The following is a 70,503-nucleotide window of genomic DNA, read 5'->3' on the forward strand; positions in this document are numbered from 1 at the left end:
ATTTAGCAGACTCGTTTGATAACCAGGTAGGTCCATAAAAGTATCACTTGTTATCTTCGAAAACTACTTGCTAGACTCTTTGCAATAGATTGAGTTGATTTTCCTTCAAGTTTTTATACCGTCATTTTTCTACTTTTCATCATTATGTTACCCTTCAAGTTTTTTTCTTCAAAAGTTGAGTTTGAAAGTTTGAAATTTAGTATTTGCCACCGAATAACAGTGAACTTAATTCCGCAAAATACAATCTTTACATAATAAATTCTCGAAAACTCCTAGCAAAATGGAAGAACTTCGACAAAAAGTGGCTGTCAACAGTGAAAATTAGTTCCTCAAAACAAGCCAATTTTATACCCTCACACCGCAAAACAAAGTTCCACAAAATTACAGTTCCTTTAATAAGGTAGATAATGACACAAACATGAGTAAATATTGAAATACAAGTAAACTGACGATGACAAAAGGCCTCTCAAAAGATGCTGGGGTGGGTAGTTGAGCAAAAATACAGCATTCACCACTAAGAAATAAAGAACTGAAAAAGGGCCACAAGGAGAAACTGGGGCCTCAAATAGTACATGAAAATGAATCAAAACAAACCGTTTTTGTATCAGAACCAACTTATGGTATGATTTCTACATTCATCCAGATGGTGCCAATCAAATAACTTCTAAACATTTCTAGACAACCTAAAAGTTTTAGGGCTCGAATTTGTTTCATATTTGTCACAAAGAAAAAATCAAATCAACTGAGGCCTTCAATAAGACAATGCTTCTTGAAATTGCTTTCTTTTTCAATTCGTTAAAAGAATTCTCATACGTTGCAATTCAATTATGATTTTGACAAAAATATTTGAAAATGAGGCAATTTTGAGGATATCGCTTAACCTAACCTTACCCAATTTTATCTATTTTTCTCAGAAAATGGCTCTTAAAAAACAAACAAATAGTAAATCTTTCTTAAGGAACAACAAACTTTGTAGATTTATAGATACTTTTTTATAAAAGCAATATTATGAATTTGGCTGAAGGCGTAAATTGATATGTGTTCGAGTGGTGGAGCTACAAACTGGAAAGGCCTGAAGAGAACAGTTAAGGGGGTCTGGTAAAATTTTTGTGATTTTGTATATCTTTGGGATTAAGATTATTTCTCATAGTTCTTTGTAGTTTCTCTATGCCTCAAGTCTGGCTCCCATGTAATATTTTGGTTTTGATTTCAAGCAAAAATCTATGGCGCGCGAAAGTGCTATAAAATACTATCATTTTTATAATACTATCTTTTCAAAAATAATACTATTTTTTCTAGTGTAATACTATCTTCTTCTAATAAATAATACTATCTTTTCCAATATATATAATACTCGTAAAATTCGAGTTAATAAGTTTGAGTTGAAAAACTCGAGTTCGAGTTATAAGCTGCATGTATTTTGTGACGTCACAAATATACCATTTAACGTCATCTTACAATTTCCCAACTCGAAAATGTAAGTTAAAGACAAATTCACGGGTTAAAAAGGAGTTCCGACTGCCATGTCAAAAATTTGATGACGTTGCAAAACGTTTGCAGTTTTTTATATCATTAAACAAAAGAATAAAACGCGCGTAACGTCAGTTGATTGTCAGGGCGATTTTGAAAATTGGAGCCTCTAGATGGTAAAACGCATCAAAATAGCTTAATAGTTGTGATATAGGAAGAAAAAAATATTATTAAATTCGGTTTTTCCAAAAAACCACTTTTGAAAAAATTATTGGAGGTACATTGCCCCCCCCCTTGCCCCCCGGTTGCTACGGCACTGCTCTCAACTTGACTTTTTCGTAACTCTACTTTTTTAACTCTACTTTTCTGAGCCTCGAAAAGATAGCAAAAGTTAAAGAAAAGAAAGTAATAAATTTCAAAAAAAGATAGTATTATATTTGAAAAGATAGTATTATATTTGAAAAGATAGTATTATAATTGAAAAGATAGTATTATAATTGAAAAGAAAGTAATAAATTTCAAAAAAGATATATCAGATAGTATTCTTTTGAAAAGCTCGTTTATATTGCCCGTAGTTATTTGAAAAGCTCGTATAGATTTGAAAAGATAGTATTAGATTGAAACGAGAGATTTATTTGAAAGATCGTTATATTTGAAAAGCTAGTCTTCTATTTGTCTTCTTGAACGATCTTACATTTGTCTTCTCTTTGCCCCGATAGTCTCTTTGAAAAGCTTTGTATTATATTTGCCCCCGATCCCGTATTATATTTGCCCCAGTCTTCTTTGAAAAGATCGTATTCATTTGCCCCGCTCGTCTTCTCCTTGAAACGATCGTCTTATCTTGCCGCATCTTTATTTGATAAGCTCGTCTTCTTGCCCGCTCGTCTTCTATTGTGAACCCCGCTCGTATTATCTTTGACCCCGCTCGTATTCTAAAAATGATATCTTTGCATCCTCAGCGCTTTCGCGCGCCCTCCCCCCTCTGCGCCTCCCTTGTGACAAGGCTGTGTAGAAAATCTAAACTAGAATTTTAAGAAAATCTGGATCATCACAAGGATCATAAGGACTAATTCTAGTGATATATTTTCATAAATAATGAAGCCCAATCTTGCAAATACTAAGTAAAAATTATGAAAATGAAATTGTTTTAACTTTTAAGTGAAAGCAAGTTTTAAACACTCCTTTTTTCATAAAAATCAGAAAATTTTTGTTGAGGCTCAAGGCTGTTCTTATTTTTTGACATTTTTAGCCTAAAACGGTTCTTTGCCTATTCTAGTCTTTAGGGCTGATTTGTGTTTTTTCTAGCAGGGCACCCTATTTTTAACGTTTGGACCCTTAATTTACCAGGAATTCTGCCATTCCAGGCTGAGGGTTGTTCTTAAATTGTTTTAAGCAACCATAGTGCAGTGGTAGAGCAACAGGCTACAGTGTGCAAGGTCTTGGGTTCAATCCTCACAGCTGGGACATGCCAAAAATTTTGTACTTAGTAAAAAAAAGTACTTGATGCCTCTCAGCTTGATGCTCAGCAATCAAGAGAATGATCAAGGGTAAGTGGAGTAATCCAGGGAGAAAATGTGGTGCCCTTCTACTTTTGGGTAGTTTTCTTTCAGAAAAGAAAAGCAGATCATAAATCAAGTATGTAAGTTAAAAATATGGGCGTTAGGTGATAAAACTTTCATGACTAAATACTCTGAGGAGCAAGAAGTTGTTTTTCATGGTAGAGACAGTAAGCGAGAAAAAGAATATTTTGAAGTTTTTAAGTTGGAAATTGTTGGTTGTAATTGTTGGGGCAGGTGTGCCAAAAATGTTTTAACTTTTGAAATATGGTATAAAAATTTAGGTTTGTATAAATAATTCAACATTGAACATCTAATGCAGGGTAATATTGATTTCACTGCATTTTGGCTGGTTTATCTGTCATGCATTGAGTAAAAGTTTGCTGTCAGGGCTGACTGTGTTACAGAAGCTCATGATATACATACATAAGAGAAAATTAAAAGTACTGCCTCGTCGAAAAGTTATTTTTAGTGCATTGATGTGAGCTTTAAAGAATCTTCTGAAAATTTGAAAAGGAGGATGAAAAATTAAGATAAAAAGACCTTTTTCTAATTGCTTTAAAATGTTTATATCACCAGTTTGAATTTTTGAGTTGTCAAGTATCCTAGTCAGATCAGCTCAGACAAAGATAATTCAGTCTTGTTCGTTCACTTTTTTCTTAGGAAAGGAAATAAAAGTTTCTGAGAAAGTGGTTTGTTGCATAGCCTCAATGTATGAATTAACAAGTTTCCTTTGGTAGCAGATTTTCCAATAAATAGACATTTTATGCTATCATTTGTTTTATAATAACAAGTTGAAATTGTGGGTTGAATTGATATAAACTCTTTATCTAAATGTTGGTATTACCGATAAAACTTTGGTTTCGAAACCATCTGCACCAGCCAAAAGTTGTTTTTCTAACTTTTATTCCATCAATATAATTGCTTTTATACCGTTCTTTATGCAATATCAGGGCTGTTCCAATTCACAACATAATATAAGAACTGGTGGGAATGGGATATTATCAGCTAAAATATTCGTTCTTTCTTTTCACAAAAGAAAAGAAATCTTTTGAATAAAAGAATGGGGATAAGTGAAACCTGCTCTACTTTATTTTTGAAGTTAATCACAGACTGCTATGTTCTCTATTCACACAAGTTTCTAAGCTAAGAATCACATTTTATTTACGTCCGTATGTATCTAGAGTTTATTATGTTGTTTTTTATGTTTGTATAATTTTCTTTTGAAAAAATCCTTTCTTTGAGAATTTATTTTTATGAAGGATAGCTTTTATTAAGATATATGATTCAGCAGGCTTTCTGCTCTTCACTCACTTTCGAAAGATGAAATTTCCCAGCAGCAAGTAAGCATTGCATTGATCCGCATTGATAATTCAGGGGCTTTTAAATTCTCTAAATTAAAGAAGTGAATAAAGTCCGTCCTCCTTACTTCAAAATAACTCATTTTTAAAAAAAATTCAAATTGTCAAAACTCGACTTTAAGGCGAAAGATTTGAAAGCCTTGAAATGATCTGATAATCTCTTTAAGTATTTTTTATTCTAATAGTATCTTAATTAAAACAACGAAAAAAAACAACGCAAAAAAGAATGTGATTTGGAAGTATGTCTTCTTCATCTGATGTTGAAGAGGAACAGCCAAATGATGGTCGCCAAAAGGATTATACAGAAGAATCTCAACTTGTAAGTAGTTTTTCAGTTTGTAAATCGTATGTTACTTTATTACTGAAATGGGTTGAGATGGTTTGGAACGCCTATTCGAAGTAAGTCTACAATAAATTGTTATATTTGACGAAAACTCTGTGGTAAGTTTTATTCGGGATGTTATGGATGAAATATCGGCCTCTTTGATCTAAAACCTTTTATTGTTCAACTATTTGGGCAACAATTTTAAAATAATTTTAACTTCACCATGTACAATATAGCAATCACATTTTGAAACCCGACTACCTTAATTATTTTCAAACTTTTTTGTTTCTTCAACTTTTTTAGTTGAAGGAAAGGCTTCTCTCAAGCAGCGCGTCTTCCATCACGTCTCTGACGTCATCAGAAGGTGATGGAAGTGGAGGAGGAGGCGAAAAATCTTGGATGAAAAAGAAGAAAAAACTGAGCAAGAAACTCTCCACCATCAAGCGATCAGTTTCTGAGAAAAGTAACAGATGTGAGGTTCGTGTACCCTTTCTGTTGTGTTTTTATCCTCCCATTCGACCCCTGTATTATTACCTCGATTTTCATTGTAATGCCTATTTAGCAGAAAAACAATAGAAAAAACAGCCTGCAAATTCATATTGTAGCATTTCCCCCTTATAAGTAAGTAAGGTGATAACAATGAAACGAAATTGATTTCTCCCTCTCAAATTTTCTTCTTTTTTTATTTTCTTCATGAAAAAGCTTAACTTGAGTAAAAGTTGGAGGTAGTTTAAGTTGCTGTTGTCGAAAAGTTAAATTTTTGATGGTAAGTTTTGTATTCTAAGTAAGTAAGTTTGCGACCGCAGTCGAGGGCGACCCGAAGGCTCCCTTTTCGTATAGCTGTCTACCCGAAGGTAGGGGAGGGCGCCACTCCTTTCCCTGGATTTCTCCACTTACCCTTGATCCGTCTCTTTATTAGTTGCTGAGCATCAAGCAGAGAGGCATCAAGTACCATTTTGGGAATCTTTGGAATGACCCGGCTTGGGATCGAACCCACAACCTTGCGTACCGTAGCTGGATGCTCCCCTTGACATGCCGAACTAGCAATCATGGTCTTAATCTTTGAAAAAAGGGGATTCCCTGACAATTTTTAGAAACCATTTTTTTTTTTCTAAGTGATTTAACTTAATTTTGGTATGTAGATTATTTGTTTTAACTCCGAGTTCTAGCATTAGACATTAACAGGACTTACGACATTAGATATCAGGATCCAAAAGCTCACAAATGTTATAATATTGCTAAAAATAATAAAAACAATAAAGTGGAAGTACTTAAAAATAGCATTTTCGCCAGAACTTTCAATACTGAAAATTAAACTAAACTAGATTTAAAAAAGATGAAAATTATTAAATACACAAAAATCTCAAAATATTTGAAGTCGTTACATCTGTATTTTTCGGGAAGGTCAAATGATTTACCTAAGGGTGACACATGTCATTGTTCTAAAATATCTTGAAAGAGTAAGTATCTCATTATAAATGATCATTTTTATCATGCCATAGGAGCTGGAGAAGAAGCTTGCAGAAGAGACAGACGCGAAGGAGCGTGTCGAAGGCTACCTCAAAGAGCTGCAACAAAAACACAGAGAAGCACTTTCCACCATCGAGTCGTTGAATAGTAGGCTGAATACAACCGAAGAACATTGTTTAGTGTTGACGGCCTCCATTCGTGATCTCGGTGGTGAAGTGCCAGAGATCGTCGTCCACAAAGCATCCGAACGTTTGCACCAAGATGACCATGGTGAGGATAATGAGGAAACGGAGGAGCATGAGGCTTCCCTGAATGAAGACCAATCTAATGTTGGCAAAACGGATATCCCGCCTTCTGGTAATATCTTCAAGATTATGTTTTTTTCCTAGCTCCTTTGATTGTCCAACACCTTTCCTACCAGTCAAAATAGAAAGGATCTCTAACTACTTGACTAGATCGGGCTTCCCATACAATATGAAGTGTGCCCAGTTTAAGAGCCGACTATTTCGACACGTTGTATTCTCTTCTGATTGTTAACTGCGGGATTCGAATGTTTTGAAATTGAAACGTTCGAAAATCTGGCATAGAACAGGAAACAGTATAGTGGATTAGTCGACTTTGAATCTGGACACTCTACCACAGGAAAAATATGAGCAGTTAGCATATCTAGTGTGTAAAGGAATATGATATCTGTGGTTGTATTTTATCATGTTTATCAATGCACAGCAAGTAGGGTATTTAAAAGCAATCAGATCTGATCAGATGAATTCTTCCAAATAGTACATGTATTGTGTTTTTCTTTTTATTCAGATTCTGAATTACAAATTGTGTCGCTTAAGTTGTTGATCGCTACCTACGTAAAACAGATCGATCAACTGGATAAACAGCATTCTGAAATGAAAGCGAAAGTGGAGACCCTGGAGAAACAGAATGAAGTTGCAAGAGAAGATTATGAAGACTTGGAAGAAGAAGAGAGGAGAAGATTGGTTCCAATTATTGAACGGCAAGTCAAGAAAAGGTAATGAACTTTCAACAACAAATAATATGTGATGCTGTTATAGGATGCGTCTTCTCTTCTACTTACTGATTCATATTTACAAATGGATATTTATAAATGGATATTATTGAATCCATTAGCAATGCTGCGAACTTTGAAGGACTCCGTTTTCTCGAAATGGTTTCTTTTGTAAAAAGTAATTTTTGCTTGTTTTCATCATTTTGGTTTTATTGGAATACGCATTCCATTTTATTGCAAATCTAAAACGTTCAATACGAGAGTTACCCATTCCGTCAACTTGGGGATTAGGATAACCTTTTTGGCAATTGTATTGGCAATTTTAGTCAGAAAGAAAAGACACTTTTTTATTCTGCTACTGGCAGTTTCTTTCATGCCACTTTTGTGACAATCTTTAGGAAACTAAAAATAAAAAATATACGTTGCATTATCTATTTTGAAAAAACAATTCAATAGCTTCTTTTGATATGACGTCAATATTACCGTCAAAAAGTTCAAGAACGTTTTGCTGAGGCGCTGAAACATTGTATTCTTCGTCACCTGAAGAACAAGAAGAACAAGAGAATTATAGAAAATTATTAATCAGTCAGTCAGAAAGAAAAGATACTTTTTTATTCTGCTACTGGCAGTTTCATGCCACTTTTGTGACAATCTTTAGGCAACTAAAAATAAGAAATATACGTTGCATTATCTATTTTGAAAAAACAATTCAATAGCTTCTTTACATGACATTATTAATGGAATCTGTTTTTCTTTAGACTGGAGAACGTTGAGAATTGTTTGGTCGACCAATCACAATTAGGTTCGCAAAACCACCTTCTTGAAGGAGATGTCAAAACTTTGCAAAACGACCTGCAGGATTACCAAAAGAAATATGCAGAAGCTATCGTCACTCTCAAAGAAGTTCAAGATACTGTAAGATAAAGCCTTCATGGTTTCCTTTTTTTCATTGACTGCACCAAGCTGGTATCTTCCTTATCCCATTGCACGAGGTTCTCCTCATTTTAAAAGGATGACGAGTGTTTCCTATGAAGATTCTTCTAGTTATGCTCCATCCTACTGACACCATACATAAAGAAAAAGGCTTAACTCAGTTCTCGTTTTTTACTAATATGAAAACAGGGAATTTTCAAGTATTTCCCCTCCGCTATTTCAGCTTGAGATGCGAGATGAAGTGCTTGAGAACTATAAAGAAGAAAACGAACATTTAAAGACAGAACTGAAGAACATGGAACAGGAAAAGAACCCCAATGAAAGTAAGCTCTTTTCCTTTGCTCTCGTCCGACTGGGGGTTGGGGTTTATAGATTAACTATGTTTATAGATATATTTTTTATACGTTTTTTTTAAACGTTGAAGCCAGTGAAGTAGACTGGGAGCACTTGACAAGGTCGCCATTTTTGAAGGAAAAACATCAAATTTGCAAAGAACACAAAAAACGTCTTTTTATTGAGGCTATTCTTTTTAAGAGACGAAAAAAGGAGGAGTGAATGGATTCTAACCTCCCTCTATCTGAAGAAAGTGTAATTTTTCTTTATAGAAGGTCTTTTCCCAAATTTTCTTTGTCTCCCCCTGGAAAGAAAAGTGACATTTTATTTCTAACACTGGAATAAAAACGCAGTGCATTTCTTTAAAACGATGTTCAGTTTATTATGGCCATCACTTTTGATTTTTACTTCATTGATAAAAATGATAAAAAAATTTAAAGCCTATGTAAGGTTCCTTAAAGTAAGATGCTTACATAAATATTTTATCGAGTTTCATCTTTTTATCGATGTTTTTGAAATATTTTTCCTTTATCGCTGTTTGTTGTTATAGCAACGAATTATCATCTTTTCACTTCAATTTTCATGATTTATGATCGAGTCCCGTTTCCTGACTTTTTTTGGGTTTTCTGCTTGCTTTTTATTTCCACTTAAACCCTGACCACTATTTTTTGGTTCTGTTATCTTGATAAGAATCTGTAAAGAAAGTTCTCGGAATTCTAATTTCGTTTCTTATCTTGGTTGCTCGAAAGTGGAATTCTATTTGGTTTCTTCAAGAAGATAAAAGAAGAATTTAGTCGAGTTGAAAATGAATGTTTGTTCCAAGAGATAGACATTTGTTTATGTACAAAGCTCATCAACTTTAACTTCCATGCATGGTTGCGGATTAATTATTTCAGTTATTTACAACTTCTTTTCTCAATAAGCAGAATGTCTATGGTCAGTCAAAGTAAGCACCAAAAGTTTCCTAATTTTTCTAAGCTTTCTTATCCAATTTTGTAGGTACTATAATGTAATTTTGTTCTCGTTCAACCTCGAACTCAAGGGGATTTTTTCTTGTATACTGCAAGATAATAATTTTCATCTTCAAAACATACTTAAATACTTACCATTCCTCCCTATCCTATCCAGGTGTGATCACGGGACTTCGACAGGAGATTTTAGAAGCTCGTTTGTCATTGGAGCGATGCAAGAAGTCGCACCAAGAAGAGTTGGACGAACGGCAGAAACAATATGATATTTTGCAACAGAGCGTCAAAGCGACAGTCGAACGAAACGAAACACTGTGTAGAGAAATTGATGATTTGAAGAAGTCCATTCAAACGAAAGATGAACTGCTTGTTACTGCTGAGTATGTGTTACAAAACACTCTCACTTATTCGAACCTTTATTATTCGAATCTCTCTACAAACTTATTCCCAGTCCCCGTCCAAGAGAAAGTCTCATAAAATACTTTCTATAATTCGAACCCCTTTGATAGAGTCAACAGTACTTGTCTTTTTCCCTTGTGTCTTTTACCGCGCGCTGCTAAGTGTGGAGAGGAATTTTTCATTTTTCATCTGTCCATCAACACTGTAAAAGGGCGGATAGGCGGTGAAGGGGTGGACGGGCGGTGCAACCTGAAGGGGTGGACGGGTGGTGCACCCACCTTTAAACCATTGTGTGAGTGAAGAAGCACGTTTTCCCATCATCAAACGATTGTCTATACTTTTATTGATTTCCATTCTTTGGTTTTGTTGTTTTCATTCGATAGTACTTAATTACTTTCAATTGTGATCTAGGAGTCACAACAAATAACAGCTTATTATTTACCTCTTTGAAGTTCATCGAGGAGAAATACCGGTATGTCTAGTCATTCGGGCAATTTCTGTTTGTTTAAACATCTGGATTCAGCCGGTCGGGAGTGGCCGTTGAAGAGCCATTTTATTTTTTTTACATTTATGTGATTCATCAATAGTTTTTTAGTAATTATTTTTTTCCTTTACTAGGAATCTCTCGAATGAACGTTTATCAATCCTTAACACGATGCGCAGTGAAATGGTGTCACAGAAAGATAGTGTAGCTGTAAGAACTCTTAATATTCCTTTGGCTGGCTGTTAGGAGATCTTCCTGATCTTTCTTTAAAGCTCCATGGGGGATAAGAATTTACTTCGAATAACCAGGAGCTCGTCTACTGTATGTAGAAAGATATTATTCTTTGAACAATACACACTCGGAGATATCAAAATTTTAGGTGATAAAAGTTCTAAAGAAAAGACGTCATCTTCTCTCTTTACACATCTAGAGGTTGAACCAATCGTTGGATGAGAAAACAGAAGAAATTGAAGAACTTCACAAAGAAAGCGAAAAACAAATTCAAATTCTTGATGAAGAAAAAGAGGAGATCGAAAAATTACAAGAAGTGAGACCTTTTCAAAATATCAACCCAAACTCTTTGATCCATCTGTGCTACTTATTTTGAGGGCATTGTAGCGTATTTAACGTCAGTTTTGCGGGTATAAATGAAAGCTAACCGGGCATAAATTAAATACAATATCTTAACAGATTTTGCTTTCTAACGTCGATTTTTTGTTTTAAAAAGTCAAAATAACATTCACTGTAGGTTTTAACCCGCATTTTAGACATTTAAAAACTTCACGTAAACTTTTCAGTTTATCCGAATTATGAAAATTCTAGATTTTAGTTTGCAAAGGATAAACGTCAATAGATAGATAGTGATTTTTAATAGTAATACTTTTAAATGGGGTAAAATCTCGCAGGGACTCACTTAATTTCGCGGATTGTACTTTTAAGAGACAATATTTTCACGATTTTGTGTCTTTTACTGCCAAATCATGCATGCGGGTACTTGAATTATAGTTGAAATCATTAGTGCTTCTTTGATCTCAGCAATCATTTGAATAATAGTTTATTTAACATTTTTTGAGTTTGGTTTTAGAATATTTCGCGGATGAAGCCTTTCCAAATTTCCATTCGGACTTCTTTTTTCGCGGATGACACCCAAATCCGCGAAATCTAATCCCCGCAAAATTTTATCCCATTAAAGTAACGCTCTCTTTTTGGGCTTCGTCGTGTTCCATGAAATATTTTGTACACGGAAGCCCATGATTCACCCGCTTGCTTATAAGAACATGGCAGCATCAATCTGTGTCAGAAATCCCTTATTTACTTTTTCTCAATCGATGAAAACGATGAATACGTGTGTGATGGAGGTCTTATGTATTTCTACAATTTACCCCCTCCCTGTCTCACATCCTAATGGGGATGGAAAATCTATTGTTTCCGGTACAAAAACGTCAGTGAGAATTGTTTTGGAGTGCAATTCTTTCCATCAAATATCAAATGGGAATAAAAGTGGGGTTTAAATTTTAGGGTACTTTTTCCACTGTGGACTTTTTTGATCAATTAGTATCCATGGGAATGTTACAAAATGCCAAATGTGAAGGTGAATGCTTTGTTGCAAAATTCCAATGAAATTCTTTCTTTACTTTCTAGCGGTTGAGTGAAATTGACGAACTGAAAGACGAGAATCGAAATTGTTATGATGAAATCGAAGAATTGAAATCGAAAGTGAAAGTAAAGAAGATGAAAGTGAAATTTTTGAAGAAACAAGTCAAAGAAACCACTGAACAAAAAGAGGTCAAAGCCAATCTATACTGTTTGTTCATCTTAAGAAAGCAATGGAAAATTGCTTGATACATGAAATATATAGACCATTTGTTCGAATTCTTATTCGGTATTTTAACGTCGAAGCGTTCTAACTGCATTAAGTCATTTTGGAACGTTTTAACACTGCAATGTTTTTTCAAGCGTAGGCTTGGTGGCTTTTTTCTGGCTTTTTTCTGGCTTTAGAGTTGAATTTTGTCAGGCCCAGAGTTTAAGTCATTAGAAAGATTCACAAATAGTACTATCGGGTTTATTTCAATCTTCATAATTCCCAGACGCAACTTTTGAATTTCCGTTGAGTTTCAATCAGGAGGGCTAGAGATGAATCTTTCTCAAGCAAAAAAGAAACCTAAAGTTTCAGCCGCTTTTGTAACGCCGTATTGAAGCCAGCATTTTCTTTATTTTCGTGGTGGAACATTTTTAGAAACCCGGTGATCGATTTTTTTCTACAATTTGGCGTTTGTGTGAAAAGCACGCGGGTCAAGCGTATTGGATGGGAAATAAGTGGCTTCCTTTCCCGTCTAAGAAATTTCTATCGAGCTCTTTGAAGTCAATGGTGATTTCTACTTAAATTTCAACCTCGTCTTTTCATCTCACAGAAATTGGATTCCATCGTGTTCGTTATTCCGGAGATGCAAAAGAAACTGGATCAAAGCGAGGCTGAAAAACTTTCTCTTCAAGAAGAATTGGATGAAAGAATCAGACAAGAAGAAGAACAACTAATGAAAATGGAACAGGTTAGCTTTTTTGGATGAGTTTTTTCCTCTGGGTAAAATAATTATGTACTTGGATTTCTTGTCTCTTACTAAATTAGAAAATATTCTTTTTCATGGCATAAAAAGCTGACATTGCAGAAAATATAGAATTTCTTAAAATTTGTGCTCGTGTGTCAGGGCATGGAGAAAAAGTAGTAATTTCTTTTTTTTGCTGTGTCATCAAATAGGAAATACATAAGTTAATGTCCTTTATTAATTCCACTTTTTTCCCGAGATCTTGTTCAATTCCCCTGTTTGATAAATGAGGAAAACATTATTTGCCATTTTGCACCATTGTGAAAGAAGTGGATGATAATATATTAAAGTAATGATAACATATATTTTAAGTGATGTTTGTTTGTGCTAGTAAAAAATTACCACCATTACCGCCCCCACTTGGATACTCGACCATGTAGTAATTTTTGACGAAAAATGATGTTTTGTTTTTGAAAGAAGTGTTTCTGCTAGTAAGATACTAATACCATTAACCAGCCAAACCATAAACCACTTAGTAATATTTAATGAAAAATGATGTACATGTTCCCATGACAACAGGATCGTTTGGAACAAGAAGAGAGAGTACAACGCGAACGTGAGAACTGGGAACGAAGGTTGTTGGGCATTGGTGAATGTTCATTACATCACCATGAAGGTGTGGAGAATTGCACCAGTTCGCATGTCTTTCACAGGTACATGTCAATAATGCCTTAAATCTAGTTTATACGGATAACTTTCTACCATGCCTCTTCTAATTGTTAGTGTATGCAGTCAGAAAAGTGGCATTTAAAATCTGGGCTTGAAAAAGATTGAAAGAGGTTATGGTATTGACGTCAAATACTTTAGACAGCCAACTTTCTGCCCACTTTAATTCAAAAGTAGAATCGACAGGGTGGAAAGGTTGCCGTCTAAACCAGAACTTAGTTTACAATCAGTGTTGCAACTTTTCCAACAGTAGACGAAAATCCCTTTCAGTTGAAATAAAAATATCCAACTTTTCGTCTTGCCGTTAAGAAAGTTTTCGTCTACAAAAGCTAGTTACGTTAACATTCCAGTATTGCAATCAAGTCTAACTTTAAATGGTAACTATGACCGTTCAGATAACATGCCTTGAGTTAAAGGAAGAAATTTCGTAAAATGTTGGATATTTTCCTTTAGACCTAATAGTGCACCAACAATGAAACCCCGTCCACCTTCAGCGCGACGATATCAAACCAGTAGTGGTCAAAATAAACACAACAGAGCGAGGACCACGCCCTCTGGAAGAGCCCTACATCCTAAATATCTACATGAGGTAAACATTTTACATTGATATACCTTTCAACCTTTAGCTGAGTTGGCGACTTTTGAGGTGACTGGTAGTGAAAGTATTTTCTCGGTGGATGGCATTGTTTAAGGCCGGCATCCACTTGTGCGCGCTTAGGCAATACACCGGCATATTTCGTACTCTTTAGTTTTTTTAAATTTTATTTTCCAGGGACGAAGTTCATCACCAAAAGTTCACGTCTCTAAGCAACGTATTATCATGACTGGAGGTGGCGAAGGGAATGGAAAAAACAGGGAACGTTTGTTCCGCTCTGTCACTATGCCCGCTGACTTCTCTTCCAATTACACACACGTGTTAAGTGAGAACAAATTCTTCCCTAATTTACGTGGAAGCAAGAAAAATATACCGGCAACCGATTATAATGGTAATTATTTATGTTCAACTCGTATTTTTATCTTATCCCTATGTTAATCTCCTCTCACAGAAAACTTTCAAATAGATCGGCATATTAGTGCCGCTTTGTCTCTTTGCCACTCTGATATTTTGCGGTCAAACCAAGAGAAATTATCGGTACAGTCTATTATTATCCATATAGCGGTCATTAAGTAAGCCATTAAAGGTTCAATCGGCGGGCGGTATTGAAAGGTTTTGTGACTCAAATTGTCATACCCGCGCTGAGGAAACAAAAGCGCCAGGCTTCAGATAGCGAGCACCTCACTAAAAACCGGGATTTTTCATCTCGTTTTTTAGTGAGTTCCACTTTGACGATTTTCGAAAAATAGAAGCCTTTCAAGTGCTTTGACGCAAATTCGATTATTTTGATACTGCAGGAGCTTCGAAAGTTAAAAGTGACGTCAAAAAATCGAATGTTTAGAGCCCGAAAACCTGGGCTCAAAACATTCGAAAAAGTCGCAAAGTGGAATAGACGTTAATTGCGTAAAAAAACGCGGGTGACATCTAGTATAGGCTAGGCTTCAGAGGGCTGAAATATTATTAACCGCCCGGATATAGGGCAATAACGTCATTTGCGGCCCGCTCGTAATTGGATTGAAGTTGTTGCATTGATTTGAAGCGAAGAGACTAAACTAACGTCAGAAAAAAAACACTTTTTGGTCATTTGCGGCCCGCTCGCAAGGTGCTAAAAATTTGTTGAAGACATTGCATTGAAGCGAAAAGACTTGGTTGACGCTAGAAAAAAACGTTGTTTGAATGTCCGATGTGGATAATAATAGTAATAGCGTTAAGTTTTCGTTCTTATTGTCATTAATTCAACAACGACCTCAAACTGAACGCTATTGTTATAATATCTTCACCGATTTTTACCAATACAGACTTTTTCAAACGTGTTTTTACGAGTCGGTCCTAAAGAGAAATAAAAAATCGACTCCATTATTATCAGGTAACAATATTTCGCCGCGTGTGCTCGTTTGGGGAAGCAACGAAGAAGATGAGAACGCAGGCAAGAAGTTGGTGGCAGTTGGTGATCGAGTTTCAGCGAACATTAATACCGATTGTAGTAAGCTTCCTTTTCGACAACTTTTTCCTCTGATAAACCAATGTAATTGTGTGTCGTAAATATTCTTGCATTATAGTCCTGTCGCCTTTGCATTTAGGTCAAAACTTATTGTAAACGATGAGGTAAAATGGCCTGAAATTTCCTTACGTAAAAAGTGGTCAACTTGATTACTTTAAAAAAACCTGCACTGCCGATTGGCGTCTTTATCCGTCTGGAAAGCGCAACCTCGCTCGTTCTTGATGACATGAATCACCCTTCCCTTTCTTTTTTAGACGTGCATGGAACGGCGACGGTTCAAAACACAGGGATGGTGAAGTTCATCGGTTTCGTGGAAGGAAACAAGAAAGACGTCTACATCGGGCTACGCATGGACGACACAGGTAATCTTTCTTTCACCTCCATGCATATTGACGGGTTTACTAAAAAACGAGAACCAATTTCTATTATATATTTCGTTGAGGGTATGAAATTTTTGTTTACATCCACAAAATTACTAAAGGATAAACGAATTAGTTTTTTCGTGTTTTGTTCGTCAGTGTTTGACGGCGAAACAAACTCAAAAATAAAAATGAAAATATTTTGAAAAACGATATTTAATTTTCGAGAATGAAAGACAGCTAATGTAATGCCTGTTAACTGTCTATACTATACTATACACATATTTTTATTTTAAGAATAAATTATGATTTAAAAAAAATTGAATAAGAAATTTCTAAAACTAAGAAATCTGTCAACTTATGTAACCATAGGTTCCGAGTTGTAGGCAAACTTTAAACGACTTTAAAAAAATCAATCATACATTCATTATTAAAGAACTGCATGGTTTGCTCTTTTCATTTTTCCTATAGTGAATTAATGAATGCTTTTATTATTGTTTTCCTGACTCTGTGGAAACTGCGGGCAATGAGGAGTGTCAAATCTAAATCAAATGAATATATCAATGAAAGAACTTAAAAAACCGCCAGTTAAACATACCAAAGTTTTACCAAATTTCATATCGACTTACATATTCAATAGAAAGGTTTTCGAAAGGGAGATTGTGGCGTGAAATTACATCAAAACATATGTTTTTTAAAGTTTACATGCTGAAAATTTGGTTGAAAATGCTTATCCATATTTTAAGACACTACATTTCGAATAAAAAACTGCCATTAAAATGATATATTCTGATATCGTCCAATTTCAATTGAATTCCAGCGTTTTAGCCTGTGTGTCATTAACGCTTTTTTTATTATGATATATGAAATATGATATTGTTATTATTGAATTAATTATTTGAATTTTTTCCAAATTTTTCTCCCCTCTATCCTTTCTAAAATAAAAGTTAAGTCGAATATGTGTTTCATTTAGATGAAGAAATAAAAAGAAGAAAATGAAGAGGTGTGTTCTGTACGCACTGCTCGCTTTCGTTTTTGTGGAATGTTTAGTGGGAATGCAAAATCTCTTTCACATTTTTCAAGAAGAGACATCAATTACAGGCATCGAACCATATCAAAACCAAACGGTTTCTTTACAGTCAGAATGTTATTTGATGTGTCAGAGGACGTCCGATCAATGCTCTTATATCCAGTTATCTCATCTCCAAAATGAAAATCTATGGATGTGCTCCCTCTACAATGTCACTGGTGATTTGTCACAAAACCATTTATCCCCATCTGAAGGGTCGCTCATTTCTTCCACGCTACAGACCAACCCTCCTACAGATTGTTTGGAGTGGCGTCGTCTTGGATACAGGGAAGATGGTGTTTACGATATCAAATTCAACGGTAACCGAAAGAGAGTGTTTTGTGATATGACGACAGATGGAGGTGGTTGGATTGTCATGCAGAAACGGTTGGATGGATCTGTAGACTTCCATCGAGTGTGGGATGACTACAGAATAGGTTTTGGCGATGTGGATGGAGAACATTGGTTGGGTAACGAATTCATTCATCAATATACCACACACTTCACCACTACTTTGAGAGTGCAAGCCTCCGCGTTTGACGGTGATGTTGCGGTAGTGTGGTTGAAGAAATTTAACTTGGCAGATGAATCAATGAAATATCGTTTTGACTTCGAGACAGGGTCATGCCAACAAGAATTTTTACCAACCAAGGATTTGTGTGCCGATTGGCAAGCTCAACGTCTCATTAAATTTTCCACTCATAACCAAGACAACGATGAATATGGAGGATCATGTGCAGCGATATTACGAACAGGGTGGTGGGTGAAAGCGTGTGGACGAGTTGCCCTCAACGGCCCGTACTCTCATCAAGCGGCCCTTCCAGGAAATAAGATTGGAATTGTCTGGCAAAACTGGCATGGTCCATTTGTTGGCTTGAAAACAACCGTTATGGCTTTACGACGAGAGAACTAACAAATGACTTTTTACTGTAAGACAAATCTCTTGTGGACAACGAATGATAAATGAATGAATGAATGAATGACTGAATGAATGATTCAATTTTCCTGAATCGCTCGTTGCAGTGTCTTGAAATAACACTTCTTCTTCCAGGAAGTTATGAACTAGATAGAAAAGGGCCAACAGTTTTGATGCGAACCCTTTTTCACCATAAGAAGACAGCACCACTGTTTAGTTTTGTTGAATTAAAAACACATTTGATCGAATATTTTAGATTTAAAATTTGCTAGAAATATTTAAAATTTCTCTATATTTATTAAATAATACAACCAGATCTCTGGTTAGGTACTAGTTATCGCATGACTTTGAGTGCAATACGAGAAATATTTTACGAGTTCTGAGATTTTTCCGTAATTTTTCATTTTTCAAATTCCGTAAATTTCACCCAAATGTCATTTTTGGACCTACCCCGGTGGGGTAGAGGTCCTATAAATTAACCTGTGGTCGTTCGTTCGTTCGTTCGTTCGTTCGTTCGTTCGTTCGTTCGTCTGTTGCCAACTTTTCTCAGGATTGAATCATAGGAATTATTTGATTTTTGGTACAAAGGTGCAAAATGGTAATGGCCAAAATGTGACAGAGCCCGATATTCAAAAAAAAAATTTGGGGGGCAAATTTGGGCCAAAAAACGGCTAAAAAACGGGTTTTTGGACTTTGTGAAAAATTGGATTATTAATTTTTTCAGATTTTTTGTATGAAAGTAGGGTACCATCGTAGGTAAAAGATGGCTCAAGCTGATATTTGCAAAAAAAATTGTTAGCTCAAAAAACGCATGTTTATCTATAAGAATCACTATTAATAAGCATACATCAATGTTCTTAGCCAAATTACTGAATTTTTTGATGAGATAGATGGCTTTTTTTGCTCACGAAGTCTTGAATATAAAAAAATATTTCAAGAGCATGAAATTTTGGTTTCTAAACGTTTTTTTTATAAGAAACAGACAACTAATTTTAATAGATCGTCACTATTTGTGTTCTGAATGATTGTTTAACGGTCATGCTCACGTAGATATCAATTATATATGTGTTAATTATGCATAACCAGGTAGGTCCATAAAAGTATCACTTGTTCATTCTGAAAACTTAAAATTTTTTAAAACTTTCTGTTTACAATAGTGGCTCCCTATCACTTTCAAAACTTTTCAAAGTCATTCTCGAATGTCCAGCCACGATGGCAAGCCACGATGACTGGCTAAATAGATCTAAAATATAATTCTTCTAAGCCATTTACTTAATTGTGGTTAAAAATTGCAATGTTATCTTCTTTTTCCTTCCTTTCATTAAATGAAAATCGTATCATATTTATATATTATTCAATATCTTTCTTCGCTGGATTGGGACACGCAGCGTGCGACGCTGCGCATACGGCTAGTATGATATTATTATTATTGAGTTATTCATTTTAATTTTTTCCTAATTTTTCTCCCCTCTATCCTGTCTAAAATAAAAGTTAAGTCGAATATGTGTTTCATTTAGATGAAGAAATAAAAAGAAGAAAATGAAGAAGTGTGTTCTGTACGCACTGCTCGCTTTCGTTTTTGTGGAATGTTTAGTGGGAATGCAAAATCTCTTTCACATTTTTCAAGAAGAGACATCAATTACAGGCATCGAACCATATCAAAACCAAACGGTTTCTTTACAGTCAGAATGTTATTTGATGTGTCAGAGGACGTCCGATCAATGTTCTTATATCCAGTTATCTCATCTCCAAAATGAAAATCTATGGATGTGCTCCCTCTACAATGTCACTGGTGATTTGTCACAAAACCATTTATCCCCATCTGAAGGGTCGCTCATTTCTTCCACGCTACAGACCAACCCTCCTACAGATTGTTTGGAGTGGCGTCGTCTTGGATACAGCGAAGATGGTGTTTACGATATCAAATTCAACGGTAACCGAAAGAGAGTGTTTTGTGATATGACGACAGATGGAGGTGGTTGGATTGTCATGCAGAAACGGTTGGATGGATCTGTAGACTTCCATCGAGTGTGGGATGACTACAGAATAGGTTTTGGCGATGTGGATGGAGAACATTGGTTGGGTAACGAATTCATTCATCAATATACCACACACTTCACCACTACTTTGAGAGTGCAAGCCTCCGCGTTTGACGGTGATGTTGCGGTAGTGTGGTTGAAGAAATTTAACTTGGCAGATGAATTAATGAAATATCGTTTTGACTTCGAGACAGGGTCATGCCAACAAGAATTTTTACCAACCAAGGATTTGTGTGCTGATTGGCAAGCTCAACGTCTCATTAAATTCTCCACTCGTAACCAAGACAACGATGAATATGAAGGATCATGTGCAGCCATAATACGAACAGGGTGGTGGTTGAAAGCGTGTGGACTAGTTGCCCTCAACGGCCCGTACTCTCATCAAGCGACCCTTCCAGGAAATAAGGCTGGTATCGTCTGGCAAAACTGGCATGGTCCATTTGTTGGCTTGAAAACAACCGTTATGGCTTTACGACGAGAGAACTAACAAATGACTTTTTACTGTAAGACAAATCTCTTGTGGACAACGAATGATAAATGAATGAATGAATGACTGAATGAATGATTCAATTTTCCTGAATCGCTCGTTGCAGTGTCTTGAAATAACACTTCTTCTTCCAGGAAGTTATAAACTAGATAGAAAAGGGTCAACAGTTTTGATGCGAACCCTTTTTCACCATAAGAAGACAGCACCACTGTTTAGTTTTGTTGAATTAAAAACATATTTTATGGAATACTTTAGATTTAAAATTTGCTAAAAATATTTAAAATTTCTCTATATTTATTAAATAATACAACCAGATCTCTGGTTAGGTACTAGTTATCGCGTGTATCGAGTGCAATACAAGAAATATTTTATGAGTTCCGAGATTTTTCCGTAATATTTAAATAAATTAAAAATATCGGTAAAATATCGGAACGAGTAAAATATCGAGTATTGCACGAGAAGTCATGTGATAACTAATTTATTGTCGACTCACAAAAATTGTCCTGATATAAATTTCTTTTTGTTTTTGTTTTAAAACTTACTTCCGCCTTGCTTCTTTCTTCTAATACAATAATGACCGGTTAGTGAGGGAAGTACTGAGAAATATTGTCCGTCAACTTCGATTGATTTTTAGCGCTTTATCCAGGAAAAATAGCGAAATAAAGCGAAAAAAAACAAGCGAAAAGAGATCAAAAATTCTTATAATTTCTGACGTAAGAAATAAAAATTGAAAGAAATGATGTCAACATATTGTTCATATTCTACAACGAACGAATTATCAAAGTTGATCATGGATCATTCACTCCGTTGATATTTTCCATGAATGGTGGAATGGGTGTAGAGGCTGAGCACTTCTTTGGAGCGCTAGCTAATCTACTAGCTGATAAGACAGATTCTCACGCGTCTCAAACCAAAAATTGGATCAGAACAAAAATTTTGTTTGCTTTAACGAGATCAGTCGTAACATGTATTCGCGGCACACGAACACTAAAACCAAACCTTAGGTTTGATGAGATTGATTTACTAAATAATAATATTTTGAAATGTTAGCTTTTCATAGATTTCAGTACTTAATTTTTTCACCGTATTGACCATTGCTTTTGTTTATGCTTTTGAGTTTGGCATGACCCGCTAGGTTGTGCTATTTCGACAGTTTTTCGATTCAGTTTTCAGTTTTGTTTGTGTCGTGATTTCAATTATTTTTTTATTTAACTTTGAATTTCCTAGCTCTACGTATTTTAAGCAATTTATACATTGTAACGTTTTAATTTAATATTTAATTACTATTAAAGAATATCTCCTATTTGTAAAAAAAAAAAAAAAATATTGTTCATTTTCCTTTGAAAAAGTGACGTCACAATGAATTTTCCTAACGACGGGCAACTCTGGACAGTGTAGGCCCGTCGTCATGCAAAAAGAACCAATTGCATTTTTTTTTTAACTTCGAAAATCATGATATATTATTACTAACAAAAATTAGAATTTCCTGGGTCGTTATTCTTAGGTACCAAATAAACGGGGGGGGTTCGAATAAATGGAGGAGGTTGGAAAATTTTCGAAATTTTAATAAACGGGAGGGACCTAATAGCCGGGGGGGGTTGGAAATTATACTTCTGAAAACCCAAAAGTAAGGTAAATATAGGCTAAAATCAGGCTTTTTGGAGCAAAATAAGGGGAATTCTTTTTGCCAACTGAAAATATTCTTAAAAATTAATAAACGGAGGGGGGTCCTTATAAGGTCCGGGGGGTTGGAAAATTTTCGAAAAATTAACAAGCGGGGGGGGGCGTTTATTTGGCACCTAGAGTACCCGTACTGTAATTTTCTATTTATATTGTTATAATTTTTCCCCTATATAAAATGTTTATAATCACAGATTCTGCTCGCAGAATTTCAAACTCTCAAGGTTATTTAAAATAACCTTTCGCGATCGCGACCGTATTGTTGCGCGAAGGAGCGAAAAACAAAGTTTTGTTCAAATTCAACGTGTAATTTCATTAGCAATACAGTTCCGTTTGTCAACGATTAATCCCGCTAGACGTTTGTAAAATACAATGCACTCTTTTCCCATTGCTCCATTCGGGGAGAAGACTATTTGCATTGCGCAAAAAGCCGTGTAGCCCGCTTTGAAAAAGTAACCGGTTAACAATGTGTAGTTTCGAATGTTATTATTCGAAAATCTAATTCGAACGTTAGATTCGAACAATAAAACATTCGATATTTTTTTTTCTTGTTCTCTTTTGCCTCCAATAATCCTGTATATACTGCAGAGGCGGTGCGACACCCCTGCATAACATGCGCCTGCATGGTAAGCTAACCATAGAGTGATTTGTCGCAAATAAAAAACGGGGGTGGAAGATGTATTCGGTGCCTTATTGATTTTTTTTTACTGTAGATAGAGCCTTGAGTACTATGCTCCGTCTATGTTATTATCCGGAGTCAAACTTTACGGGATTTAATCATCATTTCTTAGGGTCTTGAAATTTATTTTACTGACTTAAAGTCCTTAAAGTTTTTGCCGAAAATAATGAAACCGTAGGAGACGTCGTGTTAGCGGGTCCGTGAATTCCAGTCTTTGTTTTTAATTTTGTGGTGCTAAGAGTTTGCGTACCATGCAACATGCAAACTTTTGCAAAAGTGAGCTCATCGAGGTCGATTTGCATGTTTCCCGGGATTTTTGAAGAAATTAGCCACTAAAGATCTAAAAGCAAGACTCGAAAAATAGGCTTGTTCTGTTTCACAACATTTTCAGTTTTAGTCAGTCCTGATTTTAGATTTTTATGTCATAAGAAACTTGTGGGTTCGACCGGTTGCTTTGGCTTGCTTTTTGCGAACAAGCATAAACAAGCAAAATAAGGTCACAGAGAAGATATGCTGGATTTTTTATTTGGAATTCTATCAGTTTCAAGAAAAATGCTATGGAGAAATAGAACAGTAAATAATCAAAACCCAACCAGGACGTTGACCATCAGGAGATTTCTTTTGATAGTTGCTCACTTGGCTTTGTTTTGGTTTTGGCTTATAAAATCAATACAACCTACTAAGGACTGATAGCTCTATATTAACAGGATATACATGAAGAGTACAAACACATCAAAGGTCATGCCAAAAAAACAAGGATGTGGTTGCAGAAAACATTATTTATGTGCTGGCTTGAAAATTAATGCCAATGGATTCTTTGTTTTTGTAGAACTGAATTCTGAAATTCATTAAAAATTACATATACAAACAATGTGATCCTCAAGATTATCGCAGTCAATCACAGTCTGAATGTTCCACATCATCTAGCATACTGACTGCTTAGAAACTTGACTCTGTTCTGGTTGACGTAGCTAGTTTTAAATTTGGATGTGTGTATTAATTTTATTCATTTGCGTAATCATAGAACTTTGCATATAATTCAGGAGGCAGTGAGATTGAGCCTTTGGACTGATCAAATTACAACATGGGATTTACAGTCAAATGACAAACTCTTGGAATTCGAGATTGCAAAATAAATTTCAAAACAGATACAATATTTTTTTGTATCCACAAGAATTTCTTTTTGGTGGGAATTTGTAATATATTTGTAGGTGTATATATAATGTAATAAAATGTAATTCATGGAAAAGATTTTATAATTTCAAATATCAAAACAACAATAATTTGATAGAAGATCTTCCTCACTCTATACACACACTTTTCTTGTTATACACAGTCAGTCTGTGCCACTAACCCGATCGGGAAGATTCTTCCGAAATGGGAAGAAACTTCCCGAACGGGAAGAACTTAGGCGAATTTTTTCTTCCTGATTGGGAAGATTCTTCCTCTTTGGGAAGATGAAAAATGACTGAATCTTCGGCGAAACTGTACGATGACTGGCGAAAGTTGAAACATTTTGGAGCTGATAAAGCATCAAATTTTAAGATTTTTCACCGAAAGAAAAATAAACTTTACCGTGGAAATTTGGTTTAATTTTGAAAAAACTGCGTTAACTTCCCAAACAGGAAGTTTCAACCTGATCGAAAAGTCCTAGGTAAGTAAAAAAGCGGGAAGATCTTCCCGTTCGGGAGTCAAGTTAATTTCCCGTTCGGGAAGGTTCTTCCCATTTCGGAAGAATCTTCCCATTTTGGAAGAATCTTCCCGATCGAGCTAGTGGCACAGACTGACAGTACAGCTATAGATAAAACTCTCAAAAAATTATGGCTTTGTTTTGCTCTTTTGCTGTTTGCTTTTCATTAAATATATGGTTTCTGTTTTATTTTTTTATTATTATACAAAGAAAGAATGATTTTGTTTAATTACTTCATACTAGCTATAAGAATTTTGTCATGATTACGAAAGCCTTAAGTAGCAAAATAATACTGTATTTTATCTATTACTTTTTTATAAGAACATTTCGAGGTTTAAAAAGATTAAAAGATTAGGAGAAGCCAAACCCCAATGAAAATTAATGGTTTTCGTGAGAAAAAAGATTCACTTTTCATACTAATTCCGACTAAAATTTTGATGTAAACCTGATAAAAGGTTTCCGTTTTAGCCAATCTAGAAGAGCCTATTTTCAAAAATTTTCTGGCCCGTCGGCCCCAACCATGGTGGGGCCTCCTTAGATACTATATAGAGCAAATTTAGTTTTTGCATGGTACCCTCCAAATCCTACATCCGCCCCTGTACTGGTATATATCAGTATATATAATAAGTCTCTGAAGGTAAATATTTACATTTAAAAAAAAAAATGAGAGAAAAATCCTAAATATATCTAAAAAAAGTTTTCTGAGTCTTCAGGTAGATTCATAAACTCATTAACTATGTTCCCGCCGAAAATATTCACACGAAAACAAAACAGAGAAGCATTGTCGATTATTATCGATCCAGAAGTTTTGTTTTTAAGAGTTGCAGATTTTTCAGAGATGTATTTGAAAGTTTCTAGATTGATCATTCAAAATGCAGATGGTGTACTTTCGATAGAGAAGAAACCCTTCATCATTGGATTAATCAGATTTGATAACATTCAGTCTTGTTCTATGTTTTTGTTTCGATGCATGGAAAAGAATAGCAGAGGAAAGGAGTTCCATGATGTAAGTGTATGCTTGTAATAATGGTTAAAGAATAACATTTTTTCAAGAGCAAAACAATTTGGATACTTTCTTGATTATCGTCAAGCTTTAAATGTTTCGAATTTTAGAAGGAAGATGTAATGATTGTTGAGTTGAAAATTCAAGGATGTACCTCGTCGAGAACGAGAATTAGGAGAGAACTTTTATAAAAATCACTCGTCATTTGGTTTAATACAAGACATTTCACTTCCCTTGCTATGTTATGAGAAATCTTATTGGCAAACATTCAAGAATCTCAAGTTTTTTTGTATGCATTGATAAAAAACTGTTTGGTTATCACACGGACGAATTTTATACCAAAAGCTGAAAATATTTGGGTGGTCTCAAGTAGTTTTATAATTTCTTATAGTTCATCAGATTTGATTTTAGTGTCGTTTATGGAAGAACTTCAAAGAAAAAGTTAATCTGAAAATATATTTGTTGCGTTTTTCCCTTTGACTCCCAAGTTAGTTTCTCCGAAAGTCAGTTCTTTTCGGCTGTTTTGTTTTGATTTTTCTCCCGCCGCTTACCCAGTTCCCCAAAAGTCAACGCGGTCATATTTCCATACTAGAGAAATATGAAACATCGCAAATATCTCGATGCTCTCTACCAATCAAAACGCTGATATTTTTTTGGGTCTGCAATAATAAAAAATAACGCATAACGAGAGACTTTAATCGTAGAAATTTAGCGAGACTATTTCAGCGTATATTAGCGAGTCAGGAAAATCTTGATTTTTTTGGGATTTATTTTAGTGAATCACGATTTCAAAGAATTTCTCGTGGATAAATTTTAGCGAATATTCGTATTAAATTATCGACTGAATTTGTTTTCTAGAATTTTTTTGCACTGAAAGCCTTCCTATTGATAAAAATATATCAAGGTAACATAACCAGAAATTTCGTGCGGATAAATTTTAGCGATCTGTCGATTCGGCGTGTTTTAGCGAGATTTATTTTGGCGAAAATAGGGAAAACTCGCTAAAACGCTAAAATTAGTCTCGCTAAAATTTCTACGATTAAAGTGTGAAGAAATACTTCAAATCTTCATTAAGTGTAGCTTTAATGTAAAAATTGATTGCCAATCATAAAATAACACGTCCTGGACGTCCTGTATAGCGTAAACAAAAATTTCACTTTAATGCCTCGATTGCCAGAATCTTCTTTAAATAAGTCTCTAATTTCAGGGTGCCAAACTTTCGACGACATTGATCGAGTTTCTGGCTACGAGTGAAGTAAAGAATTTTTGAATAAAAATTTCATGTTCTGTATCTCTAAGAATTGATTCATAGACGAGGTCTACACGTGTTTTCAATAAGGCTTCAAGCATCAAATTCTTGATATGCGTAAGTCAAGATGACGTCATATTTTTTAATGGAAGCACTCGAAAAAAGCCGGATTTTGACCTCCGTGTTTCTATTTTTAGTAACAGAGAAAGGTCAAATCCCGGATTTTTTCGGATGTTTCCGCTAGAAAAATGACTTACGCATATCAAGAATTGATCGAAGGTGTACTTTACTTGATCTTTGGATCTCATGTTTCTTCTTTTAAGTTTATCGAATCATTCCCCTTTTTTTTTAGTTGGTAACACGAACGGGAGTGTTAACGGGAAACGATATTTCCGATGTGAACAAAATCGGGGAAAATTCATCCGTTTGGAAGATGTCAAGCAGATCTTGGAGACGCAGGTTTGTTTATATTTTCTACCGGATGGGTGCGCCACAAAAGAATTTTTCTTTTTGAACCCTTAAAGAATATGCAGCTTGATGTGAGTTTTGAAGAATTTTCCAACTATTTGAGAATGAAAAATAACAAAATAAGATGAGAAAAGGGAAGTTACTTTGATTGATTAAAACATCTTTTAGCATACTTTTCTGAAACTACATCACTGGTTTCGGTTAGGGTTCGGTTAGGGTTCGATATGTATTTTTTCATATCTCCTATCTCCTTTCTCTGTCTTGATTTGAATTTGTTGTCTTCACTTTCAGACGATTCACCACGCCACGTAAAAAGAAACGCGAACGTCTTATCGGAATTGCGATGGATGATATCTCACTAACATGTAGATGGTAGTTTTCTAATAATATAATATAACATATTTGTGAGGTGGTGGGAATTTTGGTTGTGTTTTAATGGAGGATAGTGGCTTCCCAAAGACATGACATGGAGCTGAAAAGTATTAACTTCCAAGCCCGAAGGGCTAGGCTCGAAACTCCTGGATGGGAAATGAAGCCCCTTAATTTCCCATCCAGAACGCCCGCGCGTGGTTTTTACACAAACGCTGGATTGAAAGTAAAATCTATCGCTAGATTTCAAAAAATGCAGTTCTCAAAAACAAAGGAACCGCTAGATATAGTCCGTCGTCATGATTGCGTTCTGTATGGGAAATATGTGGCTTTATTTTTTCTTGCCTGAGAAAGGTTAGTGATTCTACTCTAGCCCTTCGGGCTCCCTTTAAACTCAATGTCGAAAAGTGAACTAGCCTGCTTGGATTAATTGAATTCAATACACCTCTCCCGTAATTCGTAAAACTAATGCGCGCGCATTATTTTGATGCTCTCCACCGTTTGGTCTCTGGAGGTAAACAAACACGTTTTTGCCTGCGTTTCCTTAGGGAAAGTTGGTTTTTTGAGCTTTTATTAAGTTCTGTCGAACACAATCCCCTGAAATTTTTGTATGTCCAATCTATTCATGATATTACACCACCCCGAAAATCTTTTGCCAAAAGAAGGTCGCTATCAAAAGTTAGAAGCTGAAAAGCCACTTTCCCTAACCCCTCGCAGGCAATAACGCGTTCGTTTACCTCCCAAAAAGTTTTATACACAACGGTGGAGTGCACATTTTCCCGGGCCATTTCTGAGAAGTTTGAATTACGGGAAAGGTGTATTGCAATCGTATAGGGTAGAAGTTTTATATGACGCTAAGAATAATTTATAATTTTATTTTTGTGAAATAAAAAGATAATATTTTAATATTTGAAACTGAAAATTGTTCATAGTTAACTTGTCATGCACTTTTTACGATAATTTTATTGTTTGCACCTCATATATTTTAATTTAGATATGTATTTTTCTATGGATTAATTATTAAAAACGTTTGGAAATATCGATAACCTTTAAAATTCATCTTGCGTGAAAATCTCGACTCCCTTCACTTCCACACAAAACATAAAAATCTTAGAAAAGGAAGACTCGACTTAAAATTCCACTTATCTCAAGGTTACTTTGAAGCCTTTCTAATATCAGATATATTATAATTATTGTTCCTTTAAAATTTTCGCCTCGAAGGCTAGAGCCTCTAGAAAGTATAGCTCGTTGGAGTAAAAAACACCGCTTTTTGCTGTTTTTTCACTCCATCGGGCAACTTTTTAAGTAAGACCTAAAACTTCCTATGCAATATTTCAATGTAAAAAATAATTATATATCAGAAAATAGGAGGCTTTAAAATGACTCTGTACCAAACATAAAGTTTCTAGCACCAAAGAACAAATAGTTCTCTGAATTATCTTTTCAACGGTATATGGTTTGTTAGATTCGAAGCATTGGTTGGAAAATTGGAAACTCTTAGGTTCCATCTAAACGGGGGTGTTCGAATAAACGAAGGGGTTGGAAAAGTTTCGAACAATTAACAAGCGGGGGGGTGGCGTGTATTTGGAACCTAAAAGAAATGTTTTGGTAAAAAAACAGCCTTTTCGCCGATTATTATATGTCTTTCTAACGTATGACAGTAACTTTTTCGAGAAAATTATGTTTGGTTTCCACACTCCACGACCCTACTGGGTCTATTTACCGACAATCCCTAGCCTAGAAATCTAAGCTAGTTTGATTTCAGTCACTAGGATAAATCTGATGGTAAGTTGATAACTGTATTCCAAGGCTTAAAATTTGTAAATATAAAAATCTTTAAATTAAAGTGCCTATATCGCCATTAGCATTGTGAATACGGGCCGGGGTACTAGGGTTGTGAGCTGACGGGGGGGGGGGGGGTGCCGCCGACTTTCGACCTTTGGACACTTACCAGGACTAAAAAGGAGAAAACAAAGGTAAATTTTGAGCATTTTACGAGCCTTAACGGGACAAATTTGACCAATTTTGACCAAATTTCGATCTTGCAGGGGATAAAAAGCTGAAATTATACTATTTTTCCGATCCTTAATGGGACTGAAATTTGATTTTCTGAGTTTTCCAACCCTTAACGCACGGGACTTTGGGGATCCAAAAAAGATACCCTTAAGGGCGGCACATACTGTACTGTACTCCATTTGCCTAAGTACCCCCCCCCCCCGGATACGAAACAACCCCCTCAAAAATGTGTAAATGAAAATGGCGCGAAGAAGCTCATAGATAAAGTTGTGGAGCAACACTCTGTAATGACCGATATTGATGATATTCTCACTACTTTCTTCTTCCATGTAGGTCGATTTTTGATGGTGATGTCAGTTTTGTATTTTTTTAGTTGCTCAGTTGCTCAGTTCGAGTTCGATTTTGCAGCTTTTTATACTAACAACTACCAGACTATCTTTCGCAGACAGGTCACTGAGATTCCTTGACAGAATGCACTTTGATGGACTCAAAGCATGGTTTTCATCTAGTGTTTCTGATGACAACAAAGATCTTTGGGGTAAGCTATTGAAACTATTTCAAATTCTACAATAAAACAACATTTCATGGAAAAGGTGAGAAAAGTACGACCCACTAACAGCACTGTCTGCAATTTCTTGATAGTCAACTGTTGCGTTTGCCTTCCTAAAGGTCTCCAGCTGGAAAGGTCTAGTTCAAGGAATATTTTGGCGAGTTCGCATTCACAGCGCCACAATTAAAAAAATCAAAACCGCACTCATAAAAAAGTTACATTTACATCTTTTTTTTACCATTTTTTGCCTAGACATTATAGTAAACATACCGTCAACTGCTCCAACTTAGGACTATTGGTCGAAACATGGGACTGAATGATATCTGGCCTGTATTTTCACTTACTGTTAAATCTCTTTGACAACAAATTTGTTTTGATACTTCTACCAAGTTTATCAGCCACGCCACACTTTCTGTCATAACATGTCACGATAACTTTCACTGATAGTGCGCCCTTTTTAACTTTTTGTTTTCATTCAAAATGACCGGACGCCGATTGGAGAATTAGAGAACACCCGCGCCTAACCGCCTATCGCCCGATGGGATAAACAAATAACGAGTGTGTAACTTGCTGCGTGAGTGAAGTCAAACGCTCCATCGTTTTTGATGGAGTTGTTCTTCTTCGTTCCAGACACTCTTGTATGTTCCACTACAGATTTTTTTCATTTTTCAATTTAAAAGCCTACTCGGTGCAAAAGAGAAATAATGTATTTTTTAATACGCCCTTCATTAACTCAAATCAAATGACTTTGGAGGTTCGGTGAAATGGTGGCCGAATTGCCGTCCCATGTTTTGTCAGATAGTCTCAAGTTAGAGGAGGTTGACGGTAGTAGGTATAAGCAGATTGCCTGTAATTGGCTGCAACGGTAGAAAGATCTCCAACTTTCAACAATGAGAGAACAAACATTTAAAAAAAACTAAATTAACCAGTGCATTTTTTATTTTTCTCCTTCTTAATCTTCAATAAAGCACTCAAAGTTGAATTAAGCACATAAGATATCCTTATAACCGTGAAATGCTGTTCGCGCTTTTGCTATAAGGTGGAGAGCATGACAACAAACTTGCCTTCTGTTGGCTGATCATATTGGGCATTCTGGCATTACCACCCTCAAAGCAGTGGGCGCCTTTATCTTTCCGCAACTTCGTTCACCACTTTAAATGAATTAACAATAGATCCAAATGGGTGCCCTCGTCAAAAAGATAGTTGTCTTCTATGGACAATGGTAGAAAAATTGAGTTTATAAGTGTCATTTAGTTTTTGCTGGCTGACAGGTTAGCAGGATCCTGGATGGCTTCAAGGTTGGATTCCCATGTTCCCATTATATCAAGTGGGAAAGTCTGGGTGACTGGATTAATCAGACTCAAATTTTTATGTTCAAGCCAAATTTTATGAAAATAGCTCAGAATAAATATAAATAAAATGATAATAAAGAATAAATCTTTCTTCTACTTTTGACTTGTTATAAGGTGGCTTTGTATGCCAAAGTTCATCTTTATATTAATTGGTTTTAGAGATACTTATGAAACTAGCCCAAACACCCAATTTTTAAAAATTCCTCAGAAAGATCAACGTGGTTATTGTAGAGGAAGAAGGCAAGTAATTTTTAACAAGCAGATCAAGTGTAACTTGACAAAGGGTTATTGCTCATGCTCATGCCTTGCTCATTAAACCTCTATGTCAGAACCTTTTTTAGATTTTATAGATTTTTAACATACGGTTTTAAGACGGTATAACTTTTAAATATTTTCATTTTTATTCTAATTTATTAAATTTTATGTTGTAGGTCCACATCAGCTATGTCTGCCCTTTTGTAACCTATGTTATCAAATAAATGAAATTAAAAAAATGAAAAATAATTTTTGATGGGACACAAAATATTGGCTAGTAAATTATTTAAAACAACACTGCTTTCTGATCTTTTTTTCTTATTTTATCACCTTTTGCTAATCACAATGTCATGTTGAATAATTAAAAACTCCATCACACATTGATGCATCATTATTATAAGTGAGCCTAATTTTTTTCTTGTCATTGTTTTGATGCTGGAGTTTTTAAAGGGATAATCAGATGGTTTCCAGGATTGAGATATTTCAATACAAAACTTTGAAGTGGAATATCCTGACACAGACTCGTACCAGTTGACAAAATTCAATCACGTTTTCCCATGTATAAGAACAGGTATACTTAAATCTTAGACTATCCCTTTAATTATTCAACATGATTTGTAAAAGATCTTTTTATTTATTGCCAAGAAGTTTTATTTTCAAATTCTTGCACTAATTGGAGGTATCGTTTATCTCCTCTTTGTCTTTCATGCAATGCTAAATAATAACTCACAAAAGGACCTTAGAGTTTCTTGAAGTTACCAAATTTGTTTTGTTTATCTCCTTAAGAATGATATCTTTCTTTTGCTTTGTTAAGGCTCATTTATGAGCGTAAAGAAAGTTATGGGTAATGTTAAAATAATACTCAAAAGGGGCTTCTGAATCCACTTTTTTAACTCTAGTGATGTTAGCTGTTCTTCAAAGATGTTGAAACAAGTGTGAAAATCATAAGAGCGAGATCAAGTCAAATGCTAATAATTTCCCCAACTAAAGTGAAAATCTTCCTTTTTCGTTTACCTAATTGTTTGTAGTTTATTCATTTTTCGTTAGCATTTTTGAAGCTCCTGTGAAAAATTATAGTAAAGTCCCTTAAAATTTTCAGTTTGAGGTTGCTTAATATCAAACTTTTCAAAGAAAGTAAGTGATTATGAAAAAGGTCCTATAAGCTGGGACCAGAATTTTTTCAAAGTTAAAACATAATTTATTGACGAGTTCTTTTTTAAGACTACATTCATTGGAATTCAATACTTTCTTAACCTATACATAATATTGTGATGCTGTGAAGTCGCATTTGAAGAATTGACCATTGTTCATAACCTGCATAAATCGTGTACGAAATTGTCACAAATTAACCGGGAAAAAAGTACAAATAAAAACCTCGAATTAACGAATTTGGAAATGTGGACATCCCTAAATCCACAATGAAACATTTTGGTAAAAAAAAGGTCTTGTGCTAGAAAACACCATTGTTTTTCGAACAAAAATATTTGAAGAGGATTTTTCATTTGTCACTTTCCGGGTTTTTTGGTTCGAGTTTTTTGTTTATAAATTAGAAAGTATTTTACGTAGATTTTAACCTGAATGCTAAAACTTTTTTCTTCTGATATCTTTGTAAACCTGACTATTTTCATACCTAATGATCTTTTGAGGGTCGATAAAAACCTAGAAATATGAAGACTTGAGAAAATTTGAATAAATCTTTTCATCATCAGATGTTCTCTTTTTCTTTCTCGACAGTTTCGAATGGAGGAAAGTTGAGCCGAACCATCCAGCTGGCGAAATACATCTTCAGTGACGACCTTCATGTTCCTGATACTGTAAAGTATGATGCATTCGTAAACGACCTCAAATACTTGTTTTTGTTGAATAAATGAAGTTCTTTTTGGATTTTTGCCTTTCTATAACTTCTTTGGACAATTAAGTATTCCTTAAAATGTCAGGAATGTCTCCCTTTTAAACTTTGATAGTTCAGACAATCCATACATAATGTTTTCAGTTTAATATTGTTAAAAATATTGAAACATTTTAGATAAATCAAGTAAAGGCTTGGGGACACGAGAAGTTTTTTTTTGCGTTGGTGCAATGCAACATGTTCCATCCCACCAACCTGAAACGCTTTCTCGTGTCTCCATTCCATCTTCCTTTCTACCAATAACAGTGAAATCTCACTTTTGTCCCAGGGTAAAAATCAGCGTGTCTTTTGGGTATTTCCCTCACTTTTTGTCACATGAAACAAAAAAGAAACCATGGGACAGACACTTTTTTCTTGTGTTGGTGGGATGGAGCATTTTGCATTGCACCAATGCGAAAAAGACTTCTCGTGTCCTCAAGCCTTAAATATATTTTCTTTTTGTTTTGTAAGATTGGCAAACAGCCTACATCTTACTTATTTCTGAAAAATTATTGATTATTGATTTTTGATATCCTGTGCAATCAGAAAAAATGTGAGCAGGGGCTCTAAGCTTGAATTTTACAATGTCAAGTATTTTTGAATTCATTGGTTTATTTCTTCAGGATTCTGCGTGAGGTGAAAGAGAAGAAGTTTGTCATCTTCAAGTCAACTTGGATTGTAGATTGTTTGGGAAGAGATTCGTCGTCATGCCAATCGATCGAACACTATCTCCTTCTCCCTCCTCAAGCAGAAGAAGCGACAGGTTCGTAGCTCTCATCACAAGTGGAAATGAAATTATCGGGCGAAGCAGGAAAAAGAATTTCAGTATCTTTTTCTCATCCATGAAATATTTTCATAGTTCGAGCCCCACTTCCCAGATTATTATCTGCATTCTTGTAAAAATTTTACTTCCTATAAATTCAAGTACTTTATACAAAGGAGAATGATCACGCTCCATGTTTATTCCCTGAATTCAAAATCACCCTGTGTCATCAGAAAGCAAAATTCATCATGGAATAACTTTGAAAAAACTAATGTAAAATGATGATCTTCAAATTTGTTTTCTTTTTCACTCAGACGACACGGTGAACGAAGAAGAAGATGAGATCGAGACTTCCCAAGATTCTTTACATGGTGGAGATAATATTGCCTCTTCTCCAAAACCTTTATACGACGGAGATAAAACTACGGAATACCCAAAAAGAAGATGTCTCAGTCCCATCGAAATCAATAACAAACTTGGAAAGGTATTGCACGTTATTTATTGTTAAAATTTGTTCGTTCGTTCGTTCGTTCGTTCGTTCGTTCGTTCGTTCGTTCGTTCGTTCGTTCGTTCGTTCGTTCGTTCGTTCGTTCGTTCGTTCGTTCGTTCGTTCGTTCGTTCGTTCGTTCGTTCGTTCGTTCGTTCGTTCGTTCGTTCGTTCGTTCGTTCGTTCGTTCGTTCGTTCACTTATTAAGCTATAAATCAGTCAATCAGTCAATCGTCTAAAAACATTGAAGGAAATCGGAACATCGAAAAAAATCATCTATTCGGATTTCTTCGCATTCATTCGAATGACCTGTAAAAAAACCAACGTTGCAAATAATGCAAATAAATCGAGTTTTCTGTATTGTATTTATTGTATACTGTTAAACAAATTCTGATTCAAAAGTTAAAAGGAGATTCGCTATTAATTCTCCTTCACTGTCATATCATTTAACAGGAAAACCTCAATCATTTTGCAACCAGCCCACTAACATCCCATCCACCAAATGTTGTCATCAGTCCCATAAGGTCACAAATGATGTCACAGAATTGCGTCACTATGACGTCACCAATCTCACCTGACGTCATAGATGGTGATTTGTTGAAAAGTTCACAAAAATCGAAGCGAGAGACGTTGGAAAAACATCGTGAGATGATTGAGAAGAAACAAATGGCCGTCAATTCTTCTTCAACTCCAGCCGCGTTTCTGTACGGTGCTTTCGCAGGTCAGTCTTTCAAATTATTATCAATTTCTCAATTATAATACTGTTTGTTTCACATTAAAGTACCTAGCTCCTACCCTTTAGCACCTTTTACTTCAATGATGCACTTGAAAAGTGGGCTGAAACAATATTTTGTCATATTCTAAAAACTTTGAATAAGAAAGCTTTTAAGTTTTCTTAGAACCTCAATTTAAACTTGAACACCTTATTTGATACACCCGGTATAAAACTTTTTGAAAAAGACTGCAGCTAGAGTTCTCTTTTCCTTTCTTTGCAGGCTTTCCCCATCTGGACGACTTGGTCATTCCGACTGCAAAATTGACGGATTTTCTGGTGGACAAAGATGGCTGTCAAGTGAAACTTCGAATGTGAAAGACATTGAACTGTTTTTTTATCGCTTGTCTTGACCTACCTGGTTTAAAAATGGTTAAAAGAGAATTTGTTATAATGAGCTGATGATGTTTTGACCCACGTTGATGATACACGAAACCATTTAAAGTAACAAGCCCCGCCCCCGATGGTTCCTTTGAGGGAACTGTTTATGCAAATGAAATGCTATTGTAGTTCTAATTTTCCGGCCCAGCCTATTTTTTAAGACCTGAGGGTCGACATCTGCTCGTGACGTATTCATCCCCTCACCCGCTCACCCTGTTACACGGAAAGAGTTTTTTATCCGATGATATCGGAGAGTTAGCTTTTCTTCTTTCTCTTAACCACGGCATTGGAAAAAGCACTATTTTAGATCCTCATTAAAATTTATCGCTTCCTGGTGTTGTTCCTGATTTGACCTGGTTTCATTCAATTGCTCAAGTGATGGGTCTTGCAACCCCTTTCAGGACCAAAGTCCTAGACTGATATGTATATTTTCAATTTTGTGCAATTATTTATTAGATTATTTATGGCAAACTTTATATTATGGTTATTATTTTTTGGTCATGTTGAAATAGAACCGATTCGAATTCGATAAGAATTTATTTTGTTTAAATCATTACCTTTGTAGAGCTTTTCATTTCAGGGAAAAGTCTCAATATTGAAATAAGGAGAAGGCATCTCATTTTTTAATTGATCTTCTATCACTTAAAAATCTAAAACGACTAAAATAATAATTCAAGCAACAGAATCAGCAAAGCAAAATTCCTTATGCGTTGAAGTTTGATTCAATCCATTTTCTTCTTTTGAGCAAAGTATTCTTTCGGAGTAATTTTGAATGGTTCCTCTATACCTGAAATCGTTTTCAGAGAGAGAGCTCACCAACAAACGCATTAACAATACACGATATTAATAGACCCTGATCTTATCTATCTTTAATATCCACTCCTCCGTCAATTGCCACTTAATCATAATAAAATTCCACACTTTCTCGGCTCCTTTGTTATCTTAGACGTTAGATAGACCATCTTATGACGTTTCCCAACGTTGTTGCACGAAACCGTCCGTCTACACGACATCACGAACGTCACCTAAAGGAGCGGTCGGCAAAAGCGTGATCATTTCACACCCGTTTGGTGTTTGAAATCTCTTTAATGTTTGAATGTCTGGTTTGAATCTGGTCAGTTCTCTCAATATTTCTCCATACATGGTTAAATCTACAGATCGTATCTTGTCCAAATATTCCATTTCTCGTAAAGTGAGTTGTGAATGGACTCGATCGGAGAGTGACTTCTTGGGGAAGAACTTGGGATAGTACACCCAGAATAGTGATTTTGAGATTGTAAACAAAGTGTGAAGGAGACCGAGAATGGAAGTGATAACACCAACCAAGAAGAAAAACCAGAGAATGATGAAGATGTATTGATATCTGATGTTTTGACTGATCTCGCAAATCACTTTATGCCTGAAATGAAAAATAAAAGACTTGTTACTGTCCTTGGATTGCCAAAACGGTAAGGAAAAGAATCAACAGGAGTGAAAACCAAATTTGATCTAACATTATCAGCTATGCTATTTCATTAGCATTTGAAAGCACTAGGATAACAATCCCCTGTGATTCTCGCTTGGGGAGAGAGATTCACCTGGTAGTTTTAGGTAATAGCATGTGAAAAGAGCTTCAAGCTATTCTAGTATACATTTTACGCACTACCAAACTTTACTTATATGGGACATAACGAGAAAGGACGAACCAGAAGATAAAATGCAAGTCCTTACTTGTCAACATAAATACCACGTTTGTCATGTAACGCTTCATGAATATCACACATTCCAACGGATGGTAAAAAATAATCGCCTGGTTTGGGCGCTTGTCTTTTCACGATGTCATGCGCAATGTGATTGGGGTAGTTGTTCCATTTGATCCAATTGATACCGTACGATAGAAACCGGCCGTCCATGACGTAGTCCGTCAACGCGAATCCCGTTACGTTCACCAAGATGAATAGTAACTAAGGGAGTGATGAGAAATAAATTACTTTTATTAAGAAGGACATTTTCAGCCTCTTTCGTCAAGAAAAGATAATCTCCTAGCAGATTCTGAGTCTCCAACATGGCACGTAATTCTAAAGGCAATGGCTCCGTAAGAGAATGAATCTGCCCTGGTTGGTGCACCGCTTCAATCTTTTTCATCCAGATTTGGGATGAATATTAAGGGCTCTGACCATAGTCAGAAAATTAATTTTAGTATCTGAACATGAAAGTTATGTTTTAGATTCTTTAACACTTTTAACAAAGAATTGCCTTTATAAATTGCTTTTTAATCAAATCCCTTAAGAGTAATTAAGAACTTAATTGCAAAAATGACGTTATGAACTTTAAAAAGACGTTAATAATATGTTGCATCACCTTCTTTTATAAAAAGTCCTAAGTTTTAATGGGTAATTAACCTTTTTGTTTCAAAGTTTTTTCAAACTGTCCGCAAAGAATTGAACTATTTTAAATTTTGCGGAAAATTTTTCTAAAAAGATGTGTCAAAAGTTATGACTGTTTTTTTAAGCAAAATCCAGATGGAAAATTGATGAAAATCCACTATTTTGAAGATTTTGAGACAAAGAAGCATTTACAAAAATTTTCCGCAAAAATTTTTATTGTTCGGTAAAAGATACACCATCTACTGCGAAAATCTTTTCAAAATATTTTTGCTTCGCCGAAACTAAGCTCTTCAAAGTTGAAATACTCTTCCTCGCAAAAGTCTTCATTTTCTTCTTCATCAAATTTTTTCAATGCAATTTTTGAATTTTCAGATTCAGGAATAGTTTGTCTAACAGAAAATGTATAACATGCCATAGTTTTGTTGGTTACATCAGTCAGAAAACACATTTTAAACACGGCAATTATGAAAAATTCACTATGGTCAGAGCCCTTAAATGAGCTTTTGATAGGGTGCGCGGTGATCAAAACATAAACATTAGACGAGAGACATTAAAGATACTGGATTCAATAGCTAAATAGTGTTAATATGAAGGCAAACTTTGAACAACTCACCCTAACAAATATATTGAACCAGATAATCAACTTCATCTTGATTTTCGAATTGATTTTATAATTGAAATAATTGTTGGCAATCTTATCAACATCTTTGAGAACGCCACCTCTGACGGTGTCCACCAGAGAGATCATATCAGCGTTGCCAAGTTTGAAGACGATGTAAGGAAAGAAGTAAAAGATGGCCAGACTGCACACATAAAATGGAACCCATTGGTAGTGTAAAAAGTACCTGGAAAAAAAATAACAGAATTCATCATCAACTTTTTTCATAAAGAACTTAGACTGTTGGCATTCTTCAACGGATTTGTGATCCTCATATACTACTCGTACCTCTACGATTCAGACAATTAACCCTTTTAAGGACTTCTACAGTCTTAGAGCACTTTAAAACATGCAGTGTGGGAAAGGAGAAATCCGACTTTGCTGTCCAATATTTGGACAGCATGTATTCTAGAGGGAAATATTCCCTATCTGAGAGATAATATCTTTGGAATGAACACGTTTAAGGGGTGTACTCGACATTCAGAAAACTTTATTATTTATTTTTAGAACTAAATTACTGGTGATGATATGAAATATCGAAACATGTTTTAAAATAAGAATTGATATGCTTTGGTTAAGTTACCTGACTATGTTGTATTATTGACTTTGCTATTAACCCCCGGGGGGAGTACTAACTTTACGAGGTGACGGGTATACCCGAGCCGAAAATCGAAAATCGACCCTTTGAGAGACAAAATTTTGGTGATTTTAGGACCCTTTGAGAGACTTTTTCCTAAATTTTCGTCCATTTTTTCCAAATTTTGGTTTGATTTACACCAAATTTTGGTCAAAATTTTTGATTTTCGTGATTTTGGGACCCTTTCAGAGACTAACTTTTGAATTTGTACCCCTTTGAGAGACTTTTGAGGAACGAGAAAAGGTACCCTTATGGCTGGCACATACCCGGCACCCATTTTGCCTAAGTACCCCCCCCCCCGGGTATCAACCCTTTCAGTCCCAAAGCTTGGCACTTTTGAGAAAAAGATTTCAAAAGTTTTGCACCGGCGGGGAAGGCGGTTTCGGAAGTACCCGCTACAAGGTTCCGTGTGGGGCTGAATGGTTAAAGAAGTAAGAAACTAGCATCCACCCTTATCAAGTTTGGCAATTAAATGGATCAATTTAGCCAAAAAGATTTCTTGAGAACAAGAGCTTACCTTCGTATCATAGGGATGCATTCATAATTCTTACCGCCAGCTCGATCAACGGTTGAGCACAACAATCCTACCAAATGAAACGAGAAAGGAAAAACTAAGACATTTCTTTTTTGTCAACAACTTGATAATTGAAATAGCTTTATTAAAGTTTGCAAACCCTGTCTCACTGACTCAGTGATGCTGATTGCTGTATCAGAAATGGAAAGGTAAGGTCCATTTCGAAGGATGGGAACACGATGCTTCAATGATCAGAGATAGTCAGGAAAAAAAGATCAGTATCAGTCTTTGGGTCTAAAATTGAAACAGGGAAAAGTGTTGTTAGTTGTCAAAAGTGATTTCCACACCGAACAATCAATTAAGTCATTACCTTTGCGATTCACTCCATTGTAGCCAGTATACTCAGGAATTCCATAATACGAAGATTCGTTTAGTTTTGTGTGCATCTCATGGTAAATGTAAAAACCTTGAATCCAACACGTCTCTTGGACGAATTCTTTCGACATATCAAGTCTATTGCTAACCATGCAGTTTAACTTATCATTGAAATAGCTAAAAGCCATGACCAGAGAGGACACGATAAATAGTTTTGGCATGAAGATGCGAGTGTATTGATCACTGGCTGTGTCATAACGTGATTTGGATTTCCAGGAGATGACCTCCCAAACAGATTCGGTTAAAGCATGCATGGATCTACTGCAAAGAGAAAAGAAACAAAATTTCAGTCTCATTTTTCTGACTCTCTGTTTGAAGAGTAGGTTTCAATAAGTCATACCAAACCTTTTTAACTCATTCTACCTTCCTCTTAATTAGATAAAAAGCTCACAAACATCTTCTTTTCTTTGGCACGCCACTAAGCTTATTACAATTTCGGTAAGACCGAAACTTTCCCAAAATATGCTAGAAAAATCGTACCCACAATAATAATTGTCCCCTTATGAAATTTCTTAAATGACAAACCTTCTATACAGTAGTAAAAAGTTTTGCATCTAGATTGACTTTACAAACTTTCTGACTGACTTCATGAAAAACAAATGTCTTTACAAAAAGCGAACGTTTGTGAAAAATCTTTCCTAAACTTAAAACCGTTAATTGAAATAGTACTGGTGAAGCAAATTATAAAAGGTTTAATAAAAGGTCAAAATAATCTAAATACTTTGTCTCTCTGTCTGTTTACCTGTCTAGATTTGTCGGTTAAAAAGAAATTGAGTAAAGCAAAATCCCCTCAGATACAATGTATTAAATTGATTTTGGGAAAGGTTAGGCAAAATGAAGAAGTGAAAAAATATGTTTTACGCTTTGCAGTTCATTTCCTTAGAGTTGTGTTCGATGTTTCCTCATTGTTTTTGGTCGAGCAAAATATTGTGATGATTAAAGGGTCACCAATTAATTTGATGGAAATCTCATCCAACAAAGTCTTGAATCAAAAAATTGTCAAAAAATGAAGGACTTCTCGTTAATGTTAATTTTCTTCTTCTTTGTTTTTCTGCTTCACCGCTAATAATTCAAGATTGAAGAAGTTTTCAAAAAATTGACGGACGTCTAATTAACCCTTCCTTCAAAAATCTTCTTTTTTTTGGTGTTTTTAAATTTTAATGTCACAGTAACAAAAGAAGAAAAGAAAAGTAAAAATGAAAAAAGTTTTTCTCATTCAAGGTAAATGGGTGTGATGCTTTTCTTTTTTAGTGTTGTCAAGGTGCTTCAAGTTGACAATAAATTCGTTCGTAAAACTTTCATATATATTCTTTGGAATAAATTTACTACATTCCGAAAATGCTACAGACAGTCCAAGCACAGATTTTATATTGTTTTTTTGAGCTGGAAAGGTTATCAGTAAAATTAGCCATTAATCTTCATGCAAAAGAGCGGCTTTTATAAAAAAGATGATTAATGGAGCTATTCATTAGAAATTCACTCTTTAATCTTTTGACGTCAAAAATTAAGTTGCTTTGGTTTTCAGGGAAACTGCATTATATTACCCTTCAGCCATTGCTTTGTTCGTCACCCACCCAAACATTTTTATGCTGACTTCACGTTTTTGGTCCTTGGCTGACGGTCAGTCGGGATCACTGTATATGGAAAGGCAACTATTGCCTTAACGGGGAATATTTCCCGAACGGGAAAACCTTTTTCATGTAGTGGTAGCGACTGACGGTGTGAATTAACAATTCTCTAACTTGACATCCTCGTGTCACAGACCCGACGGGACCCCAAACCTACTAACAAAATTGGCCAATTTTTCTTCCTGGTAAAAAAATACCCTACAATTTCAATTGAATTTCATTTGGAATTCAGTGTAAAATATTGTCAAAAACCATTTCTGCTGGATTTTTTAAGCGTAGAACAACAAAATTTCTGTCCCCTTTAAGACTTTATAGAAATTTTTATCTCCGCTATGGGAAAAGTTATAAGAAAAGGGCTATGAGGCAGGAGTGTTTCAAGCCTTCCCTAAAAAACCTGATCCTTTTTGCATATTCCACCCACATCTTACGCACATATATTCCACCCATCTTACGCACTTATATATGTTATGATCTCGGTCATGAACTCTGATGTTCTTCTCAACTGAAAAAAATGTTGGGCAAATAACTAAATTTACCTTATCAATCGAACGACAAACATTAGTGTTTCAGCAGAATTATTCTCGACGTGCGGACCATACCATATTAAATTCTACCCAAGCTTGTTTTTCTTATCCTGGCAACGCCGTCAAAAATCGGTCAGGAAGAAGTACTACTGACACGAAGTGAAGAATACGAAACTTCAAGTATCAGATCCGATTGGAAAGTAATTAAAATCTTTTATTGAAAGGATAATGACTCTTAATGACCAAAAACATCAATTCTTATTCACTTTCATTTTCTAATATTCTTTTTCATTTGATTGTTATTTTTCTGATAGTCGATGTAACATATATCAATACTTTTACAGTATCAAAGAATAGCCTTCAAATAGGTGTATCATTTGAACATTTCATTATTTTTCTGACTGTTTTCGATCTCGGATTTTCATCTTTCAACTTCCTGGCACCGCTGTGGCTCAGTTCTAAATAGCAAACCACAAAAGGGGGACATGAAATCTTTTCCGAGATTCATATTTAATTATTCAACATAAAAGACCTATAACCCTTACATCTCAACCGAGATTTTTCAACAACAAAAAACTCCATTGCTACTATTTGATAAAAAGTCAGTTTTTCTTCAATCTCACTACCAGCTAACCTACACCAATGCATCCATAAATGAAATGGATGAAAATTTAAAATGAAGGTACTGCTCACTCTTAAATTTTTAGTATGTTGTTAAACTATAAAACTATAAAACTAGTGGGGTTGCATATTTATGTTAGCCCATGATGGGGTCGCGAGTTTATGTATTTGCACTTCTGAGAATGGTGGAATGACTGAAGTGGTTTGTGGAATAACCTGCATTTTGACCTGTGAAATCGGGTGCTTGTTTACCGTTGTCCTTAGTCAATAAAGAATTAGACAAATCAGAAGCTAACCATCTCTGTCGCAGAAAAACACATAAACTCGGTACTAACTTTAACAGTGGACAGAAAAGACTTTAGAGTAGGTGACATAGGACCTTACCTGAATGAAGCAAAAGAAATAAAACTTGTGATTCCTTTATTGTACATAAACTAAATGCTCTGTACTCGTAACGTATGACATGTTGAAGAAAATAGATCTCGTGTTTGAAGGAAGTGTCTTTCATTCTTTATGAAGATGCTTTCCTAAAATGTTTTCTATTCGAAGAATCTCACAAAATATCGTGAAAAATCTTAAAACACAAATGTGTGAGCAGGTTTCTTTATAGAAGTTTTGCAAAAGAAAACAATTTGTTAATGAAATGTAGAAGAGGTGTGAACGAATTGCATTATGGGAAATGGGACGAACTTACTTGCTTTTGCTCGGATGTTGGTTTGCCGACATCTTTCTTCATCGTCTTGTCAATATGATTTTTGAAAATTTGTGGAGAAAAAACTCTTTTTCAAACTATAAAACCCGGGGGGGGTACTAGGGCAAAATGGGTTACGGGGATGCTCCGCTGGTCAGGGTACCTTTTTTAACCTCCACGAGTCCCTGGTAGGGTCGCAAAAACACCAAAATAGAAAAATCAGTCCCTCGTAGGGTGCCTATTTTTGGAAAATTTGGGGAAAAAGTAGAAAATTTGAGAAAATTTTGGAATTTCAGTCCCATTCAGGGTCACTTTTTTCGCAAATTTCGAGTCCCACGTAGGGTCCATTTTTCGAACCTCGGCGGAGCACCCCCGTCGGTCGACAAGGGTAGTACCCCCCCCGGGCTATAAAAGTCTCCGCGAAGAAAAATACATTATTTTTTGGATGAATAGACCAAAATGAGATTCAAAAAAGGTATATTTTACAACCCTTCTTTGAACGAAATAGTCTGGTAATTAAATTATAAATTTGAAATGGCTATTGGGATGGGGCCCATTTTACTGAAGATTGGGGGAAGAACATGAACGCATTTATTGTTTCGGAAAATAAGAAAAAGTACAAAAGGACACAAATAAAAACAAGTCAAGAAAGTGATACAATGCAGAGATTTTAATCAAACAACATTTACAAAACAAAATTTACGTTAAAATTCTAAGTAGAAAAGTTTACACCCTATATTAAACTGAAAATATTAAAAATTCTTACAAATAATTTTTATCAGAAAGTTTTAGGAGAACTAAAACAAGAATATTAATTGTAAAGGCCCGGCGGAAGTGGGGAGACTAGGGAGGTTTCAGCCACTTTTGAGCGAATGAGATTTTTTTTCTGAAACTCCTAGCAAATTTTGTCTCATTTTGAGCCTTCAGCCTCTCCACTTAAAGGGTTGTTCCGCAGGGCCTTTTGTAAAACTTAAATCATCGAAAAATCGGACTGAAAATATTCGCGAATTCAGAGATTTTTACAATTTTTGGCTTTTATTTTTAAATGCATTTTTAGTTAACAATGTGGTCATTTAACTGATGCTATACACATTCTTACCACCCCTGTGTCACAGACCCTCTGGAAAATCTGATCAAAAATGGGTCCTGGTGGGAAATATATCCTACAAATTAGTTTCACTGGGATATTGAATTTGATTTTATTTCAATTTAAGATTCACAGGTAAAATCGACACGCCAAAACGACCCCACTCCAAAACAACCCCACTGGATATTGTGAGCTGTGAACAATTAGAAATTTTCATTTCAACTGTAGGAAAAAGTTTCATTAGGGCTGCGAGACAGGGTTGTATTGGACGACTAAACATTGTGTTGACCGAGAGGTGCAGATGGTAAAAGCATGACCTCTCCATCAGCTGTTTGAAATTTCTTGATGACGTGAATGTCAGGTTTGAAGCGAGTCAGCTCGCGTAGAACTTCACCATACATTGTCATGTCCATCTGTCGAATCTTGTCCAGATATTCCATTTCTCTGAGAGTGAGTTGTGAATGGACGCAATCGGACAACGATTTCTTTCCCACGTGTTTGGGGTAGCTCACCCAATACATGGACTTGGCAAGCACGAAGAGACTTTGCACCAAACCGAGGACAGATATCAAGCAACCCATGACGAAGAAGAACCAGAGGATGATGAAGATGTATTGATAACGAATGTTTTGACTGATCTCACAAATCACCACGTGTCTGCAAACGAAATGGAAGATTTAATATATCATGATTGAACCGAAAAACTTGACTTGAGATAGTTACCAAGAACTTCTTCGATAATCTAAACATAAGCATTTATAAGACGTTTTTTGAATCTCTATTTTCTATCCAATATATTTCAAATGAATCATGTTTTTACGATTGTTGTGTGGTGAATGTGAGGGTAGTCGATTAAAAAGTTACTGGTAAAAAGGGACCATCGTTATTAAGAATAATTTTGTTGAGAGTGTGGTTTCCACATAGAAAACAACGAGTGCACACTTAAAGCTAATCGACTTTAGAGTTTAATCCAGCCAGTACCTGAAACCAGTATGCTGTGTATTTCTTAATGAAAAACGTTTATCAACCGGTACAGACTACTTTGACTTACTCATCCGTGTATGTGGCTCGCTCATTTTTCAACATTTCATGGATATTACACAGACCAACCGAAGGAAGGAAATAATCTCCAGGTTTCGGTGCTGGTGACTTCATCAGATTGTGAGCAACATCATTGGGTAGTTCGTTCCAACGCAACCAGCTCGGGCCGTACGACAAAAAACGTCCGCCCATCACGAAGTCCGTCAAAATGAAACCGGATACGTTGACCAGGATGAACAAAAGCTGAAATGATGCACATTGATGATACTTCAATGACAAACATACACAAACATACCAAAAAGAGATTCAAAAGAAATTTGAGATCTTCTCAGAGATTATTGTGAGAGCTCTCCAATGTTTCTCGTAAGAGAATCCTAGCTTGGGGACACGAAAATTTTTCTTCGCGTTGGTGCAATGCAACATGCTCCATCCCACCAACATGAAACGCTTTCTCGTGTCTCCACTCCGCATTTTTCTTTCTACCAATAAAAGTGAAATTTCACCAAAATCAGCGTTTCTTTTGGGTATTTCCCTCACTTTTTGGGGACACGTACTTTTTTTCTTGGTGGGATAGAGCATGTTGCATTGCACCAAGGCGAAAAAAACTTCTTGTGTCCCCAAGCCTTAAATAAAACGGAGCAATAGAAGAGAAATAAAATATCTACAACCATCGGCTCTACTCTACAGCATTATTTTCGGCAGTCATTGTGTTATTCGTTTTTGAGGAACAGATAATTGAGAAAACAATACAAATAGAAGGAAACCTAATCGAGGAGGAGTGAAAAAGTACCTTGATGAAAATATTGAACCAAACTATAAGTCTCATCTTCAATTTCGAATTGATCTTATAATTGAAATAGTTGTTGACGATTTTGTCGACATCTTTGAAACCACCAGTTCTGATGTAATCCACCAGTGAGATGAGATCTGCGTTGCCAAACTTGAAGATGAGATAAGGGAAGAAGTAAAGGACAGCCAGACTGCACACGTAGAATGGTATCCATTGATAATGTAAAAAATACCTGAAAGTGAAAGAGAAATTTGGTGTCCCTTTACTTGGTTATGGTCAAACAGAAAATTATATACACTTTTTTATAAGATACGGTATATATAAGAATCGTTCTTTTCCATTTCATCGTGTTTTTCTTCACCTTTTGGGGGAAAATCATCCTGAACTATTCTTTTGATCGAAATTTGAGGATGAGCACGAACTAAAGATTATATCCTTTGTCATATTCCATGATGGTGATATTCTTAATTTTTGGTCGATATCACCATGAGTATTTTCATAGAGTATATTCCGAAGGGGGGGGGGCACTTAAGGTAAATGACCATAAGTATTTCCCTTTAGGGTATATTTTCCAAGCTTCCCGAAATGCACTGTTAGGTGCCGAAATCAGCAAAGGTGAGAAAAATTCTGAAATCTGACCATATTTTGCCTGAAATTGGTCAAAAGGTTTCAAGAAAATGCACCGTAAGGGTTGATTTTTTGCTCAAGTTTTGCAAAATCTTCTTTGCACTGTCATTGTCCGATCTTTAAGGCCTTTTTGAATCGAGCCACCCCCCGGGAGTATATTCTTATAAAAAAGCCTGTAGCATTGTTCATCGTGCATAGTATTTATGACACAGAGACGATGAAAGTGGTATACTTTTCTACAGGATTTAAAGCAACACAATGACTGTATCCATTCTGTTCTATATTTATTAACAATCAAATTATAATGAAAGTCCTATTATTTCTTTCCAAAAATAAAACAGTCGAGAATTTTCTTCTTGTTGAAGCTAGAGGGTCAAACTATATGTTCCAGAGAAAAAGGTCTATTGACAACAACGAATCAAAATATTAATGCATCAACAGCTACCTTCTGGTCATTGGTCTGCAATGAGGTTGATTTTCTTTCTGTCTATTCTTCGTCTCACACAAAGCCCCTACAAGAAAAAGTTTGTTGTTTAAAGGTCATATCTTTTCATGATATGGAAAGGGGGTGTGCCTTATATACACCTTTTCGACCGTAGTCACGCGGTCAGGCGCTTGCCACTTTATTATTTAATTTACCACCCTAGACTCTACCCAATTCTTTTTTTACACTTTTTTCTATTGTCTTTAGTCGCGAAAAAAAGACTGGGACAGTTTTAGGGTGGTAAAACGGACGAAAAAATGACCACGTAGTAATTGGTGGCTACGGTCAAAAAGGTGTATTTTGACAATTCAGATTTAATAAAAGAGTTTCTTAACATTTGTGATCACACAGTGTGGGGGAGGAGGAATTTTTTATATGTTTATTTTTAAAAACTGCTGTGTAAGCAAAACGGTGCGAGATAAGCTAGATGATTTTCTTTGATCCTCATTGCAAAAGGTGTCAGAAAAGTTTGTTTGAAAATACTGTCCTAAGACAGCAATCAGCGAGTTTATGTATGTGTGTTTTCCTGTGACGGAGACGGTAAGTTTCTAATTTATCTATATCCTGACAGACTTTGGACGAAGGTATAAATCAGCACTTTTACCGTACTCGATTTGGATCCGCCCTCAAAAGTGCAAATACATAAACTCGCTATTTAATAATACATGGATGGGGTGATGCTAAAGAACTGAGATAGGATGTACACTGAGACAGGAGTGTAAAGAGACAGAGATGAGACGAGACAGATCGGGCGAAAATAAGATGCATCTCCCTTTGGGAGAAGTGGACTAACCGTTGATATTCATTCCGTCTTTGGAAGTTTCTTCAGGAATACCGTAAAAAGCTGAATTGGTCAAATGGTCCTCCATCTCATGGTAAATGTAAAAGCCTTGAATCCAACATGTCTCTTGAACAAAATCTTTTGATGTTTCCAACCGTTTATGGACAAGACAGTTTAATTTATCGTTGAAATAACTGAACGCCATGATAAGGGATGAGATAATGAAGAGTTTTGGCATGAAGATACGAGTGTATTGATCACTGGCTGTGTCATAACGTGATTTGGATTTCCAGGAGATGACCTCCCAAACAGATTCGGTTAAAGCATGCATGGATCTACTGCAAGAAGAAATGAGAAAGAGCGTGTTAGAAAAGTTAAATATGTTATTGAAGAGCAGGGTCTTTTTCTTAACATTTGAAGGTACTTAGAAAATATAACTAGTCCCCTGGTCAACTTTTACTGTTTGATTAGTGTACGAAAAGTTCCCAGCATTAATTCTGGGCTCGAATATATCACTAATCAAAACACGGTAAGTTGGACGGTTTGTAGCAAAGTACAACAATATACCTGAAGTCGTGATTTTTGAGTGTTTCGAAAATATTAATATCTGAAAAATTGCTTTCTTGAACTACTTTGCCTTCTCGAACCTTAGATGGGTCCATTTAGGTCCACATATTTCTTTCCCCTGTCTCAAAAATGAAATTTTTTACACCTTTGTAATCCTCTCCCTCTTATTAAAGACGAATGGTTTTCTTCGGAAGATCGTATTCAAAATAAGTATCTTTTTTTTGCTTGCTTTTTATCATGCTTTGATCGACTACTGAGTTTATACCAAAACAGAAAATCCCTTGCAATTCAAAAAGACTTTCATTCGTGCTGGTTTTCATACAAAAAGGCGGTTAAAAAAGCTATTTCAAATTAATTAATCGAGATATTTTTTATGATAACTTTTCTTCATTTCAAATCAGAATGTTAAGGCTGTCCGATAAATAGTTTTTAATTAAAATCTTAGGAGTTATGTTTCAAAAATATTTTGTCCCGCAAGGTTCATAATGATGACTCAAATACGTACGTGTGGGGTAAGGGGATCCTCTTTACAGACTGCGCTCGCTTTAATACGTCATTTGTTGTTATCTTTCTTAAGTTTTAAAGTTTATTGGATCTTTTAGTTTATATCGCCAGAATAGACCTTTTCATAAATTACGTCACGAACATCATTTGCCTCGTTTTGAGATTATTGCCATGGTGATTAACTCCCAACAGATTTTATTACAGCTACTTCCTATTCACGAAAGAATCATTTAATGTCTCAAGGGACACAATCACCATGGTAATTGTTTGAATACGAGGCAAGTGATGTCAGACGTAATTTATGAAAAGTTCTATTCCTTTTAATTTTCGAAAGGGGATTTTAGTTGAAAACAAAAATGCTTTCGACCTACAACCAGTTTTTGGAGGTCTAACGTAAAGTTACGTAGCTTGTGACGTCACAAACCAAATTTCGTACCCAGAGTCACTTCCACTTTACTTATGAGCGTGATACAATACAATTTACGTGAGCGTTATCCAGAATCATAAAAAAGTGAACTGAGGGACTGAGTTCGAGTTTGTGATGTCATTAACCGTACTTAAGCAAAATGAGGATGGGTCACGCGTCAACCAATAAATTTTCTTTAAAGATTGTATACATATAAAAACTTTATACTTACCCCCTGATATTCAAAAGTGGACTTTGTTGAGCCATTAGTAAATAAAGTTGTTTTCACAAAAAAAGTGTGATTCAATTATAAAATTCATCAAAAAGTTTTAATCATAAAATAAGATTGAACTCTCTCTTTTGCCCGCAAGCCACACTGAAGCTATTTCGTCTGTTCGAACAAGTTACTTTGTTTTGATACTTATTTCTCGCAATGACAAAAAAAACTTCTTTTCTTCCTAAAGGTATTTTCAAGTTGGAAAAGTAGTTTGTAAAAGTTTTCATTGTTACTGGAGAAACTAAATACCTAAAAAAATAGACTACTTAACATCTAACTAAAATGAGAATTTTACAAAATAAAATTTAAAAATCTAGAAAAGAATTTGATGTTTGTATCTCACACAAGAAAATATGAAATAATTCTTCCGCCTTATATAGATTTCAATTTTCCAATAAAACTTATTTTGAAAATTATTATTTTAAGTGAATGACGTTGACAGTGAGTTAGTCTCGTACAAAAATGGTGACGAAATATCGAAATATCTAAAAGTTATACTCCAGTGCCCCCTGCTTAAATTGAGAGGTGAAATATAGAATTACGTGGACCTCGGTTAGGCAACAAGAAAAACTTTTGAATTCCGAGGAAAAAGAAATCTTAAAGGCATTTTTAATCATTTTGTAAAAAAAAGACTCAGAAAATAACGTTTTCAAATCAATATAATTGTTTGGCATAATATCGAGGGCACCTCTCGGCACCCTTCATGCAATCTAGAGACAATTCTATATGGATGTCAATGTAATGAACTTTGAAACTTCAAAAAGGTGGTACATGAAGGAACGGCTTGGGTGAAGAAAATTGTTCGAAAACATCGTTTAAAAAATTAACCAATTAGAAAGCAGTAAAGAGAAAATAAAATACTAAGACTACAAAACTGCCGTTTTAGAGCCAAAGGAGGTATGTAACAATTTCTGAATATTCTGGATTTGGAATAAATCAAGAAAAACGTGTCAGAAGGATCAATTTTGACCATTTAGTACCAATTTTTACACTAAATATAAAGAATCTAGCAAAGAACCGATTTCCATAAAATCTATTCAGACCTTATTGAAAGTATTTTGATTAATTCATTTTTTGTTCAAAAATGTGTTACTTACATCTTTTTAAGCAAAATTTTGGAAAATCTTTGTTACTTACATCTTTTTATTTAAACAGATTTTGTAACTTACCTCCAATTTTTCACTTTCAAAACATTTTTTCATCATTTAAAATGAGAAATTTATGAATTTTTGTAACATACCTCTTTTGGCAAGTCTGAAATAGGCATTTTCAATGAAAATTAGTAACACCATCTGATAGAGCAGGTCAAAAAACCATGATTTTTGAAAAAAAAGATTTTTTGAAAATTTGTAACTTACCTCCTTTGGCTCTGAAACGGCAGAAAATACGGGGGAGTCTGTGAAAGTAAATCATTGTAACTCAAATATTATATTATAAACCATTGTCTCACAGCACCGGGGGAATTTTTTTCCTCAATGGGGATAAAAATTCCTATCGAAACCCCAATGGGGATAGAAATCATATTGTTCAAAGGTTAAAAAATCCAGTTGGGATGGTTTTGGGGTGCAATTTTTAAGCATTTAATTTCAAGTGGGGATGAAATAAAAGTCAATTTCCCAGTGGGGCTAAAATTCCAGGTTATTCTCCTACTGGGGATGAAATTTTTGACAGACAGGGGCTGGGGTCCCAGTGGGTCTATGACACAGGGGTGTTTTTCATACACCAGAGTGTATCTCACGTTTATCGTTTCCTCTTTGGCAATGAATTTTGAAATCAGCGGGAGATACCGAGTCTGCGTACAGACGATGTTTTCATATATCCACAATAAAGAATTGCTACACCCGAAGAAGGGCGGAGAAAATTACTAAGCTACTTTTTAGTTACAACAAAAACAACTTACCTAAATTTTCGAACGCAAAATCCAAGAGATGAAACACTGGAAATCCCTTAAGATTACAAAGGTTTAACAAAATGATACAACTTTGAGAATGTTTAAAGTCCCTTTTGAAAAGTTGAAATGGTATCTTAAGACTTTCTCATGCTTACAGATTACCAACAAACAAATAATAAATCATTTGGAAGACATTAGAAGAACGAAAAGGAAGCAAGCTTACCCTGGCATTCTCTCCTTTCGCTTTCTGCATGTAAAAAGAAGTTGTCAAAAAAAGGTTAACGCCTTTGCCTTCCCTCGCCTGTTACTTCACAGGATGATAGTTAAAAATTATTAAAAGGTTTTTATAACACTTCTCAGAAAGCCACAATAAAATCCTTTATTTTTGTAAGATTTTTCATGACGGGATCAAGGAGTTTCAGCAGATGGTTTTGATACTCAATGCTGTCCTATTTCAACTCTAAACTTTGACATTAACGTCCCCTTTAATCGGCAGATCAAAACAAGAAGAAAATGTTATTAATTTCATTAAATTTTTAATAAGCTATCAAAAAAAAAAAACTATCAGCTAGCAGATTGAAATCATCATTAACTTATTTATGTGATTTTTTACCCTTTTTACCCCTTTTTTGTCCCCTTTTTCACTCCCTAAAGAGGAAATCTTATGATTTTAGCACCTACTAACCCTTTTTTATTTGTTAGAGAGTTTCTTTCTTGCGCGATCTTTTATAAGTTAACACTTTCTCTTTAATTTTAGTCAAGAAACGCCCTTCGGTTTTGGCCTTTGGTATAAAGAAGATTTCTTATAAATGTTCTAAAGTGTTCTTGAAGTTTTCTTATATTTCTACTTGATTTTATTGAAATTTATATCGGGTTTCGATTATTAAAAAATTTGGAATATGATAAAAGGCCAGAGGAATTGCTGAGTTTTCAAAAAAAAATATGTACAAACTACATTTTGACCTGTATTCACACACAAAAAAAAAGGTTTCTTCGACTTTAAAAAGGACTAAGCAAATGTAAATTTTTCATTGGGACAATATGCAACTTTTATTTTTACACCTTTCCCGCTAGAAAAATTGGCCAAAATATCGTCCCTGGTAGAAAATTATCCTCCAATTTTATTTGTCCCCCAGTGTTGATGATATTTGTGAGCTGTGTTTTCAACGATACGAATGAAAATATCAACTTTGAACTGAATCCAAAATCTTGGATTGTCGTCAGTTACTTTTCTCTGCGTTGATTGTGCGCTGAATAGGAATCTTGACTGGTTGGCACAGGCCAGAATATGATTTCGGTATGTGCTTTTCACGGTAAGTTTCAATCCGTTATTTTCAACCCCACTGGCTGAAAAAATCCTACCGGGTCTGTGAGAAAGGAGTGTATTTTCAAAATCCTATGATTTAAAAAAAATCATTAATTGCTGGTAAGTTTGGACTCAAGTAATAATGGTGGACGATTTTATTTTTTATTTTGCTAAGAGAATTATAAAGTCTTAAGAGCTGACCTACCCCATTAAAACTGCTCCCTCTGATATTCAACCAAAACAAAATGTCCATCAGGATCCGCTCCTGCTGGTTGTTTCACTTTTATTAATTTTTTCAATTTGTTTTTAATGATAGATTTTTAAAACATAAAGCGACAATCACACTATGGTATAAACTTTTTTATGGCCAAAAATCTCATAAATCTAATTTAATTTGATATGGAAACATGAAATAAAAAATGAAATAAAACTTACCTAAATATTTGTATGTCTTCATGAATTTAAGGGGGGGGGGGGTTTTCAGGGGTCTTAAATACCGTCATACCGACAAAATTTTGGGTCAAATACCGTAATACCGTCGGTGAAGGAAGCCTAATACCGATACCGATATTATATTTATGATTTTTTTCGAAAATGATGAATTTTCAGTTATCAAATCTATTGTGTAGTAACAAATTAGAAACTGTACAAACAAGTCTTGTACTTTATGAGGCCCCCCCAGTCAACCCTCAATTCAGGTATTCACGCACCAATTTTGCTTTTACATCTTTGGTTAAGGTGGTAGTCTACCGCCAGATTTCAAAAGTCAACAAATCACATTTTTTGCAATAACTCAAGAACTTCTTTACATTTCGTAATGAAATTTTCATGAAATGTATATCAACTATTAACATTTCTAAAAATAAGAAAAAATTCTAAAAATAACCAAAGACGGGGGTAAAATCAGCCAGGGGGTAAAATACTTTATTTTGCTTGTGTCAGGTTTTCTGAATAGTCAGCTTGACCTATGAAGTTAGTTTTTTTTTTAAATGACTAATATTTAGAAAAGGTATGGAATGAGTGAAAAAAAAAAGTAAAATTTTTTTCCAGGGGGTAAGAAACTGAAAAAAACGCTTTTTTGAGATTAAAAATCAGGAAACCAATTTTAAAACTTTTTAATCCATTCATTCAATGCACAATCATGTAACGAAACTTCCCTGAAAATTTCAAGTCTGTAGCTACTCTCAATCCTAAGATATTTCTGACAAGGTGTTTGCGAACCCCCGGAAACGCGTTTTTGAGAAAATCAAAGAAAAAGACAAAAATGGGTATCATTTTAAGCTGGAAAGCTCTTTTCAAAAAAATTTCTTCACTGAATACTCATCAAACCAGTCAGGTTTCATAAGTTAAAGTAAAACATTTCACAAAAATTGATAAATTATCCAAAAATCAACAAAAACGTGTTGCGCTAAAGTTACGTAAATATAGCAAACTTTGCGGTAATCTTGCGATAACATCAAATTTGGGTGAAAACAGCCACATAAGTGTGACAAAATGTTCATTGAAATTCCAGCATGACTCTCTGTAGACATGGAAACTTTTCTAGTGCATATTTTTATTCACATAGACTTGAATTGACAATGAGCTGGCTTGATCGAAGGCGGCGCCTTTGCTTCGGTTACCGCCTAGGCGGTTATGAATGGCTGGTGTCAGATGAGAATGTGTGTCTCCAGAAGTTGGGTCCAGTTCATTATAATGCACATTTCTATCTCTGTTACATCATGTTGTGCTTGGAAATATCTCAGTTACATTTAAATCCACTACAAAACATTATGTGAGCCACCAAAAGCACACTGTCTATGCTCAAATTAAAATGCCGACAACTTAAATGTTTTTCGCAGAAATCCAGCAACACAACCAATGTAGAGCAACTTTATAGATTCGGTAGAGTCCATTCTTCATTTAAATAAATCATTTGAATCAAAGAGAATAAGTTTTGATCTAAAACTTGCCAAGAAATCTGCAGAATCATGCTTACAGCTTGCTTTTCAGCTGGTTTTGATGTGTTACACTACTGCAGCTACCATCTTTACTTTCAAGGATTACGTAATGCCACGGAAAATAATATTTTGACGCCCGAAAAGGGCGTAAAAAGAGCTTTCTTTTGGCGTATCACATTGCTATGTTTCGGCCGAGATTGAAGAAATAAGTCCTTAGCAACGGGATTTTTTCTGTTGCTAGGGCGATTTTTCAAGCACCCAACAGGATAAAAATGCTCACTGCGGCCTGAATGATAAAGATATAGCTCTGAAATTTTCAGGAGATGTTCAGAAAGACCTAAGGATCTCAAAACACCCAAAAACCAGAATTCGACAATTTTTTCGATGATTTTTTATTTTTGGGTAGACTACCACCTTAAACGATTGTGACCTTATTGGGCTAAATTTAACCTTTTTATGGTCTCTTTTAAACAGATTGACCTATTCTTATACCAAAGATTTTCGCCAATATATAAAGTTTTTTGCTTGTTTTGTGACCTTATTCTCGATATCGTCGAATTTTTAAGGCCTCTTTTACAGCTATTTTAGCTTTCATAAAGCAATATTTTAGGTCTGCCGTGCCAAAGTTACTTGCTTGTTACTGGAGGCAAATGCAAAATTAAGCCTTGCCCCCCATAATTTCTTCTTCGCAGACCCGTAAGATGTCTTTTATATTGAGAATTAATTTAAAATCGAGGTTTGGGGCCAATCATGGTCTGAGAAGCCGTAGACTTCAAAACAGGCTTCATAGAGGTGGTGCTGTGGTGCAACTAGAGCCCGGGGGGGTACTACCCTTGTCAACCGACGGGGGTGCTCCGCTGAGGTTCGAAAAATGGACCCTACGTGGGACTCGAAATTTGCGAAAAAATTGACCCTGAATGGGACTGAAATTCCAAAATTTTCTATTTTTTCCCCAAATTTTCCAAAAAAAGGCACCCTACGAGGGACTGATTTTTCTATTTTGGTGTTTTTGCGACCCTACCTGGGACTCGTGGAGGTTGAAAAAGGTACCCTGACCAGCGGAGCATCCCCGTAGCCCATTTTGCCCTAGTACCCCCCCCCCCGGGAACTAGAGGACGCGAATTCTAAAGTTTAACCCCTCCCTATGGGAGGAAAGATAATAAATGGAAAATAAGAACGCGAGCGAAGCGAGCGCGAAAATTTTTCGACAATTTTCGCTCTCCTTTGTTATTGAAAAACGGCCTTAATAAGCTATTGTTATCCAAGTATGCCTTCACAATGTTTGATTTTATTTAACACTGACCATTTTGAAAATTTTATCTAGACTCATTCGTTGGATGCAGTATTTGCATCACAAAAGTTGTCATTAAAAAAATGCGCCCGCAGAAAAATAACGAAAATATTTGTTTAGGTAGATATCGTAAAGTTTTGCTTATTTTGAATAACCTCACCATGACAATAAGTCAATAGGACATCCAAGATTGTGCGAGCGAAGCGAGCAAGAAAATTTTACTGGTTAAATGGTGGAATAGACTTTAGAAATAGATAGATCTTAAATAGATCTTTTTTGAACAATTTTCTGCATGAAACTCGTGAAGAAACTAAAAGGTAAATAGTTTTATACCGAAATACCGTTTTTTATTGATAAAAATATCGAAATACCGACAAAAAAACAGGCAATTTACCGATACCGGTAGAAAATGAAATACCGTAATCCCGTCGTTTTTTTTTCGTAATACCGATTTACCGGTGGTAAAAAGGCCCAATACCGTCGTACCGTAAAAGTGAAAACCCCCCCATTTAACTTCATGCTTTTTTTTTTGAAAACATAACATACCTCTCACTGTGGTAAACATTTAAAAATTCCTTCGCGTTAAAATTTTCAAAATATTATCTTATCTGAGATATACTTCACGCCATCAAGAAGAAAGCCATAAAATCAAAACAAATGATTCTTATTTTTATACTTTTAGTTTTTTTAATCCTTCTTTATCATACTATTGGTTCTTTTGCGCCGGTTTTCATTAAAAATATTTGTTGGGAAATGGTGATAATAGGATCAACCGTTAAAAATGCCACCAAGTTTTGACATGTTCCCTCACTTTATTTTTCAAAGTTAATCAGACTTTTGCATCCAAATCATTATCCGCAGGAGGCTATTTAAGGCTGGAATCCGGGGAAGGGGGGGGCACTTAATCCAAAAACGACCATAACCACAGTCCAAAATGAGGCCTTTGAATTTGGACCCTCACAGTGCAGAGAAAATCAATTTGATAGTAAATTTTACACCCTTACTCAGAGTGCACTTTTTCTCATCTTTTCTCATTTCGATCCTTGCAGTGTACACGAAGTTTGGAAAAAGGATTCTTAAGGGCTGCACGTACGGTAGGTCGTTTACCTTGAGCCCGGCTGAATGGCGTAATCAATTGCCACTGGATTCATCAAATTTCATCATTTCAGTCCAATGAGTATAATCCCGAAGGGCTAGAAACGAATCTTTAACCTTTCTCAGGCAAGAAAAAGTGAAACCTTAAATATGTACCGTATTTTTGACGACAGATTGAATCTAGCGATTCCTTTGTTTTCGAGTGATATCTTTTTCGAAATTTAGCGGTAAGTTTTAGTTTCAATCTAGCATTTGTGTAAAAACTAAGAGGGCTGTGCTAGGCCGCGCAACTTTGGTAGGATTTATTAGCTTCAAATCCTACCAAGGAGATTCACTTTATACTTCATTTTTTCTGTCGGAGGTAGACTTTTGCCTAAAAACCATGGAAGTTTTCAATTGTGAGAAATGTTTTGATTTTTCTCAGATATTATCGTACGTAAATTATCTTTAAATTGGTATACTAGCGGTCCCAGAATTTTAATTTTCACAAATTTCTGAATGAAAAAATTGAATACCTGCACCGTAGAAGGTTTTAATGGCGAAATTTCAAGAGAATCTAGGACACAATATTAATCATGGCCGATTATTATCATATAGATAGTTTGTTATATTTAAATATTCCTCATTTAAAAAAAGCATTCAAACAAAAGTTAGCGCGCACTTAAAGCGAACTATAATAATCTAAGAAACAACACAACACACAAGGTTGACAGCGGTAGTTCCCTGCCGTAAAAACGCTTACCGCGTCCATTGGTTTATCCTTGGAAGAAGCACAACATCGACTAACAACATCGACTAACAACAACTTATACAAGCAACTAGACTTTTAAGAAATATACAAAAACAACACCATGTACATAGACGGCCTCTGATTCTTTTCATGATCCAATATATAGTCTAAGAAACTTGATATTTTGATGCTCATATGGTATGCTGAAAATAAAAGACCGACATGCTGGTTTTTACCAGTAGTGGCAAATTTCAAACATTTTTCCTCTTCAGTCCTATAGTTCTCTACTGAGCAACAACCCAACCGGGACGTTTTAGTAGAAAACAATGCGTCATGAATATATGAGCTGAGAAGTGAAAAAATAAATTACATCCAACTTACCTGAAGTCGTGCTTTTTGAATAAGTGATAAACATCGAAATCACTTTTGTCAGCAGGCTCTGCAACCAGGTAATCCTTGACTTTGGCTTGTTGTGAATTTGGTTGTTTGAAAGATGTGTTTAGGTCTTTCATTTAGTGTAGTAGAGAATTTCTTTTTTCATACTTGATATGAAAGGTATGCAGAAAATGAAAAAAGTGAATCCCCTAATTCAAGCTTTTATTATTCACATCTTTCTATAATTCGAATCTCAGCGAAAAGAAATAACAAATTTGCTTTTCGGGCTCCCATTTAGTAGCAATGTTTTAGTCATTATAAAGACATCTTTAATAATTTAAGAAAAGCTATAGTAGGACCCGTTGCAACAACAACGCAATTGGGCGTTTTTCAAAATTGGGCTTGGTTTCCACTGGTTCTATTCGATACAATTTCATCGGCTTTTTCGGTAAAAAAGAGTGTTTTCAAAAAATTCGACCTTATTTCTGAGTTTATCTGTGCAAACAGGCTCTTAGTATAATTCAGTTTCAATATTTCGTTATCGTCAGCTACAACCAAATCATTTTAGGAAAATAAAATCTTATAAAGTTTACCACTAGCAACACCAAGAGTTTCCAATGAAGATATTTATGGAAAAAAGGCGTTAACAATAATTCGTAGTTTTGTTTCGTGACGAATCTACCATTTTGAAATTGCCTTATTTTATTTAGTCTCGGCTTATAAAGAATTTTTTATTTTATCTTTTTGTTTATAGTTTGATGAATTTCGCCGAAAATCTTTGTAAGAAAATATGATTGACAAGATTTTGATCACAACTTAAAACCCTTTCAAAACTTCATTTACGCCTCATTTCGAACTCATCTTTTTGAAATTTAACGACTTTAATCCTCTCCCAGATGGGAAATTCTAAAAAAAAATGTCACATTTTGAACCCTTCATGGAAAGATTAGCGAAATTTTTGTCTCGATAATTCAATATCATCAAAAAGTTTTATTTATTGACTAAAATCAATTTTCAACGATGTCTAGGCTATTACGTACGCTCTTATGATAATTATCCTTGCACCGAACATCCGCCAAGTGGCATCTAAAGTTCACTGTGTATGAAAACAAAGAACATAAATGGAGAAAAAAAGCTTATCTCAGCTTTTCATCTTTATATTTTCAAAAGAGAACTTAAAAAGTATTAACCATTTTCAAAACCAAATCTTTCAAGTCTTTAAGTTATGTTACTCACAAAGTTGAAATAATTCATGCTAAAATCTACATAAATAATAACAAAATGATATATAAAATTCAAAAATAAATAAACATAATCTGATAAGGACAACCGTCGACAAACGTCGCACGCACAACTCTATTTTTAATTTCCACTTTTAATTTTAGACACAAATGTACATTGAATTTTACGTTCACACTTAAATATAATCTGATGTATTAAAAAGAAGGCAAACTTTCTTTTTTGCCGAGAGCAACCTTCCAATATTCTAAGATAGCAGCGGCTCATATTTGAAGAAACTAAACAGAAATTTCATTCGGTAAAAGTTACCTTAAAGGAAGAAACTTTGGCACAAATATTCAAGTTGATGAAATTAATTTGACGGCAATTTATTTGGTGGTTGCAGGATGTTTTAATGGGTAATAAATCTTTATAATAAATGCAAAAACCTGTTTCAAATCTCATGTTTGGTAAATTCACAAAATCCACAAAATTTTCTTTACACCAAAGTTTGTTCATTTATGCAATCAGGGGATGACATCCTTCAATCCGACCGATAGTGTGTTTTGTGTAAATTGCAATATATTATGGAAAGTATCGATTTCTAGACTGGATTCCCCTCTCCTTCAACTTCGTTCTCTTCACTTTCGCTTTCGCTTTCACCGGACTCTTCTTCAACAAAATTGTCCGGCCTCTTATCACCACTCCCTTCGTTCGGTGAACTAAAAATTTAAAAGTGAAAAAAGTGTATTTTCCAGGGAAATCGTTGGTTCCAGGGGAAATTGTTCTGTTTACCTTATATAGGAGAATTACGGGAAAATTATATTATGTATTTGCTAAGGTACAATAATCCTATGTATTTTCTAAGGAAAATTATTCTATGTATTTTCTAAGGAAAATTTATTCAATTCATTTTTTAGGGCAAAATTATTCTTTGTACTTTCTAAGAAAAAAATTAAGAATAATTTGGAAAAATATTTATTTGTGTTTTAAAAATCAAATTATCTTGCTATTCAAAAAGATTAATGTTAGATCTGTGTATCCATGTCCCAAGTTTAAAAATCGAACGACAAAAACATATGTAAAAGGGTATACTTACGACAACGACCATTCGCAGAAAGTTCCAAAAATTGTAAGGGTGATATCTCTTTGGACGAAGAAACAGGATTGACCTTTTGGACATTCTTTGAACATTTCGGGTTCTTCTTCATACGCCGGGTGGTCCACACATTTTGTCAGTGGCACTGAAAAGAAAGTGATTTTTAGTTTATCATAAAGTCAGAATACAGTGTGTGTATACCAGACAGCTAGATGATACGCATAAAGCCAGATAGTTTCCATAGTAGCAACCATGATGAATGTCTCCTTGATGAAATTTTGGGCAACAGAACTGGACACTGATTAAGACTGCGAAATGAAGAATCATACCTGAATCTCCTAGAAGTTCTTCGATAAATTTCTGAAGAAAAAAAAATCAATAATTATCAAACAAATCTGTACTACGAAATTCTAGATAAATATTGACGTAGCCATCGTCGACAAATGTCGCTTGCAAGAGAAGTTAAGGTGGACTTTACGAAAGGTTTTAATGAACTATTAATGTAGCAGTAAAGCACTTACCAGTTTGATAGGCTTTTTGCATTGAATATGAGAACAAGCCAGAAAGATACAAACTGCAACAAAATAAACCTTCATTTTCTGTTGTTTATTTTTTCAGTTCCTGAAAGTGGAAATCGGATAGTTTTCGAAGTTTATTAGATACCTGTAATACCCCTGTCTCACAGGCCCACTGAGACCCCTGCCCCACTGGAAAAATTGGCAAAAATTTGGTCCTCGGTAGGAAAATACCCTAGAATTGCAGCCCCACTGAGAAATTAACTTTTATTTTATCCCATGTGATATTCAATGATTAAAAATTGCACTTCAAAACCATCCCCATTGAATTTTTTAACCTTGAAACAATAGAATTTCTATCCCCATTGGGATTTCAATAAGAATTTTTATCCTCATTGAGAAAAAAGTTCCACCGGGGCTGTAAGACAGGGTTGTCCTGAAGTGGCAATAGACGATATCGGCTTAACGTGAAAACTCAGATTTGACCCCCCAGAATTCCCCACAATGCTTTGTGCGGAAAAAAGTTCACGGTGAAATTTTTTCTGCACAAAGCATTGTGGGGAATTCTCGGGGGTCAAATCTGAGTTTTTATGTGAAGCCGATATCGTCTATTTAATTCAATGTTTAAAAATTAACTGAAACATCCAAATTATCCTGAAATCGATTTAGTAAAATGTGGCAGTTGTTGGCTACCAAAGAAAGTTTACTTATAAGTAGTGCCTCACTGAGTGGTCTGAAAATAAATGATATTTTTGAACATATATTTTGATTATATTGGGGCGGATTATCACATGTATACTTCATAGTAGCTTTAATTAATTTGAATATTTAATCAATTTTAGCACGTAAATCCTAAAATAATTTAAAAATCTTCTAATTTAAATTTTAATTTTAATGAAAATAAATTGGCAAAGTAATTAAACCTTTCAACGAAAATTAATTAAAAGTTTAATTTCTTGCAACTTTTTAACAAATCTATAATCCCCCTATATGAACCTTGCCGCGACATAAGAGAGAAATAGAGAGTACTACTGCACTTCGATAAACATTCAAGGCCCAAATGTTATAGTCAACAACTTTCCTCACAAGAAAGTGAGCATGAAAAAACCCCATAAAATGACAACAACGAAAGCTCATCCGGCAAACCAAGAAACAGTTTGAAAGCCGACCGACCCACTCGAATTTCAAATTTGATTAAAGACACTCCCATGTGGGATCGAAAACAAATTGAAATTTGACATTGAAATGGAACGTTAATTATAAACGCAAATATCCTGAAATTAAAAATCAAACCAAAAATTGATTAACATAGGGAAATGAAGTGGAAAAAATTTGAAATTAGAAACATGAAAAGTCAAATCAGGAAAGTGTGCAAAAACAGAAAAATAATGTATGGGCAATTCGATTACCATAGTGAAAAAACAAAGGCAAGAACTAAATGTTTCCATATTTATCCGTCCCCAAAACCATACAATGCTTGCCATAATATTTGGTGCAAGAGGGGAATTCCCTCAAAATTTCAAAAATTGCCTTACATTACGATTGGAAAGTAGAGTTTTAACTCTGAAGGCTTGGAGGCACTCTTTCTGTGTTTCATGGGACAAAAAGTGAGAAAAATACCCAAAATACGTCCTAAGAACAAAAGTAAGAAAGATTTCACTTTTCTTGGTAGAAAGAAAAATGGGGTGGAAATACGAGAAAGCGTTTTAGGTTGGTGGGATGTAGCATGCTGCATTGCACCAACGCGAAAGAAACTTCTCGTGTCCCCACACCTTGAGTTTTAACATTAGATGTATACCGAGCTTATCGTTCGTTCTACATCTGCAATTTGAGCTTTACTATAAAGCTCATTTAACGTCAATCGATACTTCGATTATCAGCCGGCTTGAGAGAAAATGATATATGAGTGAAGGTCGACAGTCTATCACCATATTCCCATATTGTGGTGCAAGTCTGTGATCGAAACCTACACACTACCAATCGGAAGAATGTTAGTGAGACACAGTGATAGCCTTATCCAGATGGTGAGTGAATGTTTACCGAGTTTATCGTTCTTAAACATTAGACTCGAGATTATAGGCAATATCAGGATCTAAAGGATCGAAAATGGTCTAAAAAGGCCTGGAAGCCAATAAAACCCTCCCGAATCGAAAATCCCAATGACAAAAGGTGGAAAGATAAAATCACAATTCTTTCCCGAAATCGATGAAATACTCACAAATTGACATTTGAATTACAAAGGCTGATCAATGTCTGACGGTGCTAGTTATTTAGAAGAACCTGTTCAACGAGGGCTTATTATACCACTCAAAAGACAAACTACTATCCCACGTGTAAAGCCTTCAATGGAGAGAAATTCTAAACAGTGTGGGAATTGGTAGAAAGGCGCCAAAATACGATGCGTCATTCAAAATAGACATTGTTGGATTGCGAAAGGCTAATATTTTGTAATCTAATTGTTGTATTGCACCTATCTACCTATGATACACTTCGCTTTTCGTCTATATAAACGAGTTTTCCCTTATTTGGGTACCAAGTCCCGAAAATGAATACGGCTTTTAAAGAAGCTTTTTGGTTTTTGAAACAATGTTTATTTTACGTAGCGCAAACAATAAAATCACAGATTCCCCTTAGAGAGGGATGCAAAACACAAGGTAAGTACCATAAGTATGTTACACACTTATTTTTTTATAAGAATGGTGTAAATCCATTTCATCATGAATATTCTTAACATTTTTGGGAAAATCATCCTAAAATACTCTTACAGCATTCTTAGGTTTAGGATCCTAATTCAGACTAGATTTAACATTTAGTACATACGTCTTGCATGCATTTTTGTGAAAGGACTGAGCCTTTGGGGGCAGTGGCGTTGTGGGAAAATTTTTCTGGAGGGGCCAAAGTCAATTTTTTTAAATGCCCACCCCCCTCCCCAATTTTCCAAAGTGGTGCCACCACCCACCAGTTTCTAAACTTTTACTAATTCCTAGGTATAGTGAGGAAGAAAATATTTAATGGAGAAGTGTGATAAATGGAAAAGGGAAAAACAGGCCTCATCATGGTTGGGGCCGACTAGATATTTTTTTAAATCGACTGCCAAGATAGCTTAAATTACTAAATAAAAATAGACAAATTTGACACTTGCTAGAGTGAAAATAAACTTAAAGAAGCAATGTGAAATTAAAAAAAAAAGATGTTTTATGATTTCAATATTGTTGTCAGCAAATTGGTCTTTGGAGCACAGTGAGATTATCATTAACAATACTATATTTTACACAAGAAAAACTTGTAAATTAGCTAGATTGCAAAGAAGTTACCAATTACAAATTGCAAGTATTTTAAAATTATCTTAGTAAAATTGGTCCTGGGCGCAATTTAAGGCGCATAAAGTATGTTTATTAAGATTGGGGCGTTTAAAAAAAAACTCTTTTGGCGCCCGTTGCTTTTCGGCGCCCCTTTAAAAAATCTCTGCTGAGAGGGGGGGCATGGCCCCTCCCCCCGGCCCCCCTGCCACAACGCCACTGTTTGGGGTTAATTGGCAATTGATAATTGAAAATGCTCTAAAAATGGCATTCTTAGCTTGAGTAGCAAATTTTCATAATGGTGATATTCTTAGCATGAAACAGGTGTATTGTTAACCGGTTACTTGACCTCGGGCAATATTTCTCAGTACAGCCCTCACTAACCGGTCATTATTGTATTATTTTTGGCCATTTACATCATGGACATTCTTATAAAGTATATTCTTATAAAAAAAAGCGTGTATTATCACTTCAAACTTTATGAAATTTAGGGTCATGATAAACTATAAATAGAATGTTTAGGGTTCGTCTTTAGCTTTCATTTTCATCGTTTCAATTCTTCAATAATTTTCATCAGTAAACTGTGATAGACAGGTGCAAGAAAATCATAAATGAAACAGAAACGATAACACGAAAATAATAATTCAATTGTCTCGTTTCCTGCCCAAAAAATCACGAAATTGTTTGTTTTTTTTCATCAGAAAGTTTTGAGAGAAAGTCGGAAAAATTACGTCATTTTTCAGTGACATTTCGTTCGGGCTTGTACTTTTACGGTGTGACGGGATTGGTCTTTTTTAGTACGGTATTACGGGATTTGACGAAAAAAAGACGGGAAAACGGTATTTTAAAATCAGACGGTGACGGTATTTGGCCTTATTTTTTGTCATTATGCCGGTATTTGAACCTGTACAAATCGGTGTGACAGTGTTATAATTTTTTTCAATTTTCGGGATTCCGGGATAACGAACATGTCTATAATGAAGTCGAGGCTGAAAATGGTACTTCAATGAAGGTCATAATATTTGAGAAAAAAGTGAAATACACCGGGAAGTTTTTTAACCACAAGTGATTTATAAGTGCTCTAAAGTATGACCTTAATTGTAGCATTAACGAATGGGATTTTCCAGAAAAAAACCGTGAACTGATCACATTTACCAAAGCCTAAACAAAAAGATGACAAAATATTGACGAACAACATTTAATACACGTCTTTTTCTGTACTGTAGTCCATTGTTATATATTGTTATTTCTAATCAACTGATGAATGCGTAAGCAAGTAAAGTATTGAGAAGAAATACACCTTTTATCTTTATGTAAACATAGGTTACATACTTAGTAAATCCAATATTGGCAGCCAATTAAATAAGGAGCTCGATAAAGAAAAGGCTGAAATTATCTGGAAAAATAAGGAACTCCAGGCTTAGAGCCATATTAAAGCTCCTTATAAGAAAATGTGTATTGTTGTCAATAGATCCAAAACACCTCCTTATTCACACCCTCCTTGCCATGTAAGAAGATTCGTTGTCGAAGTATTTAGTGAGCGCGAACAAATCAGGTCGTGCCTTGGTCAGCTCTCTCAGCACATCCCCATAAAGCGCCATATTTGTTGTTTTGATGATGTCCAAATACTCGATTTCTCTCAGTGTGAGCAAGGATTGAATTTTTCCATGCATGGTCTCACGACAATTAGATGGGTTATGCATCCAGAAGACCGCGCGGACGTACGTAGAGAACAAGTGCACGAATGATGTGATGGAAATAATAATCCCTGCTGTCAGGAAATACCAGACAACCAACAGAATATATTGGTACATCACGTTCTGCGAGATCTCGCAAACAAACTTGTGGCTGGAAAAATAAAGAAAAAGATGAGAGAAAATTTCAAGACGAAATAAAGAAAGAAGATATGTTGTGAAATTTGTTGCATTTTTGACCATCCGACGTCAAAGTCGACCTGGAGGCCAGACACCAGTCAATTAGATAGACTTTGAAAAGGTAGCAAAAAGTTAATTAAAATGAAGTGATCCACGTCCTCTACAATCTCGGTCAAAATATGTTGAGAATTTTGGTTAATTCCTCGTTTTTAGCAATTTAAAGTTCGGGCGAGAAAGTCCGTATTTGTTAAATTTGATCGACAATATTTCAATTAGGGAGGGGTTCATAGACTTCCAGGCTATTATTCTGAGCCCTATTGAACCATTCTTGAACTTTTGGATCCTCAGGTCCTCTAAGTCTAATGTTAAAACTCAGACTTAAAATTGTACCCTTCCAACCTAAGTTAGAGCGCTCGTTCATTGAAGTTTTAGATGGATCGTCGAGATGAGGACAAAGTACACAAAATTACGTAGGAAAGGCTACGCTGCCAGCTTGATCCTTCATTATACTTTTCTTTATAAGAACCAGCATAATTTTGCTGAGGCTCGGCTGTTCTTGTTTATTTGTAACTTTGAGTCTCAACTTGTTCTTATCCTGTTCTTATTTACATGATGCAATTGAGGTATTTTAGGCGTTATACCCAATTTTTATTACTTTTACCCCTAAATTGCTTGAAATTGAGCGATTTCAGGCACAACATTGTTCTTTAATTTTCTTATTTTTTTGAGATTTTGAGCCTCATTGTTCTTATAAAATCGTAAAATTTTTGAACCGGCGAGCCTGAAACAAACATTTTTCGTAAAGTTTAGAGTGTTTGCTCAATGTCGGATGGCCAAGCTCATATTTTAAGTATTGATCAAAATAAACTTTACATTTGTTTTTAGTTCTAACGTTGCTCAAGAATCATTCATCTACTCCCTAGAACGGCTGAAATTGCTGCTTAAAAAGTCAATTCACCCATCCGATATGTACCTGAATTTTTTGATAGTAACTATACGCCGTATATGCCCTCGTTAAAGAGGAGAAGATATTTTCAGATGCGCGAAAATTTGAAAAGTTATATGTTTTCTACCCTAAGCCGTGTGGAGATATTTGTGAATAAGTTTTGAAATCACTGTCGAGGACTCCCTAGCTATGTACCCGAATGAGAGAGTTTGAACATCCGAACATCCTAATCAATCAGTGTTATGTTCGGTCCTGACCATAGTCAAAAGATCGGTTACGCAGATTTGGAGATAAAACATTTGTTTTGCGTTCCTTGACACTTTTAACAAAAAACTGTCTTTATAAGTTGTTTCTGAATTTATTCTATCAAGAGCAATTAGCAATTAAATTAAAAAAATGACGTTATGAACAGTGGCGTTGTGGGGCAATTTTACAATCTATGGTGGACTGAAAAACACTTCAAAAAATACTTCACTAATACACGTATTCAAGTAATGTTACATTTGTCACGAATGATGACATGTGGCTTTCCCTATCTACTTCCAGAGGCAGCCAACGAGCCCATTTTCCTGAAATTTCTGTTTCCCTTTTCCAGGAGAGAGCTTTTTTTGAAAAATGGGGAAACAGATCCGATTTTCTAGGAAAGACCTTTTCTTTAAAACTATCTGTTTCCCCGATCCAGCTGACGACGTCATTAGAGAGAAACAGATCAATATTTCTAGGAGATGACATAATAAATTGGGAAACAGATATCTGTTTCCAAAAAAGATGATATTGAATTGGAAACAGATGGAACTTTCTGGGGGAAAACAGATATCAATCACAAAAAGCAAGGGAAACCTAACTTTATTATGAATGCGTGTAATACTATCATACTAAACTTACACATCACCCTCTACCATGATAACACAATACAAAGTTAGTATACAATGTACCCCTCAGGCAATTGGTAATTGCAGTAATTTCGGTAATCACGGTAATCACACCCTTACGCCACAATATATCGCCCTTTATAGCGCCACACCATAATAAGACAATGTATACCTGATCATTATGTAGATAGACCGGTTTAGAGGCCCTAGTGTGCCTGGACTGTAAATCCTTTAATAAATAAAATAAAATATACAATGTACCCCTCAGGCAATGGTAATTACAGTAATTTTGGTAATCACGGTAATCACGCCCTTACGCCACAACATATCGCTCTTATAGCGCCACACACCCTTACGCCACAATATATCTCCCTTTATAGCGCCACACCATAATAAGACAATGTATACAATGTACCCCTCAGGCAATGGTAATTACAGTAATTTTGGTAATCACTGTAATCACACCCTTACGCCACAATATATCGCCCTTTATAACGCCACAATAAGAGAAAGTATACAATGTACCCCTCAGGCAATGGTAATTGCAGTAATTTTGGTAATCACGGTAATCACACCCTTCTTACGCCACAACATATCGCCCTTATAGCGCCCCCAAAAGCCATTTCTGCAGTTAGAGTCCTTTAATTTACAGAGCTTTTTTTTTCTTGGAAGCTTCATAACAAATTATCGTTCCTGCATTTCTTCAAACATGGTATTGGATTGCCATCTGGAGCAAAATAGTCCAGAAATTCCAAATTATCACTTTCACGTGATGCACCAATCTATAAATTTTGCGCCAAAGTCCACGTCAACTTTGATTTAGTCAATTTAAATTAAATTTGTGTTTTAACTGTATTCACAACAAAAACCATATTTTCAATGTAATAGATCATCCTAGTATATTTTCCTCACTGCATTTGTCAGATATAAGTGGATCTGAAGTGATACAAGAATCCACTTGGACATCTAGCCATGGCACAATTCGTGAATATAAATAATCCAGAGGGCGGAGGGAGCGTCGCAGACTTTCAATAATTCATCACACAATTATTAAAACAGCCTCCAGGCTTTAAATTTCTTTAACACTTGGATCATTAAATAGATACATCATTGAATATGCTTTTGGTCCTTTGTATTATGGTGTGGCGCTATAAGGGCGATATATTGTGGCGTAAGGGCGTGATTACCGTGATTACCGAAATTACTGCAATTACCATTACCTGAGGGATACATTGTATACATTGTCTTATTATGGTGTGGCGC

General features: G+C 35.2%; 7 protein-coding genes across 15 annotated transcripts in view; 3 read left to right on the forward strand and 4 right to left on the reverse strand.

Annotated features, from left to right (window-relative positions):
* Nucleotides 1-4,563: 4,563 nt before the first annotated feature.
* On the forward strand, nt 4,564-28,746 carry LOC136797966 (golgin subfamily A member 6-like protein 26). The gene is made up of 18 exons (XM_067054543.1): nt 4,564-4,706; nt 5,016-5,189; nt 6,215-6,539; nt 6,993-7,200; nt 7,956-8,112; nt 8,354-8,453; nt 9,592-9,811; nt 10,449-10,524; nt 10,745-10,861; nt 11,956-12,099; nt 12,726-12,863; nt 13,437-13,570; nt 14,037-14,172; nt 14,356-14,569; nt 15,545-15,661; nt 15,934-16,041; nt 27,203-27,309; nt 27,610-28,746. Exons 1-18 carry the CDS (start codon nt 4,629-4,631, stop codon nt 27,628-27,630), a joined length of 2,574 nt encoding a protein of 857 aa, XP_066910644.1. The 5' UTR covers nt 4,564-4,628; the 3' UTR covers nt 27,631-28,746.
* LOC136797965 (microfibril-associated glycoprotein 4-like) lies at nt 16,903-18,791 on the forward strand. The gene has a single exon (XM_067054542.1). It carries the CDS (start codon nt 17,034-17,036, stop codon nt 18,018-18,020), a length of 987 nt encoding a protein of 328 aa, XP_066910643.1. The 5' UTR covers nt 16,903-17,033; the 3' UTR covers nt 18,021-18,791.
* Nucleotides 28,747-30,069: 1,323 nt separating the features above from the next.
* LOC136797967 (uncharacterized) lies at nt 30,070-36,184 on the forward strand. The gene is made up of 6 exons (XM_067054544.1): nt 30,070-30,241; nt 33,595-33,679; nt 34,372-34,511; nt 34,826-34,995; nt 35,452-35,719; nt 35,994-36,184. Exons 1-6 carry the CDS (start codon nt 30,175-30,177, stop codon nt 36,086-36,088), a joined length of 825 nt encoding a protein of 274 aa, XP_066910645.1. The 5' UTR covers nt 30,070-30,174; the 3' UTR covers nt 36,089-36,184.
* Nucleotides 36,185-36,767: 583 nt separating this feature from the next.
* Nucleotides 36,768-44,287, reverse strand: LOC136797969 (innexin inx3-like). 5 transcript variants are annotated; one of them, XM_067054546.1, is made up of 6 exons: nt 44,229-44,287; nt 40,697-41,022; nt 40,330-40,396; nt 39,131-39,362; nt 37,862-38,094; nt 36,768-37,550 (listed from the first exon to the last, which is right to left on the reverse strand). In XM_067054546.1, the coding sequence occupies exons 1-6, from the start codon at nt 44,258-44,260 to the stop codon at nt 37,154-37,156; spliced, it is 1,287 nt and encodes a 428-aa protein (XP_066910647.1). In that variant the 5' UTR covers nt 44,261-44,287; the 3' UTR covers nt 36,768-37,153. The 5 variants fall into 5 exon arrangements, with proteins under 5 accessions (XP_066910647.1, XP_066910646.1, XP_066910649.1 ...); XM_067054545.1 differs by lacking the exon at nt 44,229-44,287 and adding an exon at nt 43,919-44,037; XM_067054548.1 differs by lacking the exon at nt 44,229-44,287 and adding an exon at nt 42,926-43,069.
* A 1,180-nt stretch (nt 44,288-45,467) lies between these two features.
* Nucleotides 45,468-59,606, reverse strand: LOC136797970 (innexin inx2-like). 5 transcript variants are annotated; one of them, XM_067054551.1, is made up of 6 exons: nt 59,424-59,606; nt 49,048-49,373; nt 48,216-48,282; nt 47,144-47,375; nt 46,364-46,596; nt 45,468-45,969 (listed from the first exon to the last, which is right to left on the reverse strand). In XM_067054551.1, exons 1-6 carry the CDS (start codon nt 59,552-59,554, stop codon nt 45,585-45,587), a joined length of 1,374 nt encoding a protein of 457 aa, XP_066910652.1. In that variant the 5' UTR covers nt 59,555-59,606; the 3' UTR covers nt 45,468-45,584. The 5 variants fall into 5 exon arrangements, with proteins under 5 accessions (XP_066910652.1, XP_066910655.1, XP_066910656.1 ...); XM_067054554.1 differs by lacking the exon at nt 59,424-59,606 and adding an exon at nt 52,904-53,164; XM_067054555.1 differs by lacking the exon at nt 59,424-59,606 and adding an exon at nt 52,690-52,864.
* Nucleotides 59,607-60,602: 996 nt separating this feature from the next.
* LOC136797951 (uncharacterized) lies at nt 60,603-62,357 on the reverse strand. Its single transcript, XM_067054532.1, has 4 exons — nt 62,256-62,357; nt 62,064-62,094; nt 61,735-61,879; nt 60,603-61,357 (listed from the first exon to the last, which is right to left on the reverse strand). Exons 1-4 carry the CDS (start codon nt 62,328-62,330, stop codon nt 61,240-61,242), a joined length of 369 nt encoding a protein of 122 aa, XP_066910633.1. The 5' UTR covers nt 62,331-62,357; the 3' UTR covers nt 60,603-61,239.
* A 4,579-nt stretch (nt 62,358-66,936) lies between these two features.
* LOC136797971 (innexin inx3-like) overlaps nt 66,937-70,503 on the reverse strand; it is a 10,136-nt gene continuing 6,569 nt past the window's right edge. The window contains exon 7 of the mRNA XM_067054556.1: nt 66,937-67,396. Coding sequence (XP_066910657.1) covers nt 67,039-67,396 — 358 coding nt within the window. The 3' untranslated portion in view covers nt 66,937-67,038. The remainder of the gene's footprint in view (nt 67,397-70,503) is intronic.

Source organism: Clytia hemisphaerica, unplaced genomic scaffold, assembly GCF_902728285.1.
Source record: "Clytia hemisphaerica strain Z4C2 unplaced genomic scaffold, Clytia hemisphaerica genome assembly, whole genome shotgun sequence".
In the NCBI taxonomy this organism is placed as follows: domain Eukaryota; kingdom Metazoa; phylum Cnidaria; class Hydrozoa; order Leptothecata; family Clytiidae; genus Clytia; species Clytia hemisphaerica.

Bases quoted from the DNA above. Each gene is read 5' to 3' on its own strand.
- LOC136797951 (XM_067054532.1), bottom strand. From the start codon at position 62,330: ATGAAGGTTTATTTTGTTGCAGTTTGTATCTTTCTGGCTTGTTCTCAT. The intron at 62,095-62,255 runs GTAAGTGCTTTA...TTTTTTCTTCAG, and splicing joins GCAAAAAGCCTATCAAACTG to AAATTTATCGAAGAACTTCT. The intron at 61,358-61,734 runs GTAAGTATACCC...TTAAATTTTTAG, and splicing joins TTCTGCGAATGGTCGTTGTC to TTCACCGAACGAAGGGAGTG.
- LOC136797969 (XM_067054545.1), bottom strand. From the start codon at position 43,965: ATGTACAATAAAGGAATCACAAGTTTTATTTCTTTTGCTTCATTCAG. The intron at 41,023-43,918 runs GTAAGGTCCTAT...TTCTCTTTGCAG, and splicing joins ATTTCTTTTGCTTCATTCAG to TAGATCCATGCATGCTTTAA. The intron at 39,363-40,329 runs GTAAGCTCTTGT...TTTTTTTTCCAG, and splicing joins TGCATCCCTATGATACGAAG to GTACTTTTTACACTACCAAT.
- LOC136797967 (XM_067054544.1), top strand. From the start codon at position 30,175: ATGCACTTTGATGGACTCAAAGCATGGTTTTCATCTAGTGTTTCTGAT. The intron at 34,512-34,825 runs GTTCGTAGCTCT...TTTTTCACTCAG, and splicing joins TCAAGCAGAAGAAGCGACAG to ACGACACGGTGAACGAAGAA. The intron at 34,996-35,451 runs GTATTGCACGTT...ATCATTTAACAG, and splicing joins TCAATAACAAACTTGGAAAG to GAAAACCTCAATCATTTTGC.
- LOC136797965 (XM_067054542.1), top strand. From the start codon at position 17,034: ATGAAGAGGTGTGTTCTGTACGCACTGCTCGCTTTCGTTTTTGTGGAA.
- LOC136797966 (XM_067054543.1), top strand. From the start codon at position 4,629: ATGTCTTCTTCATCTGATGTTGAAGAGGAACAGCCAAATGATGGTCGC. The intron at 6,540-6,992 runs GTAATATCTTCA...CTTTTTATTCAG, and splicing joins AACGGATATCCCGCCTTCTG to ATTCTGAATTACAAATTGTG. The intron at 12,100-12,725 runs GTCAAAGCCAAT...TTCATCTCACAG, and splicing joins AAACCACTGAACAAAAAGAG to AAATTGGATTCCATCGTGTT.
- LOC136797970 (XM_067054551.1), bottom strand. From the start codon at position 59,554: ATGAAAGACCTAAACACATCTTTCAAACAACCAAATTCACAACAAGCC. The intron at 49,374-59,423 runs GTAAGTTGGATG...TTCTTCTTGCAG, and splicing joins TTCAAAAAGCACGACTTCAG to TAGATCCATGCATGCTTTAA. The intron at 46,597-47,143 runs GTACTTTTTCAC...GCATCATTTCAG, and splicing joins GGTTCAATATTTTCATCAAG to CTTTTGTTCATCCTGGTCAA.